The 63,508-nt window shown below is 40.7% G+C and overlaps 5 protein-coding genes and 1 long non-coding RNA gene across 9 annotated transcripts; 4 read left to right on the top strand and 2 right to left on the bottom strand.

Annotated features, from left to right (window-relative positions):
- The first annotated feature begins 3,665 nt into the window (after positions 1 to 3,665).
- On the top strand, positions 3,666 to 13,843 carry pls1 (plastin 1 (I isoform)). Its single transcript, XM_046063293.1, has 15 exons — positions 3,666 to 3,678; positions 4,874 to 5,034; positions 5,119 to 5,248; positions 6,438 to 6,570; positions 7,131 to 7,212; positions 7,775 to 7,940; positions 9,778 to 9,920; positions 10,019 to 10,114; positions 10,364 to 10,559; positions 10,953 to 11,031; positions 12,376 to 12,490; positions 12,599 to 12,732; positions 12,872 to 12,995; positions 13,089 to 13,222; positions 13,342 to 13,843. Exons 1-15 carry the CDS (start codon positions 3,666 to 3,668, stop codon positions 13,478 to 13,480), a joined length of 1,845 nt encoding a protein of 614 aa, XP_045919249.1. The 3' UTR covers positions 13,481 to 13,843.
- A 989-nt stretch (positions 13,844 to 14,832) lies between these two features.
- Positions 14,833 to 39,936, top strand: atr (ATR serine/threonine kinase). 2 transcript variants are annotated; one of them, XM_046061990.1, is made up of 48 exons: positions 14,833 to 14,987; positions 15,157 to 15,248; positions 15,942 to 16,094; positions 16,210 to 17,117; positions 17,235 to 17,377; positions 18,061 to 18,231; positions 18,409 to 18,572; positions 18,811 to 18,963; positions 19,118 to 19,316; positions 19,462 to 19,718; positions 19,828 to 20,024; positions 20,397 to 20,497; positions 20,872 to 21,043; positions 22,119 to 22,274; positions 22,426 to 22,620; positions 22,883 to 22,978; positions 23,128 to 23,217; positions 23,455 to 23,550; positions 23,747 to 23,877; positions 24,313 to 24,456; positions 24,651 to 24,744; positions 24,884 to 25,009; positions 25,348 to 25,554; positions 26,045 to 26,158; positions 26,302 to 26,417; positions 26,626 to 26,746; positions 27,211 to 27,348; positions 27,436 to 27,607; positions 29,495 to 29,661; positions 30,453 to 30,617; positions 30,899 to 30,990; positions 31,225 to 31,316; positions 31,445 to 31,622; positions 31,754 to 31,939; positions 32,052 to 32,253; positions 33,893 to 34,072; positions 34,921 to 35,063; positions 35,205 to 35,302; positions 35,502 to 35,731; positions 36,036 to 36,170; positions 36,724 to 36,924; positions 37,130 to 37,273; positions 37,712 to 37,862; positions 37,969 to 38,125; positions 38,346 to 38,499; positions 38,675 to 38,826; positions 39,174 to 39,279; positions 39,421 to 39,936. In XM_046061990.1, the coding sequence occupies exons 1-48, from the start codon at positions 14,935 to 14,937 to the stop codon at positions 39,592 to 39,594; spliced, it is 7,866 nt and encodes a 2,621-aa protein (XP_045917946.1). In that variant the 5' UTR covers positions 14,833 to 14,934; the 3' UTR covers positions 39,595 to 39,936. The 2 variants fall into 2 exon arrangements, with proteins under 2 accessions (XP_045917946.1, XP_045917947.1); XM_046061991.1 differs by having other exon boundaries at positions 14,834 to 14,987; positions 32,094 to 32,253.
- On the bottom strand, positions 36,468 to 41,131 carry LOC123978641. Its single transcript, XR_006827023.1, has 6 exons — positions 40,094 to 41,131; positions 39,690 to 39,732; positions 39,526 to 39,588; positions 38,616 to 38,788; positions 38,344 to 38,521; positions 36,468 to 36,911 (listed from the first exon to the last, which is right to left on the bottom strand). It is a non-coding gene; the product is annotated as an uncharacterized LOC123978641 (long non-coding RNA).
- On the top strand, positions 40,626 to 46,914 carry LOC123978640 (endophilin-B1-like). 3 transcript variants are annotated; one of them, XM_046061993.1, is made up of 10 exons: positions 40,626 to 41,229; positions 41,490 to 41,631; positions 42,870 to 42,998; positions 43,215 to 43,348; positions 43,539 to 43,631; positions 43,770 to 43,853; positions 43,951 to 43,974; positions 44,221 to 44,310; positions 44,601 to 44,701; positions 45,125 to 46,914. In XM_046061993.1, the coding sequence occupies exons 1-10, from the start codon at positions 41,173 to 41,175 to the stop codon at positions 45,783 to 45,785; spliced, it is 1,515 nt and encodes a 504-aa protein (XP_045917949.1). In that variant the 5' UTR covers positions 40,626 to 41,172; the 3' UTR covers positions 45,786 to 46,914. The 3 variants fall into 3 exon arrangements, with proteins under 3 accessions (XP_045917949.1, XP_045917950.1, XP_045917951.1); XM_046061994.1 differs by lacking the exon at positions 40,626 to 41,229 and adding an exon at positions 41,247 to 41,350; XM_046061995.1 differs by lacking the exon at positions 40,626 to 41,229 and adding an exon at positions 41,247 to 41,350 and having other exon boundaries at positions 41,490 to 41,658.
- A 4,725-nt stretch (positions 46,915 to 51,639) lies between these two features.
- On the top strand, positions 51,640 to 54,612 carry LOC123979384. Its single transcript, XM_046063292.1, has 2 exons — positions 51,640 to 51,775; positions 53,972 to 54,612. Exons 1-2 carry the CDS (start codon positions 51,640 to 51,642, stop codon positions 54,610 to 54,612), a joined length of 777 nt encoding a protein of 258 aa, XP_045919248.1.
- A 2,350-nt stretch (positions 54,613 to 56,962) lies between these two features.
- Positions 56,963 to 62,351, bottom strand: slc35g2a (solute carrier family 35 member G2a). Its single transcript, XM_046063081.1, has 2 exons — positions 62,093 to 62,351; positions 56,963 to 58,514 (listed from the first exon to the last, which is right to left on the bottom strand). Exon 2 carries the CDS (start codon positions 58,486 to 58,488, stop codon positions 57,130 to 57,132), a length of 1,359 nt encoding a protein of 452 aa, XP_045919037.1. The 5' UTR covers positions 58,489 to 58,514; positions 62,093 to 62,351; the 3' UTR covers positions 56,963 to 57,129.
- Between the last annotated feature and the right edge of the window lie 1,157 nt (positions 62,352 to 63,508).

Here is a 63,508-nt window from a genome sequence, read left to right as displayed (position 1 = left end):
CAGACAGAGAGACAGGGTTAGGGATGACGGCGACAAGGTACAGGGAAAATGTGGAAAAACATGAAACATGAAAGCCTGAACACGGAGGTGGCACCGGGTACGGAGCAACGACGATCAAGCGAGGATGGTGTGGAGAACCGGGGTTGAAATGCAGGCAGGCATGAGGTGATTGCTGGCAGGTGTGGCAGGCTGACGAGGTGGCCGATGAGATGCAGGTGCAGGAAGTTGGCTGGGCTCAGGAGCAGAGGGAGAGAGAGAGAGCACACAGGGGAGAAAACACAGGGAGGCAGGCAGGGAACAGAAAACCAAGGAAAAGGCAGAATAACTGATAAAAAGGAGAAAAAACCAGGACACTCACCGTCAGCCGGGCTGCCACCACAACAAAACCTAGTGTATTAAACAGCTCAACAGTTATACGAACTGCAATGAACTTATTCATTGGACAGTTTTGAAGACATTTCATGCTGCATTACCTGTGCTGCATGGCCCTAAGTGGGAAAATCCAAATAAAGTCTATTTTGGTGACCTACATCAGTGGTACTCAAAGTGGGGTCTCAGGGTTTCAGGGGGTCCCCAGCAAAAACACTTTCATACACTTTCTGTAATAAAACATCTAAAAGCAAAAATGCAATCAGATGAGGGACCTTGAGACAAAAACTTACCAAATGGGGGTATGTGTCAGTTAAGGGGTCCTTGCTATGAAAAGGTTTGAGAACCACTGACCTACATTACTGGGCTCAAAGGCTGTATTTATCTTCACTGGTGGTCTGACCAGTAAAGAGCTAGCATAGAAATATTTGAACATGAACATTAGACCTCATCCCTTATAACAACTAAAGTGGCCACTTGAAAGGGATATGTACCACAACCGGGGAAATGACAACTGTTATTAGAGGGTGAATCAGGTAATATGTCAAGCTTAGGGTTTGGAATCATAGAGGTGTCACACCTTCATATAAAACAGCCCCAAATGATGAAAGCACTTTGGGATTGGATTTGGTTTACAGTTTTTGATTTTTCCCTTAGTTACGCGGGGTACACTTTAGAGCAGATACACAACCTCTGGTCTACCTTTGCAATTACCAGTTCTACTTTAATTTCAGGTTAAAGTGACTTGCTCAAGGGCAATATTCTTCCACTCTCCTGCCCAGGTTTTCATAGCCTGTCAAGTCTGTCCACAAGTCTGCCACTCTAGACTTCAGGTTAGGACCATTTGCAGTGTTTAAGAGTAAGCTGACTTGGCAACTTCAGTTCTTCAAAAGTTGGTGACACATCACCCCTGAGTCACAGGGATGGGGGCCAAAACCCATGGAAGGAAAACCGACAAGCACAGTCCTCTGCTCCCCTTATCATCCATCGCTCTCGTTTTCTACGTGACGTGAAGCCGGCGTTCTCCCAATAGGCCCTGGGGCGATGTGTCAGTAGCAAGAGGAGAACGAAGGAGAAGAGCTCAATTAGGGCCCATTGACGTATGGTCTTCACGCCTAACTATCTTCTCCTCCCTGATGGGTACCTCTGTAGAGGCTCACTCTCCCTCACTTGTTCGCTCAGTCACACTTTTGCTACCTCGAACACCCACACACTAGCTGTCTCCCTCACTCACACACTCGTTCATTCATTTCCCTCTTCATTAAAGCAGATCCTTTCTATCTCAGGTAGATAGACTTCCATGCTCATTTGTTCGCCTGCCACCATTTTAAAATGCTGTCCCCCCATATTCTCCCTGCTCAATGAGAATATCTACTCAGTAACACCATCATTCACTGTGAATTTGACATAATAGTTGCTGCTGACTTTGTGCCAATTTGTGCAATTAACATGGCTAAGATACTTGTGTCTTTATGAATTAGATTAAAAGTCTCATTGTATGCAGAGACAGAACTTGAAGTCAGTCCAAAATATAATAGTTAAAAAAGAATGAATTGCTGAATTGTAAATCACAATGCCTACACATGAGCACTGCCTCACAGCAAGAAGGTTCTGTGTGGAGCTCAAGTGGTCTCCTTTCACATTCTCACTTTTATGTGGTTTCCTCCTACCCCAAAAATACAGTAGGCTACAGTACAGTATTATAGCAGGAAAACTTCTGGGACTCCCCTTATGGTTCGAGCCTCAGAATTAAAGTGGTTCCCCAGGCCCTGCCATTTGATGGCCTATCACTATTAAATAGTTAGTTAAAGGAAAAGCTTGAGAGTTCAATGGGAAGATTGATACCACTCATGTTTGTACGGTAAGTATGAAACATGATTTCTTTGTTACTGTAGGACAGAGCCGCCTGGCTATTTCCACCTGTTTCCAGTCTTTGTGCTAGGCTAAGTTACGAGAATGCTGGTGGTAGCTTCATAATTAGTGACCACACTGACATGATTTTTCCCTTTCTCTTTTCTCTTCTCAGCAAGAGAATAATATTTTTTTTCCCAGTGTAAAATTATTCTTTTAAACAGTTAAATAACAATAAATTTCCCTTTTGGTTGAACAAAAGTAGAATTTAAACTTAATTGCTAATGTTTTAACCCCAAGCTAATAAATCAAAATCTATGAATAAAAAGTCATACAGTCATACACACAGGGCCAGTCATAAAAAACTGAGTGCCTGTCATGATTGCTGTTTGATAGACCATTTTCAAAGCAGACCCTTTGACCTCACTCAGCACATAAAAGCACAGGCATAAGTAATTAGTTCATTAAAGCTGCATTCCTCTTCACTAGTAAAATGTATTTTGACATTTAATGCCAAGCAGCCATGATTAATGTAAAATGTATCTTATGTTAGGCTACATCTGCGTTAGAACATTAAAAAAAAAAAATGCCTGTAAGTTTACTTTTGCCATGAGGGTAAAGGTCATGCCTGGGTCAGAGGTGGGCCATCCCTCGACATTGCTAGCTCCTGTCGTCATGGAGGAATAACTTTTATAGGAGATATTGTATAGGCTAAGCGAAAAAAGAAGTAAATTAAACGGGACAAACGCCAAAATGTCTGAACTGACTGCTTTGTGATGCTTCAGCTGGTGCCGTAAGTTATATGAAGACCCTAGAAACGCCAATAGCCTACTAATTAAAATGATTTATTTTCGAGTGACAAGCTTCGCGTTTACAGGACTATCCTACAAAGAGCATCCAAAGGAAAGTTACATCACTTCTAAAAGGTAAGGAACTCCCTGTAGAAATACTTTTACGTGTTTCTGTTGGACTCTTGTTGTGTTGCTAGCTAGAAATAGTCCTGAGGTGTTTTGACTCTGTGTCAGATGGTGTGTAACGTTATTGTATTACGCCGTTTGTCAGAGTTACTGTTTTCCTGGCTTGTCATGGTGCTCTCACTCATCCCCTCTTTCTCTCTGTGGATGGAAACAGCTCTCACGCACTCTGTATTCACTCGCTGTTGTCTTTGGTTTTGGACACAGTGTATAGGCTGCTCTTTGCTGAAGGATTTGCTCTCATTTGCATTCTTGTGTTGTGGCTAGTAAGTGCAAGTACAGTGAGCTTCTTCATCTCAGATGCTGTTGTATGTGTTAGTGACATTGCTTACTCTTTCTCTGTCTCTCTGCTCAGTGACCACTGTTTTTGTCAATAATACCAGCTGATATATCAGCTGATTTATTTATTTCCCATACAGCTGTGGAGTAGCTGACTTTGGGTGGACCTACATTAAAATATGCGAGGCCAACATGATGCAGATATGTTTGACCGCTGCTATAGCTCTGTTATAAAGTATAGCCTGCAACACATCTTTTTGTTAAAGGGTTCCCAGTGTTTTGTGTACTATTGCTCTTTAGGGCTATGTGAGGACTGCAACCTGTCATATTTGTTATAATTTATTGCCCCCCAAAACGCCTGGAGGATTTTTATCAGAACTTCCTGAATTTTTATCTACTCTGGTTTTAAATTATGAATTAATTAAGAATTGTTCTTTGTGGCGATTTTAATATTCATGTTGATGACCCCACCAATGTTAATGCAACTGACTTTTTAAATATGGCCACTTCTTTTAACTTCAAACAACATGTCAAAGGGCAAACACATAACCGTGGTCATACACTGGACTTGGTTTTTACCCTGGGTGTCAGCATTTCCTCGGTGGAATTAGTGGACATGACAATATCTGACCACAGATGTATTGTTTTTAGCTGCGATTCGCCTGTTACTCATGTCGCCTCACCAAGCTCCGTGTGTTCTCGCATCTTTAATGAATAAAGTGTTTCAAAGTTTTGCGCATTCTTTCAGAGCCAAAGCCAACACCTGTCTGATTCCAACACCAACAATCTGGTCGATCACTTCAATCATATCTGCTTGTTGTCACTAAATATTACTACTTACTCCTCTAAAGGTTAGGCCTACGTCTAAAGCTAGTAAGCAACCCTGGATAAATGACAGCATTCGCAGCCTAAAAAGGGAATGCAGGAAAGCAGAGCGCAGATGGAAAAATCCAGTCTCCAAGTCCATTACCTCAGTCTGAAGGATTTATTAATTAACTACAATGTTAAGGATGCGAGAACACATTATTTTTCTGAACCTTTGTTAGTGCTGAAAATGCAAAAACTTGTAAAGCAGATGGTTTCAACATATGAGAAGAAGTTTACAAAGTTTACAATTTGGGTTTAAATAAACTCAACTCAACACAATAAAACTAAAATATGAATCTTTATTCTCCCTATAATCATTACCAAATTACTTTCCTGAGAAAATATTAGAAAATTATTAGGAAAGATCTGTTTATGAATTAGCCTACCAGACTTGTGTTTGTCTTTGCTTTGCTTTTCATCTGTGCAATATTTACTTTAAATATTGGGCTCATTCGTTTCAGATTAATATCTGTGAAGCAGATTAATTAATTACATCTGTGTGTGCATTCCTTTGTGTGTCTATTTGTGTTTAGATATTGATAACAGTGGCTATGTGAGTGACTTTGAGCTCCAGGAGCTGTTCAGAGAGGCGAGTTTCTCCCTGCCGGGGTACAAGGTGCGAGAGATCATGGAGGCCTTCATCGCTGGAGACACCAACAAGGACGAGAAGATCAGCTTTGAGGAGTTTGTTTCTGTGAGTTCTGATACAGATTGTGAGCAAATGTGTGAATTTACTCATCCAGCCACACAACAAGTAACACAGTCTGTCCATGTTCAGATCTATCAAGAGCTGAAGAGCAAAGAGTTCAGTGAGACGTTTAGGAAAACCATCACAAGGAGAGATGGGATTCGCTCCTTCGGGGGATTGTCAGGAATCTCCAGCGAGGGAACGCAGCACTCCTACTCTGGTGCGAGAGAGTATGCATTGTTTGTGTGTGTTTATGTGTGTGTGTCAGTTTCATAATTACTGTATCTCTGACTGACACTCATGTGAGCCTCTTTATGAGTAACATTCAATTACATTCAAGTAACAGAATTAAGCATCCAGTAATCTTGAAAAACCCAGAAAACACTCTTCTTTTCTGTTACGATGGTATTTCCAGTTGCACCTCTTTTTCTTGGTCCAAATAAATATTGTGGCAGATGTTAGATCATGTACTCATAAGACCCATCAGACTATAGGAAATTCACAGCACCTGCAACTTCTGAAACAGGTTTAAAATCTTTTTTGTTGTGCAGAGGCAAGGAATCTTTTTCATCCAGATGGGGAAAAACCTTCAGAACAGTGCCATGTGTGGTTTTTCAAAGGTTGCCCGGTATTTACTTTTAGAAAAATCAGGGGCTGGCTCTGTGAATCGAATGTATTGGTAACACATGAGAGGCGCAAAATGGTGCCAATTTATGATCGGATAAATGTTCAATTTAATTATGTACATTAGAAGGTTAATGATATCATGTTCATTAAGGCTGCATAACACTTTACTTTAAATCCCCCTATTTAGCTTCTGTAAGCAGTACACATTAATAAATGGTTTATAACACTATAATCTAACTGTAAGCAGATGTAAGTGTTAATCTATTACTCCTCCTGTGGGTACCCATAAGTGGAGGCTGGTATATTAGCTAATAATGTAGTAAAACGTTGTTGTAATAACCTAAAATGTGTCTTCACAGGAGAAGTTGTAATTGCTGACAAACAATGTACCATTTATTATGTTTGTGGAAGTTAAAGTAAAGTATCTTCTATAACTAACTATTATTTTTATCATCAGTTAATCTGACAATTATAATTAACTGATTAATTGTTTTGTCTATTAAACTTCAAAAAACATCGACATATGTCCATCACAATTTGCTAGAGCCCATGGTCATGTCTTCATAGTGTCATTTGCCATGGATTTTCAAATTACTATCATATAAAACTAAGAAAAGCAGCAAATTCCTTCAGTGGAGAAGCTGGAATCAAAGACCGTTTGGCATTTTTGCTTTTAAAATGGTGATTAATCAATCATCAGAACAGTTGCTGTTTAATTTTTTATATGCAACCAAGCAACTAATTGTTTTAGCTATGACACATACTGATGTGTGTGTGTTTAGATGAGGAGAAGGTAGCATTTGTCCACTGGATCAACAAAGCCTTGGCGAAAGATCCAGACTGCCAACACCTGCTGCCCATGAACCCTGACGATGAAAGCCTCTTCACCTCTGTCCGCGATGGCATCCTGTTATGGTAACACACTTGTACTCATGCACACAGGCATGCAAATAAGTGCAATCACATCCATACAGTGTGTTTCATAAGTCTGACTAGCAAGTTAACAAGAAGGTTTTGTCTGATTTCTGACAGCATACATTGTTACCTTAAGTACCCTTTCTCTGTATATGTTATTGATTACAATAATTCTTTGCAAAAGATTACACCTCAAATGTGAGTTTTTGACTGATAAATGGGTTGAATCAAACCCACAGTACCTGCAAATGTAAATGATTATTCTGACACATGGAATGTCAATGAGAGCAAAGATTTTTTTTGTCTTTTCTGTGGCAACAAAGGTTAAGGCAGGAATACTGTCATTCTATTTTATTATAGTTTTTATAGTGGTTCACTCCTCCTCCTTGTTCACTTTCACTCCCAGTGAGTTTTTCACTGCATGGTGAACAGAGTACATCTTACAGAGACTGTTGCAGTAAGGAATCTGATGTTACACACACTGAAGTGGCATTAGACATTTTGCTCACTCACTCACTCACTCAGTTTTCCACAAGCTCACACTACTTGTTCTCTTTCAGCAAAATGATCAACCTGTCTCAGCCTGACACGATTGACGAAAGAGTTATCAACACCAAGAAACTTTCCACCTTCAAAATGACAGTGAGTAGTAGCTTTTCACCAGTTTAGTAAATTCATAACACCCAGTCACTGCAAATGCTAAGACATTTCGCATGCATTGTAATCCTTACAGGAATAGGCTACATGTAATGAGATGTAGAAGGCTAGAAGCACCAAATTTGTAATAGTTATGCTCATCTGTTTTCTTGCCAAGATTTAGATGAGAAGATTGAAAGCTACCTCTCTCATAGCAGCCTGTTAGCTTAGTGTAGCATAAAGACTGGAAACAGAGGGAAACAGCTAGCCTAGGTCTGTCCAAAGGTAATAAAATGTGCTCACCAGCAGCTCTAAACCTCACAAAATAACACATTAGTGTACAGTCTGGGGTTGTATATGAGTTATGTGCTTTCATCTTCTAAAAGGAGCTAGATTAGAGTGCTGCATTTGATTTCTAATAAGTTATCTATTATTTGGAGGAGTCATTTTTTGTTTTTGCTGAGATAGTACAGCAACATAAGTTTTAACCATGCTGTTGTTTGGCTATTAAACCCCTGACTGTGAGCAAAAATTAACACGTTGATACCCAATTAATTTCCATTTGTAGGAGAATCTGGTCCTGGCTCTGAACTCAGCCTCAGCAATCGGCTGTACGGTGGTGAGCATTGATGCCCATGATCTGATGGCTGGGAAACCCCATCTGGTCCTCGGACTGCTCTGGCAGATTATCAAGGTTGGCCTCTTTGCTGACATAGAAATCAGCAGGAACGAAGGTCAGAGTGCGCGCGCGCACACACACACACACACACATTAACTTTCCAGATACACCATTAACCTAGTTCTAAATATTAATGTCATGAGTTTGAGGTTAAGGCTGAAACAACACAAGAGTCATTGACAAAAATCTCTATTCAAGCTCCACTTACTCGGTTGTTAGAGAGCTTTTAATCGTATCACTTCATCAGATCTCAGGAAATTTTCATATATCCGAGCACTTCTAGGACTTCTAGTGTAAATGAACTTTGAGTAGAAATCCTTTTGTCAACTGCTGTTTCCAAAGTCAAGAGTGAACTTTGGAGCTCAACAGAAGCGAGATTAAATTACCACTTTCTGTAAGTGTTCCAGCATGAAATAGTGGTACAGTAGTAATAAAAGTAATGATGCAATGTTTTTTTGTTTTTGTTTTCACTGTCATCAGGCAATAAAGGCTCAAATTCTATTGCTTCATGTCATTTCATCCCCTTTCTTCCCTTGCATCACCAAGATGCTTTCTGGTGCAGTGGTGAAAAAAGACAATCTAACCCTCAACCCCTTAGGAGATAGTGTGTTAGATAGATATGTGTGGAATGACTGCAGGGATAGAAAGGATCATGTCAGGGTCTACTGTAGGCGTGAAAGGGTGTGTTTGATAATGAGATATCGCTGTGTTGTAAGAATTAAACAAAATATTAATTATTAGATTCGTTGCTTGTCTCACTGTTTTATTTTATGCTGTACAATTCAGCAAAAAAAAGGTTCAGATTTAAAGCATTTTTACCTTATCAAGTGGAACAAAATGTGAGCAAACATGATAATTAGTATTTTAGATAGGAACCACTTTAGATAGGAACCAGTGTCTTTTGTTCACACCACTGATGTTTTGTGTTTTTCTACTTTTCATACAATCGAAGCCCTTTTTGCTCAGTCTTCACATTATATTTACATTTACTCATTTGGCAGATGCTTTTATCTAAAGCGACATTCATTTGAGGAACAACATGCAAGTATCAGTAAAGTAAGAGATCTATAAGTGACAATAGATACTAGTAAGAGCAGCAATAAATAATAATAATAATCTTTATGTGTAGAGCACATCTCAAAACAATGTTAAAAAGTACTTTCACAAGAGCAAAGAAAATAAAACACAGCAAACAAAATAAGATACACGGTAAAAGCAGAAAGAAGGTTATGAAATTAAAGTATAGTTAAAAGAAAAAAAGATAATTAAAATCAACTGAAATCAGGAAAGGCTCTTCTATAAAAGTATGTTTTAAGAATGGACTAAAAGGAGTTCACTGAGTCAGCTTCCCTGATTTCCTCAGACAGGCTGTTCTAGGGCCTCGGAGCCTTGACTGCCAACCTCTGTCCCCTTTAGTTTTCAGTCGAGACACTGGAACGGACAAAAGACTTCTGCCCGTGGATCTCTCTAGAAATACTAGTAAGAGCTATTAGCGCGTCAATGGGACATTAACCTTGGCACTCCCGTTATGAAGCTGACAGTGATAGTGACAGCTGACAGTGATAGTGATTTTCCTTCCTACACATGCAGTATGAATGCTCAAATTTAGAATAGGAAGACAGAATGCCATTCACCATTTGGTCTGTCAGAATTTCCCCCAAAATTTGAACATGTCACACCTTCCTGACAAAGGCAAGATGGCCGAAAATGTTTGACAAATAACATATGGAGTACAGGAGAAGATTTGTGCCATGTGTTTTACTTGTGATTAACTCGTTTTGAAGCGCATGCTGTTCTGCACCTTGCTGTGTGTTTGTTTTTAACAAAGAAGATGTCTGAGTTTAAAAAAGATTAAAGAAATACTTTTAATACTTTTAAATGTGTGTATCTAGGTCTGATTGGCCTTCTGACAGAAGGGGAGCATCTGGACCATCTGATGTCCCTCTCCCCTGAGGAGCTGCTGCTCCGCTGGGTCAACCATCATCTAAAAAACGCAGGAACAAAGACCATTTGCAATTTTAGTGAAGATATTAAGGTCCCCTTCAGAACAAACACACACACACACACACACACTCACACAAACAATTACAAGAACACATGAGTGTAACCCTTTCTTGTACTGTACCACTGTAGGACTCACGAGCCTACTTCTACCTGTTGGACCAGATTGCTCTTCAAGGAGAGCACGACTACAAAATGATTGTCAAAATTGACATGAGCGGCCTCAATGTGAGTCAGTTTATAAAGTTTTTAAATCACAGTGAGAAACTGATAATGGAAATTGTCAGAGGTGAAGGTAATAATTGTGAACCAGAAGCTCCTAAATGTGATAGGTTGGGTGTTAAAGTATTTAAGGATAATTGTTCGTTTTGATGTTATTAATATTAAACAATGACCTTCTTATTGGATTCTGGCATGAATATGTCTGTAGTATCTGTACCGTGCATATACATTTGTCTGTTTTATGCTTATATGAAGGAGCCTGATTTGGACCAAAGAGCTGAGCTGATGCTGCAACAGGCGGCCCGGCTGGACTGTAGACAGTTTGTTTCTCCTCATGACGTCACGTCTGGAAACAGTAAACTCAACTTGGCCTTTGTGGCCAACCTGTTCAACATGCATCCTGCTCTGCAGAGGGCTCACAGCAACGGCGTAGAGACTACACAGATAGAGGGTGAGATACAGACACAGCTCACTGAATAAAAATATTTTGTCCAACATGGTTCAGCTGCATCAATCATCACATGGTCTTGAGGCTGCTCATTGCTTCTCTGTCAAGCCAAAACTAAAATTCTGTCATAAAATGCTGACATGTACCCACTCAGTCCAAAGTGTGTACCAGAATGTGAACGTACTGTACAGGTGATGCTAGACACAGAGGGGACATAGCCCAATAAAAAGTACAAGACAATAAATGTTTCAGGCAAGTTATGGCAGCCATAAATACATATTTACTGTATGTAAATTATGGCTGAACATAAAAACATTTCTTACAGGAGACAGCAACTGTATAGGAACAGCTGGTAGAGAACATGATGGTATTTAAAATGTCTTTATGTCTTTCCAGCTGAGTCCAATGAAGAGAAAACATTTCGAAACTGGATGAACTCTCTGGGCGTCTCTCCATATGTCAACCACCTGTACTGGTATGCTATCAGTTACACATCAATGTGGTTAACCTTATCAAGGAATGGGAATGGACCCTTAACAGTCCTACAGTTACCAGTTTATACCCAAGGGCTTCCCAGTATAACCAGTAATGAGGATAGTAGGACACTTGTCATCTTGGCAACATGGAATTGGCTTTGATTTAGTTTAACACTTTCCTTAAATTTATTTTTATTTTGTTTTTTATATATATTGACTTATGTTTTACTTGCTCTTGTGAGTTTATTCAGTGTTTTATTTGTGCTTGTGCACTTTCTAAATTTGTTTCTGAAAGATGCCATATAAATAAAGTTAAAATTATTATAATAGTAGCAGTGGATTATTATGCTGGTGGACGTTGAACAGGGTTATAGGAGAAATAGCAATATTAATACTTCATTTTTGGTTCATACATTTTCCACATTTGTCCATCAGTTTATTCAAAGTTCTTCTCTGTACTCCTTTGTCCCTTCAGTGTACCGTTTTTATTACTTTATTTAATTTATTACTGAATTAATTTTTTCACTCAAGGGCACCTCGGTAGTGCACCGAAGGTGAACTGGCACTGTTCCAGCTAGCAGTCTGCCTCCATATCAACCTCTAGTCCCCAACCAGCCACCCTCTGGTCCCCAAGCCAAGTCCGTATGGACTGAATTACTGCCACTGAGAACCTAGAATCTTCCAGTTTATAATAAGTTCCATGAACAAGGCTATAGCCAGGATTTAAAAAAAATACTGTGGTCATGAGTCCATGTGAATCCTACAATGATTTATTTATTTGTTGGTCAAAGAGTAATCGAATGTTAACATACTGAGTCTAAAATATTCTGGACTTTAAAATATCCACACAGTGTTAACAAGAACAACACCTTAACAAGAATCCCAGTTTTAAGCGCACAAATATAAAAATAAGGTAGCTCTTTGAAGTTTATCAAAAAGCCAGAAGTAGTTCTAACTTAGTTCATTCGAATTAGTGATACTGACCCAAAGTTGTGGATGCACAAATGTTCTTTCCTATTTCTTTTTTAAATCTATGTATTTGTATGCTCTCCTGTAACAAAAAAATTACAACTCTTTTTGCAGCAATACCTTTCTAGTTTTTCCGGCCATTCAGAGTGCTATAATCAAATTCACCCCGTTCTCACACATTCATACACTGATGAAGAGAGGCTAAGGTGCCAGTTGTCCACCTTCTGATAAGTAGATGACCGTTCTGAGCCACAGTCACTCCATGAGGCCCCTGGTCATCGATTACAGTTGCCTTTGTTGTTGTAATCCTGAGTACATGTAATCTAACTCTGCAGAGCTCCTGAGAGACTTTCTCTGTGTTTTGTCTCCTACAGTGACCTGTGTGATGGTTTGGTGATCCTGCAGCTTTATGAGAAGGTCAATGTGCCTGTGAACTGGAAGAGAATCAACAACCCTCCTTATCCTGTCCTGGGGGCCAATATGAAGAAGGTGTGAATGCTATGTACACACATTAAAGAAACAGAAAGCTGGTGAGCACAAAACATTTTGATGGGAACGTGAAAGGAATGTAATATTGTTTTTCTTCACGTGTCCTAGCTAGAGAACTGTAACTATGCAGTGGAGCTGGGCAGGGATGTAGCTCACTTCTCTCTGGTCGGCATTGGAGGAGAGAACTTGAATGACGGGAGTCCAATGCACACCCTGGCGCTGCTCTGGCAGCTGATGAGGAGGTACACACACCGTCCAAGGCTGTGTGACATGTTACTTCCTATTGTATCTTGTACAAGACAGACTGGCCATTTTGAATCGATTTTAGTGGTTCCTTTCAGTGTACAGTTTCAGTTATGTGTCCTGCTTGTTATCCTTCAGGTACACAGTGCTTGTTTTGTCAGATTTGGGTGATGGAGAGAAGGTGGGAGATCAGATCATCCTCAACTGGGTCAACACCACCTTGAGCCAGAAACGCAAGGACACACAGATCAGCAGCTTCAAGGTGTGTGTGTATGCATGTGCATGTAAGAGAATGTGAGTGCATGGTGTATTTGAGTAAAAGAGGCTGAATTTGCATTTGACCCTTTTTCTGCAGGACAAACTGATCAGCACGAGCCTGCCAGTGATTGACGTGATCGATGCCATCGCTCCTGGTACAGTCAAATGGGACATGGTGAAGAGAGTAGAGAGGGGAGTGCTGAAGCATGCCGATAAACTCAGCAACGCTAAGTAAAAGTCTCAACTTTTTTATTCCACCTTCCCTCGTCTTTGTATTTGTGACCAGATCATCATCTCCTAACTCTCTCTCTCTCTCTCTCTCTTTCTCTCTCTCCCTGTTCCTCTCCCAGGTATGCGATCTCATTGGCTCGCAAGATTGGAGCTCGTGTCTACGCGCTGCCTGACGATTTGGTGGATGTGAATCCCAAGATGGTGCTGACCCTGTTTGCCAGCCTCATGGGCCATGGTTTGAAAAAGGCCAACCGCTGAAAAAGACATGAACAAACCATCTGGAAACCAACCACCAATATGCGTTTTGTTTCTATGCATTTTTTTGTCTTTTTGTTCCATCTTTTTCTTATTAATGTAATTTCTTTTCTTTGACTTTTAACCTTGCTCCAAACAGAGCAAGACAATCTGTCAGTATTTGTTATTCTTTCATGATAACAACTTGAGCCTACCTAAAGTTGGAAATCTTTTCTCATCAGTGAAGCCACTGCATTTGTTTGTTTGCTCAGATATTATAGAACAAGCTCCTAATTGCTCTTTGCTATATTATATTTAATAGGACATTACATTTATTTAATCCTTCTGCTAAGTGAACAATAAAGGAAAACAGCAGAAGAAATGCATAATCATACACACACATCTATCCTACATGTCTGTAAATGTTGTGCATTGAATATTGCTTTTTCATTATTAAAAAATAATCTACTAGATGTACTTAACAGCCTTGTATGTGTGTGTTGTCTTTTGATACAAATTCTTTCAGCACTTTTAAAAGTATCAACCAGGTAGATTATAACATCTTTTAGTCCGTAAGTACATTAAATACAAATATTGTATAGTGAGTAATTTATATAGTGAGTAAACAATTAAAACCAGCCTTTTCTAAGTGTCTTTAAAACTCTGAAAGCTCCATGGCAAAAAGGGGGGAAACTTCCAGCAACCTTATTTAACAGCAGTTGCAAGGGAATTAGGCCACAATTTCTTGCTGAAGTAAAAATAAATTTATGAACATTTTAATTTAGGATGTGCATCAAAATCTACTTGAATGAAAATCTAAACATTGCCTACTTTGTTTTAGATGAATTTGGAAACTCATTATGTATCTTAAGAACATAATTACTTGTACTTTAATGAGTAATTTAATTTTCTGCTACTTTATACTTTAACTCCACTGCATTTCAAAAATATTACTAACAAATAAATGATGAAATTTGTTCATTAAAATAAGCTTCCCAGCAGTATATAAATTCCCCCCACTTTTACCTGCTGCAACATAAAAGGTATGCTTACACTTTCATGCATCAGTAATTATAATCCTATAATTCTGCATAGTGTGTACTTATACTTTTAGTCCTTTAAGTGTATTTTGATACTGTTACTTTTTACTTAAGTAAGTTAAATAGTTAAACATATGACATTTACTTGTAATATGAGTAATTATTTTACCACTGTATATAAACTGTAACTATTTACTTTAAAGGTAAGTAATTAGTACATACTTAGCCAGGGGGAGCATTTTTCATTTCGAGTTAATGAGTAGGTCTAATAACCCTCGGTGGCTGCCATATCAAAACAAAAACGTCATTTTGGAGCGAAAGTTTTCGAAAGGACATGGAGGACATGACGTGTGAAGTGTGCTAGTTAAAATGACCTGACAAATCCTGTATATGTTTTGAAGACATTCTTCAAATAGCGACATATCAAGCTGCTGTAAAATGGAAGGACTGGAGATGTCTGCGATGATACCGGCTCTTCAGGAGCTCGGAAGGCGAGTAACCGGCTAAAGTTGGCTAAGCTAAGCTGTTAACACTAACGTTACGTCCGAGTCTGAAACTGGTTTAGGTTTAACTGAGCCCTCTGGTTTTTGTATAAGTTAATGAAACTCTTCGTTGTGCTATGTTTCCATAAATAACGTTACACCATGTTGGTATTCACAGTGCCAGCGCGGCTGACTACGACCAGACGGTGCAGAAACCTCGACAGATCCTCTGTCAGTTCATTGACAGGATACTGACGGATGTGGATGTCGGTAAGCTTGGAGTCTCAAGCACATACAGGAGGTGGACACAACAACAGAAAGACCTGACAGTACAGTTGTAAATAACAGTTTGACTGTCAGATTTGTCTGTTCAACTATTCTTTAATTTAATGTCATAATGATTCTTAAGATTTCTTCTCTTGCCACAGTTGTGCACTGTAGCTGTGACTGATGCACTTGATGTAAAGTCTTATGTACTTTGAGCTAGGCTCTTGTATTTGTGTCAGGATTTTTTTTGTCAAAACGAGTACGTAGCTCAGTTTTAGCCATCTGAATGTCAGAAAAGAAAGTGGCTATGCTGTTACATATATTTACTTGTTAATTAACATTATTATTCGTTATTCTTTTGTATCTTACCTACCAGGGCTGTTTGGTTTGTATGTTGTTGTTGTTATTTTCTTTTGTCCTGGGATCTCCCTAAGGATTAGTATCTAAAATGATGACTTTGTACCCCTGCTTTAGGTCTAAAATCTTAAAAACAATCTTTAGATGCACATCATTTGTTTCTATTGATTGACATAAAAGCAGCTCTGTACAGTTAAAGAGGTAATGAAGTGGTTCACAACCTTTTGGCTTGTGATCCCTCGTTGCAGGTTGAATATTGAGAAGTTTAATTAAAGTGTGATTTTTGTAAACTTTTCAGACATCTGGGAGGTTAATCTAATCTATTGTTGTGTCTTACAGTTGCACTAGGGCTGAATAAGAAGTCCAGTTCAGAGCCGGCCTGTGTGATGCTGCTGGACTTTGTGCAGCATATAATCAAATCCTCATCTCTGATGTTTGCCAACCCTGCCTGCCAGCCTGCCGAGTACCCGGACACCACACAGAGCTGTACTGGTACGAGATGCTCTTCACAAAGCTGCAATATCAAGTTATAGATAAATTCAATTCCTAACTGTATAATAATTTTGTGATTTTTCTTCCACCACTCCACATTTCTCCCTTGATTCAGACTTTGCTAGGTGGGTGGCGGTGCGTTTGCTTCGTGTGGCAGCAGCTCCAGACTGTGACGTCATCCACAAGCAGGTCTCTGCTGTGTTGTGCTCTTTACTTCACACTCTGAGAGCCAGGGCGCCATTCATCTTCAGCCGTCTCTCTCAGGAGCTCATTTTTTTGGCCCAGGACCTCAGTAACATCCTGTACACTCATATTGCCGCACTGGTGGGAAAGGGACACACTTTGGGCATTCACACACAGAGTCGATGGCCTGTAACAATTGAACGCTTCAGCATCTCCCCCGTTTGTGCCTCCTCGTACCTCACCCCCTCCGCTCTTGTTCTCTCCTCGCCTGCTGCCCTGGAGTCACTGACTGCCGTAACAATCAGTGTCATAACTGACGCCCTGAGGGGGGTTGTCTCTCGTCGTGACGTCACTGTGGCCTGGGAGACTGCTTGCTCCTTCCTGGCTAATGGCAACACCAAACTGAGGACGATCTCCATGGTGATGCTGAGGCGACTGGTGGAGCTCAGAGGGTTTCCTGAGATGCAGGGCCACGAGTTCTTCACAGCTTACCTTCAGTTGCTGGAAACACACTCTTACACAGCAAACACATACTTAGATGAGAAACATCCCTATGAAGGGGAGCTGCTAAACCTGACTTGCTGTGTGTTTCAGTTGTCTGGTTTCTCTCACTCACACTTTGAGCCCATCTATCTCTCGCAGATGTTCGAGTGTGTTTGTACTCTTGGAAGTGCAGGTGTCAAGTTGGGGACAGAGGTTACCGAATCACTCTGCTTGCTGTTCAGCTTCTTGCTGTCTGTTGCCATAGTTTATGAAAGTGCCGCATTGTTAAGAAGGCAACGAGTCACAGAGGTCTGCAGGGCGCTGGCACACACTGTTGGAACAGAAAATCAAGCTGAAGTACGGTTCTGCTCTTCATGTTTCTTTTGAAAATCTTTCTCTTACTCTCATACAGTGTTTGTCTCATCTTTTCTTTCTCGCCCTCTTTACAATATCTGAGGTGCTTGTGATTTGCAGTGTGCTGAGGGGTTTTTCCGAGCCGCACTGAGGGCCGAGACTGCTACAGTGATGCAGAAGTCAGGAGATAGAGCGACTGCTGCCAAGAAATCCTGCAAGTCTGCCACCAATTCACTCAGCAAAACAACAAAAAAATCATCAGAGTGAGTTCATAAACAATCACAACTGAGCTCTAAGTAGTCCAGTGTTCAGATTCTGTAGTAAAAGACTCCATAGTGCATTGTATTATATCATACATTGAACTACAACACCATACATGTGGTTATTTGTTCAATTATTCTCTCACTTGTTGTTGCTGGGTTGTCTGTACCTTTTTATAGTGTTTTGTTTCCTTTTTGACATAATTGTTTTTCCGGTATTTTGCCTTTATTTGACAGTGACACAAGAGACTTGAGAGGAAATGATGGGAGGGTGGGGCTCCAAGAACACACCTTATATACATAGGAGATATATACCTAGTAACATGTCAGTTTTTAAAGGTTTGTTACCAGTTTTGAACATACAGTAAATGGGAGAACTCAAGCCAAGATACCATGAGAAGCTGTGCTCCTATATTGCCTTGAAAAAGGGTAATTTAAAAGTGTTTTCTGTAATATTTCCATTACTGTCTTCTGGTTCCTGTGAAGACTAGGATTTTGACCGCTGAAAACAGCTTGCAGATGTGCTTGCAGAAAATGAGCTGAAGCAACTGAGTGTTTTTTTTTCAAGCAAATAAAAGCTTCACTTGCTCACATGGTGATTGGTAGGAATTGTTAGTAGTGCTGCATCATAAATCAATACAGCAGATTTCCTGTATTTAAATTATTATTTGTATCTGTGCCTCAAGTGAGGTGGACATGCGTGTTTGCAGTGAGGTTTGGGCTGTGGTGAACGGTTGGCTGGAGGAGCTGCTGACCTTTTTGAACTCTGACAAACCTGAAACCACACAGTCTCTGTCTGCTCTGGAGGGTCTGGCGCTCATCCTCCACCTGGCAGCCCTCTGCTCCTCTCCCACCAGGTAACTCACAAACATGTACACATGTGTTCACTATAGCGCCCTTTCTTTATGTTTTTGTTTTACTTCCTGACACACGGATATACAAACTTACCAGTATTTTTATAGTTTTGTCTTATTTCTTTCACTGAGCTTAGTCGCATATTCTGTCACTTTCTTCCCCGGTGTCTTTCTTGACAGCCCTTCTCCTCTTCTCTGGGTGCCCACTGAGACTCTGGGCAGGGCCCTGAAGAGCTGTCAGTCAGTGTTAGAAGGAGGTCCTCAGCCCATCTCAAACCAGAACTACTTTCTGTCTGCTGTCCAGACTACTGTTGGGGTCCTGGACTCCATCCTCTACCTGACAAGTAAGGATATATACTCCAACAAAAACACACATTACACACACTGCTCCTTTTATTTGTTTGCTGTGTTATTTATTTTATGTCACAACAAAGGCATATTGTCTGTTCATGTTGCCATTATTTAGTGTAATTTGTGTATTTTATGTAGCGTTCAACCTCCGAAGTATATTGCAGAAGTCACCCCAAAAGCACATCCTTGTCAGTACATTATCTGTTTTCAATACCGCGTGTGTCTGTGTAGTGAGCAGCCACAGTGAGGACGGGCTCCAGCGGCGAGTGTGTGCTCTGCTGTCTCTTCCCTGGGTGTGTGAGAACAGGTCTGTCTCAGCCTATAAGAGTTCAGGATTCCCTTCCTGGCTGCCTGCCTTCGCCAACAGACTCAGCTTCTGTTACTGTAGGTATTTCTCCTGCATCACAACTTCTCTGGTCACCTGTAGCTGCTGCCTGCATCTTTTTGTGAAGTCAGGATGTAAATAGCTTCCATTTTATTTGTAATAAACCTTGGATTGAAAACTTATGAATCAAACTGTGCATGTTTGTCTTTCCAGCACCTAAGATCCAGGCAGACTGTGTGTCCCTGCTGGCCCTTCTGCGTCGTGGTGTGTGCGAGACATGGCGTGTGTTTGTGTTTTCCAAGACGTTGCAGAGTCCAGATGAGGTGGTGAGAGCGGCAGCAGTCAGGGCCTTCCCTCTTTTTCTTCACCACTTGGGAAATGCACACCACAACCTCATCAGCTCTACTCTGCTGTAAGCACATGTATATGTTTGAACTGTATGTTCACAGTCGCAAATATGGTCATGAAAGTGTTCTTTCTCGCTTTGGTGCAATCATTCATTTATGATTTTACTTTTTTTTATGTATTAAACTTGGTGTACATTTGACCGTTTGCAGTTCCAGGCTGGAGGACAGTTCGGAGCAGGTGAAGAAAGAGCTTGCTGGGATCATCGGTCAGCTGAGCTGTATCCAATCGGAGCTCTCCAAGCTCAGTGACACCCGCACAGAGTCCACTCATCGTCCTGAGATCCTCTGCCACCAACTAAACCTTGCAACAGAGCATGCTGGGAAGACTTTTCCATCCCTTAGGGCGACTTTTATCAAACCTTTCCTACCACTGCTCAGACAGCAAGCTCCAAGTAGTGTTAAACAAGGTATTTTTTTGTCAGTTTTCTTTCAAAATGAGCTATAACATGCTGTTAAGCCTAAAAGATACTACATTTACATCAGTATATTATTTACTTATTTATTTCACTTTCTTAGCTTTCCTAGAAGCTCTGCCTCACCTCTGCCAGCATGTGAATCTGGTTGGTGGAGACAGTGACTCCCGGGCAGTTCTCTATGCTCTGATTGGTTTAATGGAAGACTCTGATCCAATGGTCAGAATACGCTTTAGCCAATCAGTGCGTTTCCTACTAACAGAAACTACCAGAAACTCTGAGCACGGCTCTCTGAATGAGGTGAGTATTTCCTATTGTAAGACTCAAGTGTCTGTGCTTTACACTCAGTTTCAACCATCTACAAGCCATCATTTGTATTATAAATACATTACTGTCAGACAAAAAAGGATAAAATATATTTAAAAAAAAAAGTAAATTAGGCGATAACTGAGCAATTGATCTCAGTTTAAATGCTGCCTTAAAATCACAATTTCCTCAGTTCAGTGAAAAAGACAGTCGAAGAGGTGAAAAGTTTTACTTTTTTACTTGGTGTATACTTTATTTTAGAGCTGACCTGCCCTCACCTTTTTGGGATGATGCCTTTTTGTGAATGATGGTGAGGTTAATGATGTGTGTGTGTGTGTGTGTGTGTGTGTGTTCTCGCTATCCAAGCTCCTGGTTGCCCGTCTCAAAGAGGCATTCAACAACGCTAAACTGAACACAGATGACGACCTGCGCAACACTCTCATCCTCACCACTGGAGAGATTGGCAGGTACAGTTGACCTGCGTCTATTCACAAGGGCAAAGAGCGCCACTAGCTGTGTTGTGATCACTCAAAAATACCTTAATTTGCTCTGCATATTTGATCATAAAAGTACATTTATTTATGACTGAGGGTAGCGAAATTACAGTCATCATTTGCACATCTTTACATGCATGTTTAATATAGTGTAATTTTCACAAGTTCTTAATGTCTCAATGTTCGCATATTTCTATTCTATTAATATATAGTCTGTTTTTAATTAATGTCTGGTATCTTTTGTTGTCCCTGAAATTGTCATTAATGAAGAGATTTAATCTTTTGAAAAGACTTATTTAAAATAATTGTTTTGGTTAAATGTGTTTATCGGTCTCCTCTTCTGTCAGAGCGTCTCAGGGTAGTTTGGTGTCGTTCTCTCTGCTGCGGCTGCTCCACTGTCTGCTGTCCAAGTCGTCCTTGGTGTCTGTAGCTGCGTACACTCAGATCAGAGCCCTGGCTACTGCCAAAGGTCTTAAACTTCAGACCCTCTTCAGTCAGTACAAGAACCCTATTTGTCAGGTATAAAAACTGTGATGTTACTTTAATAAGGTTATAAGCCAGTGCTCATTTTTTTACTTTTTTGTTTATCTGAAGTAGATAAATTTTAAGATTCTCAGTCCATAATACTATGAATAATAATTACATATATTACCAATACTACGATTTAAATGTGTAGCAGGGCTGTCTGTAATGCTTGTTTTCAATTAGTATTCATGTTTATTTAGGCTGAATGTTTGGACCACTAAGAATTTGTATTACTACAATTTTTGTTTTACCAAATAGTATGAAAGTTATGACGATGGTTGTGACGTAACAAGGTTTCCACATGACTGTGTGTATTTGTAGGTGGAGAACAATTTGAGAAGTAAATTCTTTAAAGAGGTCATATTATGCTTTTTGGCTTTTTCTCTCTCCTTTATTAACCTTTTTTGTGCATGTAATAGGTTTGTCCAGCCCAAAGGGAGTTCCCATCTCCCACAGAAAACACTGCTCTGAACTGCCTGAAAACAGCTTGTTTGAAGTCCAGCCTTTTCCTTTTTTCTTTTGTGATGTCACGTCAAAATGGGCGTCATAATGCTCACCTAGCGACTAGTCCGACACGCCCTCAAAAACACAGGGGGAAGAACACACTGAGCAGAAACACACAATTAATAACTCACCACTCTGAAATTCAGTCCATCTTGCTAAGCTGGTAGGGGGAACATATACAGCTGAACCGAAGCTGTGTTTACCGTGTTACTTCTCACGACCCGCCCTACTCTGCTTGTAATTGGCTAGCAGTCCATAACTAGAAACTGCGCATGTGCAACTCCCAACAAAGATCTTGTAGAGGCAAGACGCATCACTCCATAGCTAAAACAAAGCGTTCAACACACGGTGAAAAGAGGAGCTGCAGCAACGTGCAGTATGACAAAAAATATGGTGTTTTTTTTTAAATGAAACCATGTAAACCTGTTCTGGTACAACCCCTAAATAAGATTTTGAATCTCAAAATGAGCATAATACGACCTCTTTAAGATTCAGTGCCCAACATACTTGTATTGCAATTGAGATTAAATAGTTTTTACCTAAATAAAAACTTCTATATGCTTAGTTCCTGGTGGAGTCACTGCATTCACGGCATGCATCCGCCCTGCGGAGCACACCTGATCAGGGCAGCGAATCAGCCAATCAGAGAGAGCTGGCCCTGGACATCCTGGCTCAGATTGCACACGCTTTTGATTTCCCAGATCTCCATCGCTTCCTCACTGTATGTCATACACATAACTACACAACATTACACAATATATACATCATGTACTGTGTACAGTATGTTGGATGTGATAGTACATTGATACTGTATTATGTATATGTACGTGTATATTTCTGACGTACGTTTGTATGCATACTTGTACATGTAGAGGACCCTCCAGGTGCTCCTGCCCTACCTGGCGGCTAAGGCGAGCTCTACTGGCTCCGCCCTCATCCGTACTCTGGCCAATGAGCTGAAGGCAAACAGGAGAGAGATCCTGATCAACAACTTCAAGTACATCTTCAGCCATCTGGTCTGTTCCTGCACCAAGGAGGAGCTTGAGAGGGCTTTCCACTACCTACAGGTATAATTAAACTTAACCAACCTAGCTGTAATCTGTAATTGTCTGCACATTCAAGCTACAGTAAATACAACAGGGCAATTATTCTGGCATTGTTAACAGAATCAACATTTTTCAACTCCTGCACATGGGGAGCATCTACAAGCACTGTCTGGCCGATGACTAAAGCATTTGTCCTGCAATGGATGTTCTCCATAGTAAATAATTATATTACCAGACTGATGTACCCCAAACCCTTTTATTTGTTTTTCTAATATTCTCCCAGAGTGAGACAGAGATTGAACTGGGCTCTCTGCTCAGGCAAGACTTCCAGGGTCTTCACAATGAGCTGCTGCTGCGCCTGGGAGAGCACTACCAACAGGTTGACACACATAAACACCAGTTCCCAGACAAAAATCGACAGTCTTTTTCAGTGTATATTTTTGTTGCCTTTGTGTGCATAGATGTCAGTAATTCATTCACTTGGTGGTTTAGTGATTGATCATATGTGTGTTTTACATTTCTATGTAGGTATTCAATGGTCTGGCAATCCTGGCTTCCTTTGCGTCCAATGATGACCCATACCAGGGTCCCCGAGACATCAACACCCCAGAACGCATGGTACGTGACGAGTTAAATACGGTGTTACGGTTTTATCTTGTGCTTTGACCATATAGATAGTTTGGAAATATTTTTTATATATTTTCACAAAATAACAAAATAAAATTATAACTATATCTAACTCAGCAAATGTTGTTCAATAAAAAAATAAATAAATCAACATTTATTGATTTTTTTTTTTTTAAACATTCATCTATATTTTTCCTCACTTGTCTTTATTTGGTCATACCGTGACAGGCGGACTATCTGCAGCCGAAACTGCTGGGAATTCTTGCCTTCTTCAACATGCAGCTGCTCAGCTCCAGCGCAGGAGAGAAGGACCGCAAGAAGTTGGTGTGTGATCCACTACTGAGAACTAATTTAAATAACTGATATTTGAGAATGTGTTGTTCCAGTGAGAAAGATTTCATAGATCATAGAGAATAATGTTCACGGCAAGAAAAACACTGCTTTGAAAAATGCTTTTACGTGATTGATGATGTATCTGATTTGGTCAATGTTGTTTTCTGTCCACCGATTTTCTGTGCAGGCATTGACAAGTGTGATGGCTCTAATGCGACTGATGGGCTCCAAACACATCAGCTCTGTCAGAGTAAAGATGATGACAACTCTTCGCACGGGCCTCCGATACAGAGAGGACTTCCCTCTACTCTGCTGCCAGTCAGTACTCACACTCTCACTTAAGGTCACAAAAGTAATTGTATATCGGATATATAGCTTCTGTAATTGTCAAAACTGACATGCAACCTTTTTTAAATTTATTTACTTTATTAAAAATGTTTGTTATGAATGAACATTTCACACCCGTTTCCCTGCTCACAGTTAAGGCATAGAGGAACATTGCTTTACTGCTGAATTGCTGCCAAGTGTTGTCTGAAGGCAAATGTTAGTTATCCTCCCAGATCCTCACTCTGACTTTAGCCATGTATAAATGTATTTAACCCTCTTTACCATCATCTTTATTACACTGCAGACTGGCAATTTCTGTTTGATTACATACTTGATAGGTTAAAGTTCTATCTTTGTCTACTAAATCCTGTATGATTAGCTAAATCACCTGCTTCTGATACTGATTTCCTCTTCCTGTGAGAACAGAACATGGGACTGTTTTGTGAGGAGCGTGGAGCCGGCGCACTTAGGCCCTCTTCTAAGTCATGTTATTGTTGCACTGCTCCCCCTGATCCCACTGCAGCCCAAAGAAACAGCTGCTATTATCCACTTCCTGATACTGGACAACAGGTAATAAACACATACAAGTTTTAAAAACCACCAAACTGGGCCTGTGCAGAAAGTCACACATCAAATCAAATGCACTATCAAATTCAAAACCAAGCTAATTTTCATCCTTTTCCTGCATTAATTAAAATTAATGGCAAAAGAGATGAGCACTTTATACCAGACAGCAGCGACCTAATTTAGTCAATTTCTCACAGAGAAGAAGTCAATGACTACCTCCATGAGATTTACTTTCTGCCAGACCACCCTGAGCTGAAAGACATCCACACTGTTCTGCAGGACTACAAGAAGGTCAGTATGGACAAGAGAAAGATCATGATGACAAGTAAATGAAGGATGCAGATGGTGGTTACTGGTTGACATCAGTCGTGTTAAAGGAAAATAAATATACAGATAATGTTCATTTATGATGTCTGATTCCACCCACCAGCTGACAGCCAGCAGCAGTGACCTGGCCGCAGCACTGCAGCTCTCCATGAGAGCCGTTCAGCATGAAAACGTAGATGTCAGGATTCACGCATTGACCAGCCTCAAGGACATGATGCACAGCAAGCAGGTACGCAAACACACACATATTGTTAGACAACTAACTGTGAAAGGACTAGAGTTCAAGCTTCTTGTTTACAAGTTTAAAATAATAATGTCCTTGTTGGAATCAAAGTATCTGAATAATGTTAGTAGTAATTAATAATAGTTTACTTTCTGGTGTTAACATAATTAGTAAATACATCACCTTCACTGACTGTACAATTTATGGGTCCAATGCTGTAAAATAAGTGTGGGTTGGGAAGGTATACCTTTATGTGGACCGCTACAACAGTTTACATATTTCAGCACTATGTTGCCACGTAAATCCGGAGTACCATATTTTTTCGTTTGTGTTGTGGGCCACAGGAATGGCTGCTGCGGCAGGTTTGCGCGAGTGAGGCGGTGGAGCCCGTCATCTCCAGCCTGGTGTCGGTGCTGCTGAAGGGCTGCCAGGACTCGTCCCCAGAGGCGAGGCTCCTCTGTGGCGAGTGTCTGGGGGAGCTGGGGGCCGTGGATCCTGGACGTCTGGACTTGTCGCACACACACACCCATGGTGACCACAACACCTTTGTGGTAAGCAAGATACCACCAAAGTTGTGCGTGTAGAAAAACAAACAAACATATACAGTATGTAGTGAAACAAGAAATTCCCAGAGCACTGCAACAACAATCAGGTGCTGGTAGATAGCAGGATAAGCCTATGAAAAATCCAAAAACAAACTACTGCACACTGATCTGACTTTACTACCTTTATTGTGAGCAACGCATTTCGCCCATCACTTCTTCAGGCGTACACAGTTAAATTACAAAAACACTTACAGGTGTGCTAAATAGACCCTATGCAGGTCATGTGACCAGTACAATCTGTTTTTTCTCATGATTATACATCTATAAAATCAACATCTTAGTCAAAGTATTATAATATAAACGGACAGAATGTGATAATTATCCAAACAGATCAACAAACATCACTATATATATATATATATATTAAACATACATCATCATTTTTATACTTCCATCCGTGCAGAGACATGAATGTGTTTATTTTCACTGTGAACAGAGTGGAGTTGATGATCCCAACTTCGCCTACGACCTGCTGACTGAACTGACCAGAACATTCCTGGCTTACGCTGATGACGTGAGGGCACAGGACTCTGCTGCTTATGCAATTCAGGTACACACACGTGCTGCACTCACACTTTTGCAAACAGTCACTTTGCCTATCCAACAGCTTATATGAGTGTGTGCGCCTTTCTGTCTCTGTCTTGGCTCATGTCTTGTCTCTAATATGTGTTGGTGCTGTCACGTGAACTGTAGGAGCTGCTGTCCATATTTGAGTGTCGTGAAGGTCGAACCGACTCGCCAGGGCGGCGCCTGTGGAGGAGATTCCCAGAGCAGATCCAAGAAATACTGGAACCACACCTCAACAGCAGGTATTCAACTTTACACACTCAGCCGTATAGCACATATACACTCTGATCTTGTCTTACAATGGTCTCACACCCAATTCAGGGGATCATAATCCCCAAGTGAAAGTTGTTGTTATTTTTTTTAATTATTTTTCCCACCTTCTAACCTGGCCTAACTCTGTAACCTGTTTTATTTACAATCCTCTCATCATTTCTCCCTCTCTATCTTCAGGTATAAGAGCAGTCAGAAGGATGTTAACTGGTCTAAACTGAAGAAGCCGGTGTACTTGAGTAAGAGAGGTAGCAAATTCTCTGATTGGTCAGCCACCTGGGCCGGATACCTCATCAGCAAGGTAATCTAATTTATTTCACTTTTGCAGAGCCAAACGGATCTCTTCAAATTTGTCATATACTTAGTACTTTGCGTTTTATAGGACTGATGCATTCTCTCTGTAGACCTATTTTCACAGTGGACATTTTGACTTTCCAAATGCAAGTTTAACTAATGTGATGACATTTTGAATATCACTATGGAGGTCAAAAATCTGCTGTGAGCAAGTCCGTTGACATGCAAAGGCATTACTTGCAAAGGTTTCAAGCACATTGAGACCAAACATGAACAAACACCAAAATTTTTGTATACTCAAGACAGTATAATTATGAATAATTACATTTCGGGCAAATAATATAACCATTTAAACGTGTTCAATTTTACATACTTTACGAAAGAGATGTTAAAAAAGCACATCACTTGTTTCTACGATGGCATAAACTTGTGTTTCAACTCGGCTTTAGGAACTGCTTCTATGTGTTTTAGGTGAGACATGAGCTGGCCAGCCGAGTGTTCACCTGCTGCAGTTTCATCATCAAACACGACTACAAGGTCACTATCTACCTGCTGCCTCATATTCTGCTCTACATGCTGCTGGGCTGCACACCTGCAGAGCAACAGGAGGTGAGGACACTTTTGCATCACTTGTATTTGTAAAAGAGCTGATACAGGATTTGGGGTGGAGGGCAATAATAACACAGCTCCTTCCAGGTAACGGAGGAAATGATGGCCGTGCTGACTGAAGGCGATGGACGAGGAGAGGGGGGTTGTCAGGAGACTGCTTCCAGCTTATCACAGCTCAGTATTCAGACTGTGTTCAGCATGTTGTCTCACCTCACACAGTGGAGCCGCCACATCCTCTACTCCAAACCCAAACACAACGGTTGGTGATGCATTCCCCGAACTTTCACCACAGTGTTGAAACAGATCAGTTAGAAGAAAAGAACATTAGTCAGGGATGTGATTTTTACGGATTAATTCAGTTGCCCATTCCACACCTGCGCAGTCTGTACCACAGTCGCTCTCGCGCATCAGTGGTACGTAACGTGTTGGGCAGTAATACTGTAATATTACTTTTCCCAGTAAAGAATAGTGTGACGGATTACTATTTACAAAAACAGTTATGTTATTATAGTTACTAATCATGTTAAGGCTGCCCTACTGAACGCACCATCCCTGACTTGAATGCGCGACCGCGCTGCAGCTCAGCGGCACCGGACCTTATCAGCTGTTAGCCAAAAAGCTAAAGGAAGACAGGAGGACAGGGAGGAGAGGTATTCCATTATTGTGTCACAGTCTAAGATGCAAAGAACATTGTCGTCCGATGTAAACTTTGTGCGACCAGCAAAAAGCTTTTAACCGCGAAAATTCCACATTGACTTAGGCTAATTGAAGCATCAGCTAAAGCAGCACAGCAACATGAAACTCAGAAAGAAACTCGTTATATCACCCAGTAATAAGTAGGCTAGAGTAGCTAATATTACTTTTTTAAGCAGTAGCCTATATGCTAAGTGACTAGGTAATAGCTATATTATTTCTGAGTAACTTGCCCAACACTGAGTTGACAATAAGGACCAGATAAATTGGGTATGTTTTGATTATTGGTTGTGATAGGCTTTGTCTAATGTTTACTTTGACGTTGTTGTGGATTGATCAATCATATAGCCTACATACACTTTGCTGTATGAACGGTTGCCTTTCTCTTTATGTCCTTATGTTAAAGGTTTTGGCAAGTTATAAATTAATTTCTTGTGAATGGTTTTTACGGGGTTAATATAAGGCCTTTTCAGACGTCTTTGACCCGCGGGGTCGCTCTGCGCTCCTCGTCGACAGACAGGCAAACAAACGCTCCGCGAGGTAACCATAGCAACGGCTTCTGGGTAACTGGCGCGATCCCATGAAACTGGCGTGGTCGTTCTCGTCTCACGCACACGCCAGCCCACTGCCAGAGTTGAAATGTGAAAACTTTCTCCTACAGTTTATTGACAAAGACTGATCTGAGTTTCCTGAATAATATAACTGTTTCTTTAACAGTTAGGCCACCAGGTCTTAAACAGGCAGTGACCTTTGCTGCTGTCTCTTATTCATTAAAAATAATCTATTAACTTCTACTGAAATAATTTGAAAATTAGTAGTTATATTATTTAGTTATAGAATCAATTATTTCATGTTGCATGTTGCACATTTAACTGTTGAAGCTTGGTAAAAAAAAAAATGAATACAAAATAATTATTATAGAGAGGTGGCGATGGTGCAGTGGATTAGACACTTGTCTTTGATTCCCACTGCAACACATCGACCAAATAAGTTGTTGTCATGGGTCCTGCTATACCATCCATGTTATAATAGAGCCGTGGCCAGTTTTATCGGGGTGTGGGGCATTCTCAGTATATTTTCCTGCTTTTTTGCCCTTTGCCAATCTCATGCATGATTAGTTTATTGAAGTTCTTGACGCCCTTTTTTGTAGATTTATATGGTCAGTGGCAATAGAATCTGAATTTCGCCTCAGATTAGACAAAAACATACTTTATCTCTTTTGCTTCATATCTTCAGTATTATTACAAGAGATCTGAGACTTTTAAAAGACGTTTAAAGGTTGAATCACCTGTAAGTGACAACAGAACAGACAATTATTTACAAGAAAATATTGTTCAGAAATATTTACACATTACGTTCAGTGAGCTGATGCATGTTGCATGTATCCTTGTTGTTCTCTAACCTGCATTATTGACTATCGAGCAAAGTGAAAAACTAAAATGTTTTGTTGCAGAGAGTGGGGAGTATCAGCGTGTGGTGGCCTTCCTGAAGGGTATTCCACAGGACGTTCTGGCAAAAGCCTCGCTACGATCGAAAGCGTACACTCGTGCCCTCATGCACTTTGAAGCATACATCTTGGAAAACAAAGAGAACATCCTGGACCATCTCACCTTTCTGCAGGTCCGTTAACAGTCAGTGGAATATATTTCTTTGCTAAAGTGTGCTCATTTCTTCTGCTTTTAGATTGAAATAAAAAAAACAAGTTGCTTGGGGACATCTTGGTTGTTACCAACATATTTTGATGTCTTACAGAATTACAGTTATTTAGTACAGTTATAGAGTTTTTAGAGCCAGCAAAAATTATTTGAAAAAGGTAAAATAAACAATCAAAACATGTGATTTGTAAAAGAATCTAAAATAGGCTACCTCATCTTACCTTGCTCATTCGTGTGCTTTCATGTGTTTGAGTATACAGATGAACATTGACTCATTACGTGCTGTGATGCAAATCTAGCATTTCTGCGACTGGATAAAACCCTATTTAAGAGTGTGGAGTAAGGATAAGGATACTTAATCAATCACCTCATTACATCTGCTTTACACATTTAGCTCATCGTTGTAGTGAATAATAATTTGTCAGTAAGTTTAACAGAAGTACGGTTAAGGGAAGGGGTTGAACTATAAGGCTGAAATCATAATCAAAATATTAAAAAGAATATTTTCTGATTATAATTTACAATATGGCAAATGAAAGAAAAAATCATATAAATTAATCATACTAGTGTATCATGGGTATGTATAATATCACCCCAAACAACAGCAATGTGTAGAACAATAAAATAAGACAGTAAGAAGGCCATATCATCAAATGTGATGCTGAAAATCAATAAACAATAATACAAATGATCTCCTAGCCCTTGTTAAGAGTAAGTTGCAGCTCTCTGAACTTTTTTTATGATTGGCTGTTGCAGACACTGTACGCTGCGATGCATGAGCCTGATGGAGTGAGGGGGGTCAATGCCCTGAGGAGGGAGGAGCCATCACTACGGGAACAGATACTGGAGCATGAGAGCATTGGCCTGCTCCGAGACGCAACTGCCTGCTATGACCGGGCCATACAGCTGGAGTCAGACCAGGTACACACACACACACACACATACAGCTTCATATGGGAGCTTACACCATCATCATAAAACATGTGAAAACTTCTCTAATTACTGTTAAACAGTACCATGTTTTAGTGTCTTGCTAATTCTGCCTTTTAGTTTTGACTTTTTTGGTGCAATGTACAAACAAAGAAAACTATGTTTAACTAATCAATACAAGCTCTTATACTAAGATGAAAGAAGAGTGTGTTGTTTGTTTCACTGCTGTATCTCTCTGTAATTCTCATTTACGTTGTCCCTTTCATGTATAGATTGGTCACTATCATGGGGTGATGACCTCTATGCTCGGCCTGGGACAGCTGTCAACAGTCATCACTCAGGTCAATGGAGTACTGGCAAACAAGTGAGACACACACATTATAACCCATCATTCTCACTAAAGGTGCTTTCTGATTTAAGATAAATCCACTTCAGCTGTAGGTGGTGAAGAAATATAGTTTTTATTTTCAAGTTAATCTTGTGACTTGATTTCTTCATGCTTTCTTAACTAATGCACTGTTGTGTTGTTTTACTTGGAGCACATGTAAGTCAGTTAAGGTCCACTGAAAAAAGCTATACTGTACATGGACACATTTAGGCACCAGTGGAAGTCGGAGCTGAACACCTACAGGGTGGAGGCAGCATGGAAACTCGGAAAATGGGACCTGCTGGAAGATTATTTGAGTTCAGGTAATAAAATATACAGATGATCTTCAACCACTGGTGGCACTATATGGCAGCAATAGATATCTACATTTAAAAAAAATCTAATTCAGAGAAGTTTTGAATTAAGTTTTGCACTACCGTTGTGTCTCCAGACCGTCAGTCCAGTACCTGGGGTGTGCGGCTTGGCCAGTTACTGCTGTCAGCTAAGAAGCAAGACTCTGAGGCTTTCTATGAGAAGCTGAAGCTGGTGAGGAAGGAACAGGTTGTCCCTCTGTCTGCAGCCAGTTATGAGTGTGGAACCTACCAGAGAGGCTATGAGTACATCGTCAGGTATGTGTGTGTCAGTTTATTCTTTGAATCAGTTATGTTTTCTATGGTTTTTTTTAATAGTTGATTTCTATTTGTTAGTAGCAATAACTTGTAAATCCAAAATCTTTGTGCGTATGTGTGTGTTTGTTTAGGCTCCACATGCTCAGCGAGTTGGAGCACTCTTTTACCGAACTGCAGAAACAGAGGGAATGCTCGGCCCCCAGCCTCAGCCAGCTGCCTCCTCATTGGTCAGATCGATTGGAGATGACCCAGAATTCCTTTAGGGCCAAGGAGCCAATCCTGGCCCTCCGTCGTGCCTTGTTAAGCCTGGGACCCCAGTAAGGATGTAGAAACATCTGCATGCAAACAGGCGCACTTCATATCATATTTCTCTGTGTGGGCTGCTGATTAAGATGTTAATCTGAACAAAATATGTGTAACTTTTCCAAGTCCTGGCCACGTCACAAATCAGGCCTTCCGTGTGCTCTGCAGGCCTATGAGCAAGGAGCTGGTAGGGGAGTGCTGGCTGCAAAGTGCCCGGGTAGCCAGAAAAGCAGGACACCACCAGACCGCCTTTAATGCACTTCTGAACGCTGAGAACACGCACCTGGCCGAGCTGGTTACAGAGAAGGCCAAGTGGCTTTTTTCCAAGGTAAAACCATCATTTAAATTTAACTAATGTATAGTATGACTAAGAATTTCTTGAAGAATTGTATGTAATATATTCATGCTGTTCAAGTGTGTGGTTTTGCCTGATGTGATCAGTAGCACTACATATTTTGGATCTGTAAATTGTAGTACTAAAACTTCTTAAAGCACAATATCAGTGTCTCGCTGACCCTGTTTTGTGCCTGCATTACTGCTACAACTCTTACTAAAAGGTATATTAGTGTCAGTTAATGCATTTCGGAAAAAATCAGGGCCGGTATTTATCAAGCTTCTCAAAGTGCCATTTTAGTCTTAAGTGCTGAGAATTCATGAAATTTACTCCTACTTTTAAACTTAAGAATAAAAGTTATCAAATTTCTCAAAGCTAAGAATCACTCTTACTCTCCCAGTTATTTAAGACAGCTCAACAGGTCTCTCAAGTAGGGCTTGTGATGGCATTGTGGAGACAGAGACATGCGGAGAGGAGAGGATGAATTCTGACGACGCGCAGTTAATAAGACGGGGTCGGACTGCGCGGGCATAAACTTTGTCAGTGAGTTGGTGAGGGACGTCATCTTACCACTGACTTTACGCAGTAATACGTTTTCAGTTAAATTGAAGGTGGTGAAGAAGCTTTGTTTATTTGCCACAGGACAAACGCAGCAATGCTGATTATTTTGGCCCCTCACAACCATCAATAAGCCGAATAGTCAATGAAACAATTGCACTTACAGCTCCACACATTGTCACACGTTTCATCGACTTCTCAACAACACCCCCCATAATCCGACAGAAGCAAACCAATGCCAATAGCTGGCAATACAGGAGCACTAGGCGGCTGTGGCTCAGGAGGTAGAGCGGGTTGGCTGTTAATCGGTTCAATCACCGACTCCTCCAGGCTGCATGTCGAAGTATCCTTGGGCAAGATACTGAACCCCAAATTGCCTCTGCTGGCTGTTCTACCAGGGTATGAATGTGTGTGAATGTTAGTTTCTGTTTGAGCACTTAGGCTCAGTGAATGAATGTGTGTGAATGGTGAATGCAGATGTAGTGTAAAAGCGCTTTGAGTGTTCGAAAAGACTGGAAAGGCGCTATACAAGTACGGAACATTTACATTTAATGGCGCTCATATAAAGATAGACTTTTTTTATCTTTCATTTATTAATGTGTTATTTATGTGATATAGGCCTATATCAAAATTTATTATCTTGAAAATTGTTTTTTGTTAAATGTGTGTTGAATATAAACTCCTCTTAGGAATTTCACCATTCAATGTGAATTTATCTGAGAATATTCTTAAAGAAGGAAATCTATTTAATGATTGGTCCTTGGCGACATCGTCATCCAAAATCCTGTTTGCGGTACAGCAAAGTGTCGTAAATCAGCACTAAGACTGACACTTAAGATTTAGTCCTACACTTCACTCAAATTAGGACTATGATGCTTGATAACTAACTTTTAAGCACAGCTTTGAGCCAAGAATTATTTTACTCTTAAGTCAGTTCTTAGCATTGTTCTTATGAGTAAATCTGAGAAGCTTGATAAATACGGGCCCAGATTACAAAATCAGATTTTCATACACAGTGTGCACACAAACACACAAAACAACACCAATAAAAGCTTCTGTGTTGGTCTGTCATCAGGGCGATGTACACCAGGCCCTGATCGTCCTGCAGAAGGGCGTGGCCCAGTGTTTCCCTGATGATCAGCTGCTGACAGACCCTCGCATCCTGCAGACCAAAGGGAAGGCCATGCTGCTGGTGGGACGCTTCATGGAGGAGACGGCCAACTTCGAGTCAAATGCCATCATGAAGGCATACAAGGTAACAGCCATGGTATTTGTAGAAGGACTGAACTGCTATGCAGGAAGTTAATGGCTTTGATTAAACACTATCAATGAGTTTGCAAATTATATTAACTCATTAACAAACTGGACATCATTAATATGAATGCTTCACGTAGAGCTTTCGAGATGCACTTGACAATTTTTTGGACACTGTATGGGCAATAATGCAAATATTGCAAGCCACCACACATGTACCTTTTATATTCGTCAAATATTTTGATTGGGTTCATAGCAGACATTTCCTATTCCAGCTTTGAAATTGTGAGGATATGTTGCTTCTTTGTCTTACTTGATAAGTAAACAACATTGTTTTGGCTATCTTTACAAAACTTTTGTTTGTAAAGTTTTTTTGTTATGTCTTACATAGCATTGTTTAATGACGCTACCGGCCGAGTAGATCATAGCATCAGCATACAGAGTGAGAACACAATGCATAACGAACACCAAAATCTGCAGAATCCCTCTTGGTCCACAATGTTTTTCTCTAAGCTATCCCATTGTGTCTATGGTCTTTCCCTACATGGTCATCTTTAAGTGGCCTAAATCTGAGCAGCCAATCTGCTGGATGTTTAGACGCTGATGTCTTATCTAAGAAGGCTGGAGGATACATGCATGACATTCTAAATGAAAGTCAGTCTGTACACATACAAGACTCAAGAAAACCCTGTTATCTGCTAGGCTTGAGCCTGAACAACAGTGTCTCCTTATATCCTCGCCTGTTACACGAATTAAGCCCCGACAATGGGCATATTTCACACTTTTCTAAAGACATTTTATAGACCAATTAAGTGAAGGAAATAATTTTAATTAATTTGATTTTTTTAGGATGTCACCAACCTTCTGCCTGAGTGGGAAGATGGAAACTTCTACCTGGCCAAGTACTATGACAAAGTGATGCCAATGGTGACTGATAACAAGCTGGAGAAACAGGGGAACCTCATCCGATACATTGTCACATACTTCGGAAAGTAAGTTATTGTTATTACTGCTGATTGCCTGCCTTTCACTCTATGACAAAGATTCAAAAAGACTGTTATAACAAACTTTAGTCCACCGTAGACTCATTAGTTTTGTCATCAACCATATCATTGTGGTTGTTTTCCTCTCAGAGCCTTGCAGTTTGGAAACCAGTACATCTATCAGGCCATGCCTCGCATGTTGTCTCTCTGGCTGGATTTTGGAGCCAAAGTATGCGAGTGTGAGAAAGGTGGGTGCCTAGAAGTGACTGGAAGTGTAAAATAAATAAACATACAGCGCAAGAAAATACTTCCAGTGTCTGGCTAACTCACTAGCAGTTCCACCACTTTATGCCTATTTACTTTTAGCTTTTTATAAGCTGTTGACAGTGGTGACAGAAAAAACATGTAAACACATTTAAATACTATCTACAAATCCCTCCACTACAGCTGGGCGAGCAGACAGACAGATGCGACTGGAGCTGGGGAAAATCAATACGGCGGTGAGCGAGCACTGTGAAAACTTGGCACCGTACCAGTTCCTGACTGCCTTCTCCCAGCTCATCTCCAGGGTGTGTCACTCCAGTGACGAGGTCTTCACCGTCCTCATGACCATCGTAGCCAAAGTGTTCCTGGCTTACCCCCAACAGGCCATGTGGCTAATGACTGCTGTCTCTAAGGTAGGTGTGTATGTATGGTTGTCACCTTGATAATTATCAGGGCCTTATGTACTGCATCGTTGCAGATTAAAGGCATGGTCGAGAAACCCCTAAAGCTTGTTTGTTTGAACGAGTGCATATTTCCACACATTTCCTTAACTATAATTTTTGTAATTTAATGGATCAGTTCCCTTTACAAACATTACAGTCCCTTATACAATATTTTTTCTGGTTGAATGACCAGATTTTTTAGCACAAACTCAGAAGACTGTTATATTGCTTTTATAAAAAGTGTTGTTTGGCGTTTGTTTTTGTTTTTTTTCAGTCATCCTACCCAATGCGTATGAATCGCTGTAATCAGATCCTTAAGAAAGCCATCAGTCTTAAACAGTCTCTGGAGAAATTCATTGGAGATGCCAACAGACTGACTGACAAGCTGCTGGAGCTCTGCAACAAACCGGTACACAGACACACATACACAAGTATTATATTTTACATGAAATTAAAATGGAATGTACACATCCAAACTTTGGTTATTGAAGCCTTATAAATGTTATGTACACAATAGTATGTGAATTCTTAATCTTAAAAATACACATTTTTTTAAACTAAAGATTATTGTCAATATGGATTACTATATGTTAGTGTACGTTCATTCTAAAAGTAGGAGAGCACATGTACATATTATGTACACATTTGTATTGCATAGCAATACGTTTTAAGGTACTATTCCCTTGATAAAAGCATGTTGTTTGATAATTAGTTTCAATGAAGTGTGGAGCCACAACATAAAATATAGTTGTCCACGTAATTCAAAAGCTCCCTATAAAATCTTGAAACCCTTTAATAGTGAATCTGGACCACCACATTTTATTGGTAGGCATGATTAGATCAGATCAAAACATTTATTGATCCCCTTCAGGTGCTTGCAGTAGCCAGTAAAAGAGGGACACATAAAAAGAAAATAAATAAAGGCAGCATCAGATACATGTTTGATTGAATGTGTCTTTCAGGTGGATGGTAACAGCACCACGCTCAGTATGAGCGTTCATTTCAAGCAGCTAAAACGCCTGGTGGAAGAGCCGACCTTCAGCCAGATCCTGATCCCACTGCAGTCGGTCCTCATCCCTACGCTGCCCTCTACTGGCGGGGCAAACACACAGCATGACGCCTTCCCTGGACACTGGGCATACCTGGATTGCTTTGAAGACAATGTAAGGGAAAGGAATGAGTGCGCTGATTCTTGTTGTCAGCCTTTTTCATAGGAAGGTGCCTAAGATTACATTATTGTTTTGTCTACAAAGACATTTTTCAGGCAAAGAGCAGTCATACGGCAACATGATAGAAAATCTGTGATGATCATAAAAATCACCTTGAAATGGCATATGCGTCATAAACTTAACATGTGCGTGTATGTAGGTGGAGATCTTGGCCTCCTTACAGAAGCCAAAAAAGATAAGTCTGAAGGGTTCAGATGGGCGGAGCTACACCATGATGTGTAAACCTAAAGATGACCTGAGGAAGGACTGCAGACTCATGGAGTTCAACTGCCTCATCAACAAGGTGTGTGATATTGTCCAACTCCTCAGAGGTTTTATATTTTGTGAGTTAATTTCTCCCTCGAATTGTACTTACTACCAGCTTATTAAATTTGGGAGTGTGGTCGTATTTTTTGCTTTATTGCACCATTAAAGATTATCATATAGATGTGAAATCCACAGAGATAAAATTTATTATAGGACTGTTGTGTGGATCACATTAGATTGTACAATTGTACCTTATAAATTGGTATATCTGTGTACTGTACTTGTGCAAAATGTGGTACTGCACTCTAAAGAAGGTATGGAACAAGCAGTAGTGTGTGTGTGTGTGTGTGTGTGTGTGTGTGTGTGTGTGTGTGTGTGTGTGTGTGTGTGTGTGTGTGTGTGTGTGTGTGTGTGTGTGTGTGTGTGTGTGTGTGTGTGTGTGTGTGTGTGTGTGTGTGTGTGTGTGTGTGTGTAGTGCCTACGTAAAGATGCTGAGTCAAGACGGAGGGAGCTACATATCCGAACTTACGCCGTGATTCCCCTCAACGAGGAGTGCGGCATCATTGAATGGGTCAACAACACTGCCGGACTTCGACACATTCTAACCAAGCTTTACAAGGAGAGAGGTATCTTCCCACATAAAGCCTATAAATAGAGGTGGGGATAAACAAACTTTAAGCTTAAGCAATGTGATGAAAAAATTTCATTTGGTTATATTTGTGTGTGTTCTAGGTATCTACCTATCAGGTAAAGAGCTCAGGAAACTTATTCTACCAAAGACAGCTCCCTTTGAGGAGAAGCTACGAATCCACAAGGAGGTGCTTTGTGCTCGACACGTCCCTGTCTTCCACGAGTGGTTCCTTCAGACCTTCCCTGACCCCACATCATGGTATGACCCCGCCCAACACCACTCCTGTAATTACATTTAAGAGGACCACCGTTTTGTTGTGTGTCCGTGTATGTTACTACAGATGAGAGGAAAGTCAGGAGTTTTTGGATGGTTATAAATTTGAAAAGGGCACAGTTCAGGTCTAGAGTTCCATCAAGGATCAGATTAAAATCAGGGAAACATTTTCACAAGGAATACCAAGTATTGTTTATGTTTACAGGTACAGCAGTCGCTCTGCGTACTGCCGCTCCACTGCTGTGATGTCCATGGTGGGCTACATCCTGGGTCTGGGAGATCGTCACGGAGAAAACATCCTCTTTGACTCTTTCACTGGGGAATGTGTTCATGTCGACTTCAACTGCCTCTTCAACAAGGTTTGTGTTTGTCTCAAATTGTCTTAAAATATAAATGAATTAGGAGTCATTTTATATTATAAATCCTCCAATAGAAATTATGAAATAGTTTTTATATATGTTTTTTTATTGACTACGTTTCACGTCTCCCTTTTCGCCGGATTTCTCTTGTTCTCCTTCTTTCCCTATTCACTAGGGGGAGACATTTGATGTGCCTGAGGTGGTTCCCTTCCGTCTGACCCAGAATATGGTCCACGCCATGGGTCCGATGGGCACCGAGGGTCTCTTCAGACAGGCCTGTGAGGTCACCCTGAGACTCATGAGAGACCAGAGAGAACCACTCATGAGGTACACACACATAAATACTTTATGATTATCGAATGATCTTGTAAAACTTTAATATATACATAATCTGAGCATACACCTACAGTGGGGTACATAAATAAAACAATGCTTAAAAAACACTGGGAGTAAGGCAAGAAGCATAAATTAACTAGCTCAGTTTAAGTACAGGTCCATATTGAAATGAATGGATTTGTAATATTCTTGACACTTACTGAAACGTGATTATAAATTTGATGACGATGCTCACTGGTAAATTCATTATGTGTTTTTTCTCTGTCACAAATTTACATAGTAATTATCTTTTAAAGGGTTTCCAAGTTCCAATTTCTGTTTCTAATTTTCCCTCCAAGTGTGCTTAAGACCTTCCTTCATGACCCACTGGTGGAGTGGAGCAAGCAAGCCAAAGGACTTTGTAAAGCTCAGGCCAACGAGACAGGAGAGATAGTTAATGAAAAGGTGTGTATTTCTTGGCCTTGCTTCTGGATTATGCTTACACGCATTTAGAGCAGTGTGTATTTGTAATATAAACTATAAATGTCACATTTTTTGTATAGCTATTACTGTATTGTCTAATCTTTCCCCCTCCTTTTCTGCCAGGCTAAAACTCACGTGTGTGACATCGATCAGCGTCTGCAGGGTGTAATAAAGAGCAGAAATAAAGTGTTGGGTCTGCCTCTGTCTATAGAGGGACACGTCCATTACCTCATACAGGAAGCCACAGACGACAAACTGCTTTGTCAGATGTATCTGGGCTGGGGGCCATACCTGTGAAACATGCACTTAAGTTGTTTTTTTTAAATGAGAGGAACGCATTTTGAAGTCTATTCTGGAGAATATAAGATACTTTGCCGTGATAAAATACTTACACAAACAACCTTAAGTGTCCTGATGTGGCTCCAAGTCAAACTGCTAACAGGTTCAAAGAAATATATGCACATAAAGTAGTAATAACAACACAAAAACTTTTCCTACACTCATGACTGTTTGTTGAAAATCTCTTTCTAATGCCATTTTTTTGTTCTAGTAATTCCATCATTGTTTACAGTTTTCTAAAAACAAATGATATTGGTTGCATTCCTGTACATTCTCTTGTAATAAAGTATGTTTTGCATATTTGATTTTGTAGGTAATTACATCTGTAAGTAGTGACTCTTCTGATCTCTTAACCCTCTTTAGATTCTCTTTAGCAATCAGATTGTTTTAATCCCCTGTGTGTGTGCGTGCAGCGCGTGTCTGTCCTCTTGCACATATAATGGTCCAATAAGCTCACCTTTTTCACAGGAGCACCAATGAGAGCAAAGTGTTTGGTCATAAAACTTTTAAGAGGCTGGGGTGAGGTCGTGTGTGAAGTAAGTGATGTGGAATTTTATTTAAGCAAGCTAGAGCTTTGTTGTCAAGTCATGAGTTCAGACTCTCAAAAGGTCACTGTATTTTTTATCATTACTTTTCTCGTTTTTTTCAATGCATGGCTGCTGTTTCAGCTTGCTCTAGGCTAGAAGACTAAAACTAATGCGTGCTTCAATTCGAAGAGGTGCTTTCCAATCCAGCACTGGACAGACGCCTATTTTGAAGAAATCATTGAGTGAATTACATTATGCAGCATAGCAAGATTATCTTTGCACGAGTGTGCTGGAGTTTCTATCTGGGAAAACAACATGCGAATGTGCGATAATCAACCTGTGGGCTATCGACGCTCCCTTTACTGTGTCCCTGAGTGGCGTAGGCACGTAGAGATTATGCTTTTATTCTGAAGATTGCAGCCGGAAGTGTAGGGTATTCTTATTTCTATATCGTTAAGAGTCCAGACAGCTTAACAATGCTTATACGTTCAGCTTTGACACAGATACGTTAGTTAACTTAAATGTGCTGGTATTTGAAATTATTATGATCGTTACACACCGCGGTGAAGCTAGCGTGAAGCAGCAAATTAAAAGTCCTATAAGAAAGCGGAGAAAACGGTAACGTAACTCTTACACAATGTTAGGGTACTGAAAGACAGCCAGCCGTTAACGTTACGGCCAAATCGAGGTTGTAAACCAGCTGTAAGCGCAGTCAATTTGTCAGGAGCAGGCAGCATGGCTGGAGGTTAAACGGTCAACAACACAAGCAGGTGCTTCCACTGGCGTCGTCTTCATGTGTTCGGCTGGTCGGTGTTAACGAACAGTAATCTGGCTAACGGAGAGTTGTTAACGTCAGCGTTTGAGGCCATGGCGAAGTCAGTTGTCTGTTTTTGGCCACTGTGTTTTTATAGCTGGCGCTAGCTCAGTCCTGCCGTTAACGGCGGCACTGGCTGGACCTTCGCGTTCGGTTGGACCACCGAGGACTGCGCGCGACCTTGGGGACGTTGTCATGGATTTGACGCGATTGGCTGTGGATGCTGGTCAGTTCATCAACCGGGCTGTTCAGGTAAAAGGGAAAAAAAACAGACACCAGAAAAACAAAGACTTTTACTCAAAATTTTTAACCTTTAGAATTTGCTCACAGTATTCGTTTGTAAATAAACTGCTTGTGGTCCGGAGACGTTCAGGTAAATGACAGTGTTATGACACCGTGTAAAACCTTAGTACGTTAATACAATGATAACATAAAAATGCGTCGTGGTTAGTTCATCAAATCTTTGTTTTTAAGGGGTGTAAATTGGCTTATGTTCTGTAATTCCGCTCCAGTACACGGGGGAGAGTCTTGGCCAGGCAGACAAGACAGAGTTGGACCCTGGGCTGGAGGACCTCCTGGCCCAGGCAGACGCCACCAAAACCTGGACAGACAGGATAATCTCTCAGACTGAGGTTTTATTGCAGCCCAACCCCGGTGAGAGACCGTAAATTGTTTGTTTGTGTAAGTTGTATGCAGGTCCTGAAAGTCTTATGTCTTGAATTCAGCTGAACACACAAGACCTTTATTTATGAAGCCTTGATTTCATAGCTACTTTATAAAATGTGTTTTTCTCAGAATTAGTTGATGTCATTGCAAGTCATTGCACTGAGCTCTAGCTAATATACAGTACATCCCTGATGTAGGGTATAGGCAAAAATCCTGTTTTACCAAAGTCCCTGTCTGTGGGGAGAAACAATCTAACTTTACCAGTATTTATGTATCTAAGTAAATAAAGGCAATGGTGGGGTTGTGATTTCAATAAGAATGCATATCAACTTTTTACAAACAAAATATTTATAATTGCACATTTAGTATGTTGCACTGTACATATAAATGATTAACTAGCCAAACATTTTGTCCTGATAAACACACCATCTTTATGTTTGCACCAAACCACAACCAGCTGCACTGTCACCATCAAGGGGGTACATGCTTTTATGGTCAATATAAAACCACTGAATAATGAATACTTTACCTCTGGGATCCAGTATTTCAGCTTTGTTTGCCCTCGTGCAATAAATACGTCTCCTGTGTGCTCTTCTGTTTGCTTTGACTGTAATGACCTGTTCAGATGAATAGGGATGTTTTGTTTTGTTTTTTTTCCCTGTTTGAAACCTCAGCTAATGGAATTATGAGTTGATGTGGTCTGTAATATATAAAGTAAAGTGATCGTTCAGCTACCAGAAATGGTCTCATACGTTTATTCCTCAATGATATATTTGCAGATCATGTTTTCTCTATTAACAGAGGGCTTTTAGTAGCTTTTGGAGAATCAGTTTTGTTTACCTTAGGTATGCTTCATGGGCTTATGGCAAGAACCAGCAGTTAGCAAGAAGCTGCCAACTCTTGTTTTCAGTGCTTGTCCTAGTAGAACACATTATTAAATATATGCAGGAGGTATCATAGCCTAGTTTAGTGATATATTAATGGCTTGTGTTAACTCTTCAGTCCTTCTGAATCTGTAGTATACTGACACCTGTTTTTGACACCCATCCTAAGGTTAAACAGTGTTTTGTGGCGTATTTATTTGTGCGCTCAGGTCACACAGTAAGAGGTTACTTGTATTAGCCCAATGGTATCTCCTGAATAAAAAATATCACAATGACTTCAATGGCTTTTTATTAAAAGAAACACTTTAAACTGAATTGAACTCTCTGATCTATGATGAACAGGAGCACGGTTAGAGGACCGGCTGTATGAGCATCTGGATTGGAGCGCCCCACCTCGACTTCGAGCACATGAGGTACTGGGAGACCAAATGATCCAGGCAGGGCTGGAGATGGGGTGCAACACACCCTATGGTGAGTACATATTAATATGGATAATGTTTATCTCAATAATATGGTTTAAATCATATCAGAAAATACTTAGCAATGTTGGGTAACAACTGCAATTTAAAAGAAGGGGAAAATATATGCATTCTCAGATCTCGTTAGCATTTTTGTTTCTTTAACATGGACGTCTTGAAATGTTGTCAATGCAGATACTTTCTAGACAGCAGTATGTTTTGTGTTCAGGAACGGCACTGCTCAGGTGTGGAGAGGCTCAGAAGCAGTTTGGCGAAACAGAGAGGAAGTTTGTCCAAAGCACCAACATCCACTTTCTCACCCCTCTGAGGAGTTTCACTGAGGGGGAATACAGAGCCATACAGGTAACACACTCATGAACACATACACACACCCATCACCATTATGTTTGTGGCACTTAATTGTACGTTTTGGATGTCACGTTCTACATAATTGATCTCTTTCTTTGTTCTTTTGTTAATGCTCAGCGTATTGTTTATGTATTGTTTGTATATATAACATGGTTTTCGTGTGTGTGTGTGTGTGTGTTCATAGGATGAGCGCAAGATGTTGGTGAATAAGCGTTTGGACTTGGACATAGCTAATACCAGACTGAGGAGAGCCCACGAGGCTGACCAAGAGGCCAGAGTGAGTTGTCACTTAGAAAACATCACCTTCAATACATTTATCATACCTGGATCAATCCAAAATCTTTATTTCTATCATACAGTCGATTTAATTATCTTCCTAATTCTACCCTCATGCTTTCTCCTGTCTCTTTGTCAGAACCTGAATGCAAACCCGCTGGACGTCGACTACTTGTCTCATGTTTCCTACATGTTCAGCTTCCTGCGTGTTAAATGGCTAAAGGTCAGTGTTGCTAAAGGACACTGATAGGCACATCTGAACTTGCTGCTTGGTCATTGAGTAAGTCATTTGCCCTCCTCTGTCTTTCTCATCCAATCAGATGTGGGCTCAGGAAATCTCTCAGGTGAGTTAATGTTTATCTTTGCATGCACACATGATCTTCATACTGTAATAGAGGGAGACTATTTTGACACTGCCAGCAGTTATGGAATTTAGTATTGTCCTGTTATTTAATATATTCTATTGTTTAGTTCATTTAGACTTTAGGAATTTGGATTTTGCTAATAGGACATTTTGAGAAAACAAAAGCTGGACATAATTAAAAGAGATAATGAAGTGTGTGTGTGTGTGTGTGTGTGTGTGTGTGTAGGCGGAGATGGAGCTGAGGATTTGTCAGAGTCTGTTTGACCGACAGTCAGAAATTACAAGACGAGTTGCAGAAGGAATCAGCAACACTCACGTATGTGCACACATAGAAAGATAGAATATAATATTCTGTTATGTGTCTCAACCTTGGTAATTGTGTGGATCCTTTTACTGCTAGGTTGTTGCAACATTTGTAACATAAACAATATACACATACACACATCACCCTTGTCTGTTTTAGAAGATATAGATACATTCTGTAGTTTGTTATTAAATATCTTCTGAACTAAAAATAATCCAGAGGGTTTTTTTTTTGTGCTAACTTCATATTGTTTTATGTGTCTTGTGTTGTTTTTTGTTTTGTTTTTGTGTTTGTTTTTCCAGACCAACCACATGCGGAGCCTGACTGACTTTGTTGAGACTCAGGCCTGTTACTTCGACCAGTGCAACCAACATGCTCAGGAGCTTCAGAAACAGCTGGCCAGGTCTGTATGTCTGGACACCTAATGAAAACGTCTTAATAGAATTAAAATAATTTATGGAAGGGATTGCTTCTGTATGCTATTTGAATTGGGTTTTCTCCAAGCGGCAACCTCCAGGGCCGAAGAATTATCAGAAAAGCTTCAGTAAGTTTTCATTACAGGCTTTTTTTTATTTGTTAGCTCAGGAAAAAAGTAAAATGGTTTAAAACTTTAATTTTTTTTTTAGAAACTGTAAATTCAGATGCTGAATACCTCTCTAAAATGCATGTAGTAAAATTCCAAGCTAAAAACCCAGTTGGCGAAAGATCTGTTCTTTACCACAAAGATGTATTTGTAGGAGCCAGGACATCTGGCTATTGAGAATCATTTTTAAAGCAAATAAATTTTTTCACATCAACGTCATTATGATTTTGTTTCTCCTTGCAGCATTCCAACAGTCCTCTGCTCCAATAACTGGCAGTCAGCAATTAATAATGCAGTTCATCAGCCATCGACAAGCAACCTTATAGGCAATGAGCCCATTGGCTCAAATCGAGTCTCTCCAATTCCCATATTTGTCCACCAACTTCCAGAATTCGACCAGGACTTATGGACTGCAAATCCACCTCCCAGAACTGAGAAAACAACAGATTCCTCTTTATCCACGGCACCACATAATCAGACAAATAACAACAATAACACCTTCTTTACTGATGTTCAGGCAACCAACCACCGTTCAGCGGTCAATCAAGCATTAAATTCAGACAGTCACCTAACAGATCAGATCTCAGCACTCAGCAGAACAGCCAGCACACTAACCAACAGAGCAACAGCTGCATTAACCAATGATGCACATAGTCTGACAACAACAACAACAGCAGCAGCAGCTTCCCTGCCTTCTGAACTCAGTGGAACCTCAAACCAGTCTCAGACAGCAAATTTAGTCGCTAGTGAGACCATAACAACTGATAACATGGCTACTGAGACTGTGACCACCAATGGCATGGCTCCTGAGCCCCAAATAACCAATGGCATGGCTCCTGAGCCCCAAACAACCAATGAAACTGCAAGCGAGCTGCCCGCCAATAATAGAGAAGATGTCCAGTAGTCATAGACAACTAATTTCTGGCAGCTGATTTAGACCAGTGGTAATTGGCATTGTTGACCCGAGAATATACAGGCTATTAGAAAGGAACAGATACAAAATCATTTTAACATGTAATATGTTTTAAAAAACCATTAATTAATCCCATAGGTAAGATAATGTGAAGTGGCTGCAAAAGTGCTTCTTTTTCTAAATGTGATATAGTGCCACAACAATTTTATCCCTTAGCCATATTCAGATATTATTCATGTTGTATGAAACCAATGTCTGTTGACTGTCAGTCTTCTCTTGTGGCAATGGATGTAATTAATGTCTACTCTGTAATATTCCCTAGTCTCTGACTGGGAGATGAGTTCTGACTGACTGTCAGTGTATATTTGTTGCGTGCGATTGTGAAAAGTTCTTTTCAGATTTGTGCCAATTGTATGTGTGTACATGTGTTTGTTGAAAACATCAATTCAGGTGTGAGTGTCCATATCTGTTAGTGACCCATGTCCACTTATGTTTAGTTTCCCCCCATCTTGTGACATATTAAAAGTGGGGTGTGTTCACATGTATGTGACTCTGCCGCCTCATGACTCATGTTATCACAAGTTGAGGTCATTTTCCATATGAAACATGTTACTTAAGTGTGTTGGGAAGTCCAGAGAGGTGACAAAACACCAAGCTGAATAGGACCTTTATGCTGTAGCGTTGTGCAAAATACGTTTCCTCATACATACTGTGGGCGTTTTCCCCTACACACAGTCAAATCACATTCACATTTACCTCCTTAAAGCCCCCACTAGGTGAAATGGGTAGAAGTTTCCATGTCCAGATACTACTACTACTACTACTCTACTGTGGTGTGGGTCCAATCTGGGGACCCTGGATGGAAACACACACATTTATAGCAATGGCCCTACTGATGTAATCACCCACCATCTCTGCTCTACGCTTGTGTCCCAATACGTAAAGATGTGTGTGTATGGATAGCTACAGTTTTCACAATTGTAGTTGCTGCCAGTTTTAAACTGCGTGTATGTGCAGTCATAATTCAGTCAGATGTTGAACATTGAGCTGATGTCGGGCGTTTTCACATGATTCATGTGAAGACGTGGAAATAAATATGCAAACACTGATGTCATGTCAATCCAAGTGTGGATTCTGTCTCTGTTCTCCAGTCAAGGTGTTTCTGTTATTTCCTTATTAAAATCTGCTGCTCGCTGCTCACTAATATACTTTCTCATACCAGCCAAACCTCCCCATACACACACACATAATCATTTCCAGGTTGAGGTCTTGAGTTGGCTTCCCAGGCCAAGTCTACTAATATTCAAAACCATTGCTGACACACTACTGCGACTTCACTGGTAGTGTTATTATGTGTGTTTACAGGATAATGAGGTCCAGTGGTATATGACATTGACCAACCTCAACACATGCGCACACAAAAAATACTTCAAATACAGTGATGAAAGTGTGTGTGTTTTTTTTCCTTGTCTTTTGCTCCCACTTCTTCACCTCTTTCCCATCTGAGGCTGTGCAAACAGATAGATCAATTAAGGGGCCATTATGTGATATTGATCTGGGTACAGTCAAGACGCTTTTGGTTCAGTAACACCAAAAACACTTCTATCACACTATATCAGCTTTGCATTTTAGAGGGGCCTCACAGGAAGTGCAACCAAAGCTTTAAAGACAGATTAAATAGTGAATCGCTCCTGTAGCTTTCCAATGACTCAGCCAAACAAGAATAGATTCTCCTCAGTCTGTCCCTAGTTGCTGAAAAGTTCCTTCCCGCCACACATACATACAGCAAGTCCTTGATACGATTCCAACTTATTTTTATAATTTCCAGTATGCACTGTGTTCGTCAGCAGAGACAGTAGCTGTCTCTCTCTGGTCTTCATGTGATTTTCTGCTCGTGTGATACAGGAAGGAAGCTGAAAGATGTTTTGCATGTCTGGTTGACATGAGTTATGAGAACAGATAAAGGGAATTGGGATCTTTCTAATTATATTTGGCCTGGTTCTTTCCTCTAGCTGAAGGGCAAAGACAGATACAGTATATTATTTAATTTAACCAGGTAAATCCCACTTAGATACAATACAAAATTAGACAACATATACAACAATACTAAATACATTATAACATTGAAATAAGGCTAATGGTTTTAGGTTACACTACACTGGTTTTAAATTCTGCCAGAAATATCAGATACATCCATTTGAAGTCATTTTGCAGTGGCTGGAGCTGAAACATGAAGGTTTTCTTTCCTGTGTTTGTACATCCATAAGGGACAGACAGAAGATATATAGTATTTATTGGGATCTGAGATAATTGCTAAGTGACATTTGCAGAGATCTAATAATTTGGACCAGATGTCTTTATAAATAAAAATATACACACGGACAGAGAAAGCACTATGATGTGTGAATGGTTTATGTTTTCTGGCAAATTTCAATGCGCCACAGTCCAACTTGGGGACACTGTGCTGATGCATTCATTTACAACAAATCCCCATAACTAAGAACCAGTAAAAAGATGGTCATGACCAGCCTTCTCCTAACTTCAAAAGAGAGACAGGATTTGTGTCTACAAATAAAATACATTGATATTTGTAACAGGTAACTTTCATTGTCTTCCTCTGAGCTGTCACAATCTCCACAGTGTCTGTATGCTTCCTCGTAGCATAAGAAAACAACAACAACTTGGATTTATCTCCATTCAGCACAAGTTTCAGTTGGGTGAGCTGAGACTACAAAATATTAAAGGTTATTAAAAGTTAAAATCATTTATGTAAAGAGAAAATAAAAGCGGGCCAAGCACAGAGTCTTGAGGTACTCATTTAGTACATTAAGCCAGTTTGAACTGTGCCCATTGACTTTGACATCAAATACTACCTCAGAGATTATTACTAAATTGTCAAATTAGTGCCAGATCAGATAACCCAATATGAAGCAACCTCTGCTTCAGCATGGCATAGTGCACAGTTTAAAAGGCTTTTCTTAGCTCAGATATTATTCTTTTGAATCCTAACTGTGTCTCTCACTGTGCTGTTTTAGTAAGGCATTAAATTGTGACATAATCATGAACTAAAACACTCCTTTCATCATTAAATGTTATTATTATTATTGTTATTATAAGTCAGCTATATTCTTCCAATGGCTCTGTTGTTTTGCAGCATTCTGTATTTCAGTCATATCTCCCTTTCCGGTTTCTCTCCCCTTCCTAAATATTATGGATAAAAGGGATCCACCCAGCTCTCATAAAACTGGCCTGTGTTGGCTGACTTTGCTGTGTTAATGTTAGTGTGCGGTTTGTTCTTTAGTCCTGTTGCTGTTATAAGTCGGCTGTTTTTAGCTAATGTCAGTCATGCTGACAACACCCATTGTCCCATTTTTCCTTGCGGCTCTGGTTTTGTCGGGACAAGCCGGACGACAGGATCTGTTTCTCTTGTGATTCTGCCTGAATAGAATTAGTGCCATTACATGAGAAAACCCTCTTCCTAAATCCAACTTTCATCATCAACCTCTCTTTTCTCTTTCCATCTTCCTCTCTCTGTTCTGTTTCTGTCAATCCTTCATCTTTCATCACTTCTTCCCCTCACTGCCAGTTGGGAGTGTTTTGTGTGACAGCTAAGCTGTAGGTGTGGTGTGCAGGTGGGGGTGGTAAACAGCGTCTGGTGGCTGCTGATAAATGTAGCTCCTCTTTTATGGAGTCATATGATGACCTAAATAGAAAGATGACCAATCGAGAGAAAAGGTGAGAGGTGGTATGCCTCAGATGGACACCAAATGAGGACAAGATGAGAACGCCAACTGTTTTCTTACGTGCTGAATTTTGTATCCCAACTGCACATTTTGACATATAAATGTAATGATTTCCTGAAGGGATTTTAATTACTTGCATTTTATGGAACTGGGCCAGGGACATGCACACACTCACAGGCTCACAGTGAAGTATTTTTGCTGCAATGAGGAAAAGAACATTTCTACAAATTTCCTTTGCCCCTTTGTACTTTTCCTCACCAACTATCCACCTATGTCTCCACCTCTGTTTTACTCTCTTTCTGTCCATCTCTTCCCCTGCATGTTTTCTCTTTTCCTGAGATAAACCTGCCAGCTCCCAGCCCAATTAGTCCCTCTGCTACAATTAAAACTTGCCAGAGAGACAAAATAATACATAGGTCCTGGCAGGCATGCTGACATCTGCAGGGGGAGCTCAGTTTGGAGGTCTGCAGAGAGTAGGAAGGTCAGGGCTTTTCCCTTGACATGTCCGACTTTTGCTGCTTAACCCCAACACCTGTTGACTAGAGCCCCCTGTCTATGAAAATAAGGCCATTTAGTTTTGCTAAGAGTCCAGTAACTTCTAATGTTTCCTTGAGTTTTAATTGACAAGGTAACCAGTCAAACAAAATCACAGAAAGCAAATCTCTCAGTGTTGCTTAGCAACTAAATTTAATTTCATGTGGTAGAAACAAACTCATTGCGAGCTTAAAATATAGCCCAGACTCTGCAATGTTGTAACTTTTAAGGTTAAAGGATTTGGTGTTGATACACAGAGCAGGGAGTGACTCTGACTCATCAGTACAAAGGTTAAAGACGCAGACGGACCTACAGTGTGTGGATTCAATCATTGATTACTACAAAGCTAATTTTAAAGAAGAGAAAATCATTTTATATTGTCCATATTGTGTGTTTCCATGTAGATATATTATGTACATAACTGTATATTTTCCTACACATAGTATAGTTTTCTTTCTGTTTTAATGCTCATCTGATTTGATTTGATTTATTTGTCTTATTTATACAATTTCTGTCTGTGTAGCTCAGATGAGGCTACAATTGCATTTCATTGTACAATCCTGTATTGTATAAAACTCATAAAGTAGGACCCTACATGATTTTAAAGGTGAAATATTTAATGATATAGAGACAAAAACATTGAAAACTTGGTGGTGAAGGTGAAGATGGAATATGTTTTTCATTCGTCTGGTATTCATGTGGTTGTATTTCTGATCTCACACTGACAGTTTGGTTATTTTACAATAAGAAGGAACATCTACAGGAAGACTTTCCCATGTGGAAATATTTCTGGCCCTGTGTGGACTGTGACAGTGAAAAAGAAAATGTGAAGTTTTGGTATTATCTGTTTTTTGTCTGCTTTTAAAATAAAGCTGGCAAGCAAATTTTCTAATTTATGTGTTACAGCAGCCACAAGTGTCAATTATACCGAGTGTTAAAACCTACTGTAACATTAGAACACGTGGGTAAGAGCCATTAAATCAAAAACTGACTCAGATATGTTAGTTATACAACATCTATCTAAAGTTTGCTACCTTTTATAAACATTAGCCAATATAAGCGACACAGCATACCTGACCAAGCAAGGCTGCAAAGCAGGAGATGGTTATTTCTCAAATGTTAGTCTTGCTTCAAAGAAATGTATTATAAATCACTGAAACATACGTACATTTAAACATTTTTATTCTGCCTGGTTTGTCTTCCTTTCTCCCTATTTCATTCTTCATCTGTCTATTCCTTTCATCCCTCTCTTTGCACCCATGCTCTCCCTCTCTTTTCCATAATGCCCCCATTTCCGACTCAGTTTGACTTTTGACATTACCTCCACTGTAACACCCAACCTCCAAAGCACCCCCACCTCTGTCCCACCCTCCTTAACTTCCCTCCTTTTTCCCCCGTTATAAACTCAGCACCCGCAACAGCTGCTGGCTCAGTGTGAAGAGCTGTACATGTGGTGAAGGGGTGAAGAAAAGAGGAGAGAGCAGCTCAAAAACAGGGTGACAAGCACACCTGATATAACCACATCCATTGGTGATATTTTTCAAAAGTAACACAAATAGAGCTTTGTCATGCATGTGTTCAGGATCTGGCGCGTGCTGTGCGTGCTTGGCTTCCTGGGTGCATCCTTGTGTGTGAATGAGGTCGAGTATGAAGGGAACTATGCAGACAACTATGGGAACAAGATCTTGCAGGACCAACGGGAGGGTGAGTTTTATTTGTTTGTCCGCTTGTCTCTTTGCATTCCCTGTTTGTTTGAACAGATGGCTCATTGTGAAGAATTAGTCCTCAGCTGCCATGCCTGATGTCCTTAAGCCATAAAAACATTCTTATGTGTTTGATTAAAAATTCATCAACATACACATTTATTTGTTAGTTTTGGAAAGATGTCCCACAAGGGTCTATTTTTGGTCGACTACTGTTCACTATATACATAAAAAAAATAACTAGTCATGAAGTGCCATTGTACAGTGCCATTGTTATTGATCTAAAAAGTTCTATTGGAAAACTGCTTAATGCGGCAATCTGATCACATAAAAATAGAGTAAATATAATGTCAGGTCACAGGTCATTATAACTTCAGCTGTAACGCAACTGTTTTGAATATAGAAGTATAATGTATATAATATGATTTAGAAGTATCAGCTGCCACACCACCAGACTGCAGAGCAGCTTTCCCCCCAAGCTACCTTACTCTTAAGCTCAAATTAATCGTCAGCACTGCTCTATTGAACATAGTTTATCTATGTTAACCATTTTTATAATTGCTTCTATATTAATGTATATTGTCTGCTACCTAGGTCCATGTACTTTGTGGCCAACGGATTTTCGTTTTGAAACGAAAAAAACAAAAACGAAAAACAGCTGGTTTCCCATCATTAGTAAATAGGGAAACGAAAAACGGGAAACAAACCGTTTTTCGTTTTGATATTAAAAAAAGGAATCCGATATCCGATTTTCTTTCATGTCTTTATAGATTGAAATCGGAAATTCAAATAAGTGTGTATATCTTATTCCTCAATTGTGGATTTTTTTTTTTTTTTGGTGACCCGGAAGCTAATAAGGAGAGCTAAGTTAATGTTAGAAAACACCTGGGTTTTCGACGCTAGCACGCAATACACTGTCATTGTGTAGGAAACACTGTGTCAGTAATTTTAGTTTCCATGGGTGCAATAATGTCACAGCAAATACCCTTGGACATTTATGCAGCAAAACTAAAAACTGTAGTTATGAACTTGACAGGACAGACAGAGGAAACTCTGCAGAGGAAGCAGAATTCTACATCCAAAACAATTCAGAGGCACTAATGGAGCTAATGGAGAAATTATGGTAGAGGCTTAATAATCAGCTGCGCCCTCATGCAGTTCATTTAAGTGGACCATGCATCAATGTTTTTTATTCGAATAATTTTATTTAGCCTATGTAATGGCAGAAAATTGTTTCTCCAAATTTAATCTTTCTATTATTCCTTTTATTATTATACATACATACATAGCCTACATAATTACTGAGGTCCGGACCTCGGTGACCTCATGCGACCACTCTGTGTTGAAGGAAAGTGCCTGCACACAGTCTGTCAAGCGCGCATATAGGCTACAGCGCCCCAAGCCGCTAACTGCTTACCATAGCTTCCGGGTCACCAAAAAAACCCAATGCAAAATTGAGGAATAAGATTTATACACTCCTATTTGAATTTCCGATTTCCATCTATAAACACATGAAAGAAAATCGGATAACGAGATTTTTTTTCGTTTTCCGTTTTTTAATATCAAAACGAAAAAGGAAAAACGGTTTGTTTCCCGTTTTTCATTTCCCTATTTACTAATGGTAATTGGGAAACGAGCCGTTTTTCGTTTTTGTTTTTTTCGTTTCAAAACGAAAATCCGTTGACCGCAAAGTACAGGGACCTACCTAGTAGGAAAGAGTTCCAAACTCAATTTCACTCTATAACCTGTTATATTGTGACAAAATAAATCAACCCACCTACCTTTAAATACTAAGCTTATAGTACCGATAGTAGATGGAACACGTAATTGTTTATTGTGTATGTAAATTGTAGGTTGTGCCTTTGTCTATGTTTATGTTTACACTTACTAATACATCCGGGATTAATAGTGTAAATTGTTGTATGAACCAATGAAATACTGGTTCCTACTGGTACTTAAATGAAGGTACTGTGAAAGAAATCAATGCTGTGGGTAACAAAGGACTGATAATTTAAGTCCCTGTAAGAACTGATAAGTGTTTTATTAATACCCGATTCATACAATGCAGTTCCACTGTAATACTCTGTATTATAAATTATTATATTTTGGTTGGGTCTGCTTTATGTTAATATTACTTTGACTATATATTGACTATGGGACTGAATAATTAATTCATCCCTATGGTTGTTGTCTACAGGGGAATCTCCAACCACGCCATGCCCGGCTGCAGATATCACCCGCTGGGACAAGCTTTTCATCGCTCTGGAGGACTCCCACATGAGGCAGAACATGCTGCTGGAGTCTCTGAAGCAATGCTGTGGAGGAATGGTCTCTCTCACGACCAAGGTGGACAAGCTGGCTAAGGGGACGTGCCAGCAGTGTCTGCCCACCCTGGAGTCAGCGTGCAGGGCGCATGCAGAGCAGGCGAGTGTCAGGCTGCAACAGGGCTTGGTGGAGCTCCGGGAGGAGGAAGCTGAGAGGCAGAGGAGGTTAAACACTACCTTACAGCAGCTCCTGCACGGTGGCCATGAGGGGAATGCCCGGCTGAAACCTTTGGAGGAAGGTGAAGGCCACAGAGTGGTGCCATCAGGAGCAGCAGACAGCAGGATGGGACACCAACCAACACAGAGACCCGGAGGTTTAGGAGCATCTTTAGGCTTAGGGATGAAGCCGTTTCCATCTCTCCTGAAGGAGCAGGAAGTGACTTCACCGCTGGACATGGCCACAATGGAAAAGGCCCTGGTTGCCATAGCAACGGAACTGCAGAAGGTTCACCTGCAGCTGAGCAGAGTGATAGAGCAGGCAGGAACATTGAGGAAGGACAGAGGAGACACCTGAGTTACCCAAAGGGAAAAACTAATTGTATGGGGACACTCCAGTGATAACGATATTGTACACATACTCAGTTTTTAATGTTGTTTGTAAGGGGCCTAATTTTTATACGTGAGCTTGTTTTTGTCTGGTGACAATGAATTTAAATGTACCATAAATGTTGTGGGTTTGCTATAATAAATAAAAACATATTAAACAAACTAATCAGCCTCACGGAAAGGTTTCCTCCCTCCTCCCACAGAGTGACTAACTCGTTTTCAGAGCTGCACATTTAATATTTCCATGCACACGCCTGCACTTCCATTTGTGCAAGTTAGTGCATGTGCTCTATCCTTTCCTACACAAGCCAGGGTTTACACCACTACCTCAGTGTTTGTGTAATTGTGGTGATGTCTGCAAATGCCAACGACCGAAAGAAAGTGTGTGAGAGGTTTTGGATTGTGTTTAATTCTGGGCAGGCCTCACCCTCTCATTAGCTGCTTTAAGAGTCTGTTCGCTACGAGGCCACAACTTACGATACTCCGAGTGTTTATGATGTAGGAAACCCTGCCAGGGCTATTACACCACTGCCCATCCCTGCTGCAGCCACACACACACACATGTTGTTATAAACAACACAATGGCTGACTGGTCCGTGTATTTTGCTGTTTCTGTGTGATGGTCTTTTGTCCCAGATCACATCGTCATTCATCTATAATAGTATAGTATGATAATAAAAAGTATAATATTTTTGTTTTATGAGAGCTTGAGAGGACATTGAGGCAAATGAGAAAGCAGAAAGAGGAAGAGAACAATTAAGGAAAAGTCGCAATACCGCAATACAAAATACTGCATTATAAGTTTTAATTATTGGTGAAAGGTACCTAAATTATCAGAAGTGAAAGTATCCATCATGCAGCAGGAAGACCCCTGTCAGTGATATATTATTACATATTATATTATTTTATCGTTATTACTGATGCATTAAGCTGTAAGGAGCATTTTGTAGATGGTCAGGAAGGTGATCATTTGAAATAAATTATATATATTTAGGTAGTTTAATCTATAACAAAACAACATAATGTATAAAATCTCAACCTGCAGAGTAACTATTAGGGAATAAAGAGTATGTTATGTATTAAATGTGGAAGAGAAATTAAATGGAAGTCCACCTACTCCAGTGGTGGAAGTAGCCTAAGATTGTGGTTGACTAAATGTATTTCGCTACAGACACACACACAAGTAATCGAGGACAAACATACTCCGACCCGAATGACCATCGATGATTGTAGTTACTGTACCTTCCACCACTGAGTAAAATATAGCAATAAATAACATTTGAACCATATGTAAGTTAAATTAGGCCAGTCAACTGACAGCACACAAGTATTTTCACTAATGAAAGGCTTATAACCATGGCATGAATGCATACTTGTGCCCGTGTGTGTGTGTGTGTGTGCACCTTCCCTTATAAATCTGCAGCTGGGTGGAGAATTATAGGCAAGATCTGATGGGTTTTTCCTGGCCTATTTCTTAAATGTCACCACTAATGAGATGCATTGGAGCTCCGAGGTAGAGTAACAAGGATCGAAGTTGTATCTCGTGTTCAGACTTCCTACTCCACCTGTTTCATCATGGTATAGCCAGCATGTCTGCTAAATGCGGGGGCACTTGTTTTTATTCAAAAGTCTCCATCTGTGCATGTGTGTTTGTGTGTGGGGATTTCAGTGAATGGAATCTTTGTCATGTCATTTTATGTTGGTGCCTCATTCATTTAGAACACAGAGAAAAAGAGAAAGAGAAAAAAAAGGAAAGCAGGAGGCTAAGGATGAGAAAAAGAGAGGAGCGACCCAGAAAAGAAGAGTGACAGTGTTTATGTCTGACAGGTAGTTATTAGACATAATGACTGTTCCCCACACACGGACAGTATTTTTATCAGCCAGCTGGCCAGACACAGTGCAATACCCAGCCACCGTCAGCCTTGCTTTCAGCCCTGCCTTCTTTCTCTTTCAACTGTTTTGTCACCTGCCATCCCTCACCTTTCTCTCCTGCTTCTTATCTGTATGCCAATACCATCATCTTCTCTCTCTCTCTCTACCCCCATTTATCTTCCTCCGACTGTCTGTCTCGCCTCTCACTCTTGTCTCATCCCATCTCCTGTTTTTTCTCTGTCTAGCCAGCGGCCCGCAACCAAATGGCTGGAATCAGTCCTCGGCTAACCCTCAGCTGGCTGGTAAAAGTGACTGGCATCACATTCTTGTGAAAATGTAGCCAATATATGCAGACAAACACACTCTTAAGGAGGCAACATGCTGATTACAAGTTGCTTCAGGAATGCATTGTGTTCATCAAACAGATTTTAATGTCACATCACATGGTCACTTTAACAGACAGCACAATATTGGCACTTTCCCAAAAGCAAAGAATACAATACAAAATCGCTAAAGCTCCAATAAACATTTAGCAGTCTCTTATGTACACTGGAACCAATCTTGAGAAGGAGGGAGTGAGGGGAAGACAAGGAGGAGGTGTGAAGCGAGATGCCTATTTGATGGGCGAGTCCAGAATCTCCTCATACTCCTCCCTCTGGCGCCGCCCACCCCCACGAGAGGGTAGAAGCTTCATCACCACCAGCCAACCAACGCTTAATAAGACCATCACATTACCGACAACTTCCGGCGCAGTGGGAGCCAACGGCAGCACGGACAGATGCAGCAGCATGGCAACAGGTACCTCCAGGCTCTGAGAGGCGGAGACCAGAGCCGGGTGGATTCGGGTGAGGGCGTGCGTCATCCCCAGAAAGGCTGCTACCGAGCAGGCAACCAGGACCAGGACCAGGCCCCAGGCTGTAGCACTCATAGGCCAGGACCAGCCCTCCTGGAGCAGAGCCAAGGAGGCCGGGGTGAGCAGGCAGCCCGTCCAGCTTACTGTGAACAAAGCTGTGCCCACTCCCACCCTCTCCTTCAGGGATCGATACCCAACCAGTGCCAGAGCCATCCACAGCCCTGCAAGAGCCGAAAGAGACCACCCGAACGCACCCCTCCAGAACACAACCGGGTCAGTTGGTGAATCTGTGTTGCTCTCGTCTGCTGTGGGAAGCAACACAAGCCCCAAACCACACAGTCCTGCAGCTATGGTGATCCCATCAGCCAGTCCCAGCCTCTCCTCCAGCAACAGGAAGGCTAGGGTCGCTGAGAGTGCTGTGGTTGCCAGGCGCCAGGTTGTAGTGCCGTTTCCAGGTGACACAAAGGTTAAGGAGGAGTAGGCGCAGCAGAGGGAGAGAGAGTAGGCGACGCCGTAACAGAGTAGACGTAGACGATAGCCCTCTGGTCCGAAAGGGTTCTCCCCCCTGTGCAGTGGCACAGCCACAGAGAGGAGCTGGACGATGGACCGAACCAAGAGCAAAAACAGGGGGCCCAGGCTGAAGCGTTCAGAGGCCACGCGGGTCAGAACGATCAAACAGCCGTGAGCCAGTGCCGCACCGAGCAGCCCCACCCAGGTGAGCCGAGACGCGGACACTGAAGCCTCCCCGAAACTGGCCAGCTGTTCCCCTACCCCTCTCCCAGACCCCTTTGCTGCTCTGGCTCCCCCCTCACTCCCATCTCCTCCCCCAGCAGCCTGAGGTTTGTTGGCCGTGTCCTTGTCTTTGTCTTTGGAGCCAAACAGAGTCAAAGGCCACCTCTTGCTTTCCGTCAGCTGTTTCCTGTCTGATGTCTCCTCCACGAAGGAGCCAAAGTCCTCAAAAGATGGAGCGTCATCGTAGCCTTCATCCCCGGGCTGGGGGAAGTGTGTGTGTACTCCAGGTTGAGGGGAGTAGGGGGTGTGCGTGGTGTATTTGGCTGTGACAGTGTGAGGGTGGATCTTTACTCTTTTCTTAGAGCTCAGGAGGTGAGTGGACTCCATTTTAAAACTTCTGTGACGACAGACACCTGCGAGTGAAGAGAAAGGACACTTTTAGAGCAACAGAGAATATATATTTTACACACACCCTCCAGCAGATTCTCCCTCTCGTCTTTCTCCCTCACAGTGTCTCTCTCTGGGATGCCGCTTGATGTCTCATATATCTTTAATATCCCAGATAATAATAGCAGTGACTCACATCTTCCCATGTGCCCCGTGTGTTTGGCAGGGAATGTACGTAAGCTCTGCCCTTCTAAGCAATCCCCACTTTAATTGTTCTTTTCCATGTGATGAGAGTTCACATTAAGTTTGGATTATCAGAATCATTCAAAACCATAATGGCAGATTAGCAATGCTATTATCGTGCCTTTTAATCTTCTTGGATAATATGACCTTTAACGTAGAGATAGTACACTGAAAGTTCTGTAATCAAGTTCTTCCTGCCTCATTTGTCTTTTGTCTCCCTCTCCCTCCCTCTTTTCTTTCCTCTTCCTCACTCTATACATTAAAGCATTGTTCACATCAGTTCTAATATTTCTCATTCTTTCAAAATACTATATGTCAGCTTTTACATAAATAATATACATAAATATATAGTATATGCATCCTACCTCCTTCTCCATGACATCCTTCTCAACCATCTCTATACCCTCCTTTCCTTTCTTCATCTCTTTAATTTTTTCCTTTAAGGTCCTGCTCCACGGATGACTTACTTATAATCAGTGTAGTAAAAGACCTCTGCAGTAGAACAATTGCACCATGCAGGTGCTGTACAGCACATACCCACTGCTGCATTTCAGGTTGTAAAACCTTCAGCAGTCTACTGGTTTCTATGTGAATGGAGAATACTTTCACACGACCTAATGTTTATTCATGCAAAGGCATATGGAGCGTATAGTGTTTCCGTATAGTTATTTCCCTGGAGTTGCAAAGTATTGCTCAACAGTCTGTTGACTACCTAACACTGTGTTTCTTTCCCTTCTTGTCTTTATTGTATAGCTTGAAAAACAATTCTAAAAATGTGTAGGGTACAAGCATGTACACTATGTGCACTGACAGTAATTCTGTAGAACAGCTATTAACAAAAATGTTCCATAAACAATATTTATCTAAATAAGGTGAGAGAATACACAGACTGCCTTTTCATTGCAATATTTCACCTAATGAATGAAGAATTTCCAAGGTCTTATGCAGAGACTAATTGACATTGCTAACATGCTGATGCTGGAACAGGTATAATGTTTATCGTGTTCACTATCTAATGTGTTAGCATGACAACATTAGCTAATTAGCACTAAACAGTACAGATAAGGCTGATGGGAACTTCATTAGTTTGCAACTAGACCTATTTGGTTATTTGGTTATTGATTATTTGGTATACTCAACTTTACCAGTCCTATAGAGCCAAGCTGCTAGCATAGCTGTAAATCACAAAGAACTGAAAGAAGAGATGACATGAGAATACTAGCAGTGGGCTATATGGATAACATCAAGGTTGATTAACTTTTACATGTGATATCATGAGTCTATTTTCTGGAAAATCAACTTAGAAACAGTTTATGGATAAAATCACTAGACAGCGAGATCTGTTTGTGGCTAATGTAGCAAATAAAATGCCTGATAAACCAAGGTTCTTCATCACATTGATGCAAAAAACATATTTAAAAAAATGTTGGCACAAAGCACATTAAACGCCCACAATGACACAGTACACCAAGAGAGGTAAAGAGATACTAACCTGCCATACCCTGTATGGCAAAATCTCTGACGGAAGAACATCACCATAAATACAGCATTTCAGTTTCATATTTTCCTGATCTGACTGCAGCTGGCAGTAAAAGCCGGCAGGTTTTGTCACCTCACTGTTTCTCAGCCTCTTGGTGGTGCAGTCCTTTTGATACAGTAAGAGCAGGGGAGTCTGTGAATTTGTGGCAGGCTACCTGGCCTTTACTCTCCCTGGAGATGTCGATTATTCCCTCAGATCAGCCTGAATAGCCCTGTTACAAATTGCAAGAAGGATCGTGGTGTGAGTGCTGTTTTCGGCTGTATGCTTCTCTCTGGTTGATGGCAGTGTGCTCATAAATAATTTAATTTAAAAAAAGATATAAATAGCTTTCTTTGAAAATATGAGATTCATGGAAATTCTACTGCCTTAATGACTTGAAAGTGAATTATTCTTCAAACTGTTTAGCCTTAATTAATACCTCAAAACAACAACAAGTATTTATCCATAAATTTGCTCTGCATTAAAGTGATGAGGTATGAATCTGGACTGAATGAAACAGTGGCTTGATTTCACAACTCCACAGCTTGCTGAATGAAGTAAAACAAAATAACCACAGGCATGAGTTTGCACTGATGACATGTGATAAGACTTAGTCATTTACTCTCACTGAAGGGTAACAGAAAGCCGATCTGCTGCTGTGTGAAAACTACAAAGAGCGAAAAGAGATCAGGATGTTCCTGTCTGAGTCCTCTCTTCTCTGTCAGTAATATTTATTGTTCTGGATGATGCAGCCTACCTCTGCAATGCTACTGCTGCCACTGCTGCTGCTCTCAAAAGCATGTTTCACACCTTACACAACCCTAAAATAAGGCGCTACGAGCCAACACCAAACCTGCACAAAGTGAGAACAGCAGCAGATGGATTTCCAGCGAATGCTCTTTTGATGAAGTCTGTCAGAAGACAATAAAACTGTATACTGTCCTCCTGGTGTATTAAGATGCATCTTCTACTATATTTTATCTGATAAACACCCTCTATAGCCTACATGCTTTTAAAAGCAATAACATCTTTGATATGGACTATTGGACTATAAACAGGCCAATTACTTTATAAGTGGTATACACAGTTGATAATTGAACAGTCTGAAAGCAACTGTCATTGCTTATTAAGACTAATTAGTAAGGCTGATGTACTGCATAGTAGCCAATATTATTTTGTAGGTATACATAATATATGTGTGTGTGCTTCAGGGTTATTGAATATTATTATGTAAATCTTTGTGTATGTGTGTTTAAGTGAGTAGATGTGTGTCTGTATGTGAAAGGAGATGTTATTCTCAAGGTTATAGGTTCCTTGGTGATGCGCCCCTGTGACGCCAGAGGGTTGACACACACACACACACACACACACACACACGGAGGAAAACTGAAGTGCCTGTGCTGGATGTGTGTCGCATTTGCATTAAATTATATAGTCGATATTACATCATAAAACACAGCCTAATATCTCTGCTGGTCCCGACATTATAGGCTACCCACGCCGCCCTGCACCTGCAAGGATGTCTGTTCGATTCCCTCCTCGCACACGCTTAGTTTTTGTCAGCATACACCAAGCAGCATGTGTGTATGTATTATGTTGTAGCCAATAATGACCCCGACTCGTGACCCATGTCGAATTATTGAATGGAGAGAAGCGCGCGCTCGCATGTGCACGCAGATTGGCACACAGCAGCTCAATCAACAAACCCTGACTGAGTTCTCCCAATTAGTGACCTGCTGCGATTTCGTGTTATTGCATAATAACACTTATGTTCAATAAACCACCAGGTGGATTATTTATAGCCTATACCTATTAAAAATTGCCCCCTCCACTACAACTCACCTGCTATCCCGCAAAACGGCGGATGCCGCCGGGATTAACTTCACTCTCGGTTGTCCTCAGTCAGTTACCGACCATCTCCAACGCTTCATCACCTCTTCTTGGCCATTTGCTCTTGTTCTTCTTTTGCTACTATCCTCTCCTTCTCTTCTTCTCTCTTGCGGCAGTGGATAATCTCCTCAAGGTCACCGCGACGCGCCTCAGCCCGAAAAGACCGACACCTGCGGTCACCTTACCTCACTCTGCGGGAGGAAAATCTGTGTGTTATGGCGACCTGCTGCCCGTCCATCTCTCTGAGCACTGATACAGATGCTCCTCCTCGGCTTGGCCAAAGAGTGAGAGAGAGAGAGAGAGAGAAAGGCGGGTAATCATAACGTCTGAGCATGCGTGACAACCACTGAACACCAGCACTATCATTGTATGTAATCTGTCACCCCACTCTCTCTCTCTCTGTGTGTGTGTGTGTGTGTGTGTGTGAGAGAGAGAGAGAGAGAGAGAGAGAGAGAGAGACAGGGGGTGTGTGTTTATGAGATGGGGCTAATCAAAGCAAAGACAATAGCCTACTAATGCATTTTTTGCATGTGTTGCAGCTGGCAGGGGCCATAGACTGTACAATGGACTGACAAATGCACAACACTAACACGTGGATGTCCTCTTATGTGTAACTGGTGTGTGTGGGCCTATGAGTGTGTGTTTGTCTCATCACATCACTTTTCTATACTATTTTGTTCTCTCTCTTATGCAAATTCAAATGTGTTTTTCTTTTGGCATCATGCCCTGGTGCTCCAAGACCCTCAGGGCGCCCGAAAGTCCTAGTTTTCACATGCATGATTTGTGGTAATTTAATTCATTGCAAATTAGTTTGGTAATAGGCCTATGCACTATTAAATTACAACAGCTTTTAAACAAGGTCCAGCACTATTTCTTAATCTTAAGGCCCAGACTTGAGAGAGATGATTTCTAGGAGTGCAAAAGCATAGTGTTTGGCCCATGCCAAACACTGTTTTCATCACCTTCATTATTTAAGATTGCACTTTTGGCTCTAATGGATATAATCATTTTTCAATTCTGTATAAATGTTGTTGTTTATTTACTTTAAGGTGACAGGATACGGTGATGTCAAGGGGGTTACAGCCACATTATCCGGGCCTGCTTGCCACAATCTTAATTAGGAACAGCATGCAAAAGCAGGTTGTATGTACAAGGTTAACAATATGTAATTAATACGAGAACACATTTTAAATCAGAATCTTTCAAGACAAATTGAAAATCTTTGCAAAAAGAAAATTAGAGAAAATGAGTAGCTGACCAGCTTAGATATGTGTGTACTATGTACTATATGGCCAAACGTACCTGTCTACATTATTTTGTATATCTATTTTGTATATTGTATCTATAATTGGTCTGGAGCTGTTTTTT

This window comes from Micropterus dolomieu, linkage group LG11, assembly GCF_021292245.1.
Source record: "Micropterus dolomieu isolate WLL.071019.BEF.003 ecotype Adirondacks linkage group LG11, ASM2129224v1, whole genome shotgun sequence".
NCBI classification, from domain to species: domain Eukaryota; kingdom Metazoa; phylum Chordata; class Actinopteri; order Centrarchiformes; family Centrarchidae; genus Micropterus; species Micropterus dolomieu.
The sequence above is the reverse complement of the archived record's forward strand: the minus strand, read 5'-3'. Positions and strand labels throughout refer to the sequence as shown.

What these genes read in the sequence shown, in the direction of transcription:
- pls1 (XM_046063293.1), top strand. An exon ending in CGCGATGGCATCCTGTTATG is followed by an intron (nt 6,571 to 7,130) that starts GTAACACACTTG and finishes GTTCTCTTTCAG; the next exon opens with CAAAATGATCAACCTGTCTC. An exon ending in CACAGATCAGCAGCTTCAAG is followed by an intron (nt 12,996 to 13,088) that starts GTGTGTGTGTAT and finishes CTTTTTCTGCAG; the next exon opens with GACAAACTGATCAGCACGAG.
- atr (XM_046061990.1), top strand. Translation starts at nt 14,935, where the DNA reads ATGGAAGGACTGGAGATGTCTGCGATGATACCGGCTCTTCAGGAGCTC. An exon ending in GTGACCACAACACCTTTGTG is followed by an intron (nt 25,555 to 26,044) that starts GTAAGCAAGATA and finishes CACTGTGAACAG; the next exon opens with AGTGGAGTTGATGATCCCAA. An exon ending in GGCTATGAGTACATCGTCAG is followed by an intron (nt 31,623 to 31,753) that starts GTATGTGTGTGT and finishes GTGTTTGTTTAG; the next exon opens with GCTCCACATGCTCAGCGAGT.
- LOC123978640 (XM_046061993.1), top strand. Translation starts at nt 41,173, where the DNA reads ATGGATTTGACGCGATTGGCTGTGGATGCTGGTCAGTTCATCAACCGG. An exon ending in TCATCAACCGGGCTGTTCAG is followed by an intron (nt 41,230 to 41,489) that starts GTAAAAGGGAAA and finishes ATTCCGCTCCAG; the next exon opens with TACACGGGGGAGAGTCTTGG. An exon ending in CTTCAGAAACAGCTGGCCAG is followed by an intron (nt 44,702 to 45,124) that starts GTCTGTATGTCT and finishes TTCTCCTTGCAG; the next exon opens with CATTCCAACAGTCCTCTGCT.
- LOC123979384 (XM_046063292.1), top strand. Translation starts at nt 51,640, where the DNA reads ATGCATGTGTTCAGGATCTGGCGCGTGCTGTGCGTGCTTGGCTTCCTG. An exon ending in CTTGCAGGACCAACGGGAGG is followed by an intron (nt 51,776 to 53,971) that starts GTGAGTTTTATT and finishes TGTTGTCTACAG; the next exon opens with GGGAATCTCCAACCACGCCA.
- slc35g2a (XM_046063081.1), bottom strand. Translation starts at nt 58,488, where the DNA reads ATGGAGTCCACTCACCTCCTGAGCTCTAAGAAAAGAGTAAAGATCCAC.